This window comes from Canis aureus, chromosome 14, assembly GCF_053574225.1.
Source record: "Canis aureus isolate CA01 chromosome 14, VMU_Caureus_v.1.0, whole genome shotgun sequence".
NCBI lineage: Eukaryota > Metazoa > Chordata > Mammalia > Carnivora > Canidae > Canis > Canis aureus.
This window is the reverse complement of record NC_135624.1, coordinates 57,794,435-57,866,523: the sequence shown is the minus strand read 5'-3', so window position 1 is coordinate 57,866,523 and position 72,089 is coordinate 57,794,435. Positions and strand designations below refer to the sequence as shown.

At 33.9% G+C, this 72,089-nt stretch overlaps 1 long non-coding RNA gene across 3 annotated transcripts; it reads left to right on the top strand.

The window, feature by feature from the left end:
* The first annotated feature begins 27,814 nt into the window (after positions 1-27,814).
* LOC144282968 (uncharacterized) lies at positions 27,815-59,033 on the top strand. 3 transcript variants are annotated; one of them, XR_013351375.1, is made up of 5 exons: positions 27,815-27,951; positions 46,148-46,341; positions 47,709-47,786; positions 49,336-49,392; positions 58,996-59,033. It is a non-coding gene; the product is annotated as an uncharacterized LOC144282968 (long non-coding RNA). The 3 variants fall into 3 exon arrangements; XR_013351374.1 differs by lacking the exon at positions 58,996-59,033 and adding an exon at positions 51,206-51,299; XR_013351376.1 differs by lacking the exon at positions 47,709-47,786.
* The last annotated feature ends 13,056 nt before the right edge of the window (positions 59,034-72,089 follow it).

Genomic DNA, 72,089 nt, shown 5'->3' with positions numbered 1-72,089 from the left:
TGCCTACACATCTACCTACCAAATACCATTAGGTATAGACATTGTACCTCCACAGTAACTGAGCAATCATTTTGTGTCAATCCTCGTAAATTTACAAGGAGTTTTATTAGAAAATAACTATGCAAAAGAGAGTTGTATGTTATTTTTTGTTGTTGTTTTGCAAATGTTGGGGTATTAGAAGGATAATTTTATTGCCCTACATATGTAGGCTTTGAGAAAAATCATTCTATCAGAAAATAAAAGACTTTCTTTAGTTTTATAAATGAGAATCTACTTTTTCTCAGTAAATTCAAGTGAAGTTTTTTGAAAATGATCAAAATAGTATGAGGGGGAGAGAGAGAGAGAGAGACAGAGAAGCCAGATGGGGTCAAACATACACATTTCTTACACCAAATCTTTCTTTTCTTTCATCCTGCATCCATTGGTATTTCTAAACACCTGGTCTGAACATATCATTGGTGTATATTCAAAGTATGAATTATTTGTAATATTTCTATTCCATAAGTTTTCAGAGTTTTGGTCAAACAAATCACACATGGATGAAACAATTAAGAAACAATGAAAATCAGTATATGAGTAAGTTCCAAACTGAAGTCTTCTTTTGAAGGTAATTGTATAATTTATCATTATTTTCACACTGGGACTTAGTAATGCCTATTATAATTGAGTCCATAGACTTAGTGAAGGTTTTTATATGAGGTCTTTAATGTGAAATATTGTATAACTGAAAATTGGGCTGCTTAATGTCATTTTAATTACAAATAGATACAAATTGCCACTGTATGAGAAAATGTAGAAAAAAATCTAATAAAAATGTCTTGTTTGCTCCATTGCCTGGCATTAAAAGGAAATACCTATATAAAGCACACAGCATGAACATTAGACATTCTATTCTATCATTTATGTCATTAAGAGTACTTTCTATTTTCTTAAGTAAATTACTTTTTTCCCCCTTATGACCACCACTTTAATACTAATACTATTCTGTTATTTCCCACAGAAAATTGAATCCATTTGTCATGTATATGTCATTTTAATTTAGAATTTATCATAGTATTTAAGGGTCTATGTTTTCAACAATAAATGTGTTGAGGGTACTACTGTGTTATAAAGCCACCCTAACTGTACCTACTTGTGAAGAACTTCTCTGCAAAGTGATTATCCCAAGAAAATCAGCTTATTATGAAAGTAAAAAACAGTGACAAAGCTGTTATTTTTAATGTTTAAGTAAAATTTCATTATTTTGTGTGTGTATGTGTGTGTGTGTGTGATGCATTTCCCAGGCATCAGTTGGTCTTGGTTTCCTTCTGAAGTATTTATCACACTTAATAGCTTTCCACACTATTTAGGACTTCCGTGTTTGGCTTTCTGCCTACTTCTTTGCTTCAGCCAAAATTGTTTTGTTTCTTTCTGCCCTGAAGCCTCGTTAAATATACAGGTCCCACTCATTCTAGTCAATTTCTACTCATTGCATCTCTCAGCCTAAGTAAACTTGCTCAAGAAAGCTCGACCTGGCGGCCTTCCTATACCACCACTCCCCTGTGCCATAGTTACCACAAAAGCAGTAGCATGATGGCTCTGCTCATGTTTATGTCCTGTGTCCTAGAATGCTCCAGGTGCTCACATCTGAGCTGACTTACCTGAGAGTACAGTCCTGGTTGGATGCAGCTCCAGCTGCAAGCGGTTTCTAATCTCCCAAGAGTCACACCCATGCTTCTGATTGGATTACCTCCACCACACATCTCTCTCTAAAATTTCCCCAATCTTTACAGGTGTTGTCAGTATTCATCCTAATAATGAAGTCAAAGTTCTGGGACTTATGCTTGGTCCCTCATGTGTTTTCACTCTTCCTTCCTGTGCAGTTAGTTTTTCAGCAAATAGTATCATTTTTATTTTTTTTTTATTTTTTTTTACAAAATGTATCTCAAATCTGCCTCCTAATCCAAAGCATTATCATCTCTTATAATTTCAAGAGCCTTCTAAATGTCTCTGAACTTAAGTTTCTATAAATTATTCTCCTTCTAAGCTATGGTTATTTTCTTTTATTATTTTTAAAATAGTGTTTGATTAGGTAGTTACAACCAGTAGGATTAAAATTCAAATGTTTCAAAATTAAATTAGGCCAAAAATGTCCCAGCACTCTCCTGTCTCCTCATCAAGTCAGGAGACTACCAAGAGCAACAAATGTCTGCAGTTTTCTTTGTATCAGAGATATTTTGAACATATGTGAGCAAAAATATATATATATATTTCCATAATATACATAATGATTAGCACTGTTTGTTTTTTTTATTTAATACTACATAGTAGAGAAAATTTCATAAACTTTTTAATATACTCTATTTCAGCAGAATACTCCATTAAGTGGATATAAAATAATTTATTACATGAGGTCCTGATTAATGAAAATTTAGATTATTCCAATCTATGATATTATAAACCATCTTCAATCTTGTATGTATCAATACCCACAGAGTGATAATATTTAGAGAAGAGACCCTACAATTCTGATGCAGAATTAGAGGACATATATTTTTTAATTTTAATAAATGTTGCCAAATCCAGAAGGCTGTGGCAATTTACAGTTTCACTAGCAATGTATGTGTGGTTGCATCTTTGACTTCTAAGTACTGGAAGAAGAGTATAAATGCTCGTAAGTAAAGGATGGTTGTCAATAGACATGTTCATGCTGTCTTTTGTCTTTATTTAATGTTATAGTACTCTTTTCTATGCCAGCAGCTTCTCAATTAACCTGGGATGATATCTTTCCCAGAGAGCAGGAAATCGATGAGTTACCCCATAAATTGTGATATCTCTTGGCTCAAAAATATAACTTGCAAGTCTAGTCATTTCTCATTAGTTTTGACCAAGAAGTCCTGAGAATATGAAACAGAGTGTTGGAAGTAGCACTTAAGAGGTTTTGATGCGGAATGAGATAGAACAGATGCAAGATGAAGTAATAATGGAGGAGAAGATAGTAATAAGCAGAAGGAGTCGATAGAAAAATTAAACTGAGCAGAGACACAGAGAGGAATTGTGCTATGACATAAGCCATGTATGTTGGATCATGGAACAGTCTCAGATCAGAACAACTTTGGAACTCCAGACCAGGTTTGTTTGTTTTAAATACCTTGTTTTAGAATTACGATGAAGCATTTCATAATATATCTGGTCACTGTCTTATTTCACTGACAAAATCATAACAAAACAAAAACAAAACTGGGGCCCCTGGGTGGCTCAGTGGTTGAGCATCTGCCTTCAGCTCAGAGCATGATCACGGGGTCCTGGGATCGAGTCACACATCAGGCTCCACAGAGGGAACCCGTTTCTTCCTCTGCTTGTCTCTGCCTCTCTCTGTGTGCCTCTCATGAATAAATATATAAAATCATTTACAGAAAATCTAGACTGTAGTGGTTTGCCAAGATAGCACAGCTATCCTATTTACAGTCAGGTATACCCCAATATGATTTATTATTATTATTATCATCATCATCATCATCATCATCATCATCATCATTTATTAAGTTGCCATGTTGTGACTATATTTGGTTTTTTTTTATTTATTCCTGTCTTTTTTATTGTTTTCTTATAAATTGGTGTGATGCTTTAATTCTGGTGTCAATTTTTGGGCAGCTTTTTCCTAAGATATATAATTGTGAACTTTCAACTTTATTCCCTATGCAACTCTGCCCAGCAACCTTTACTCTTGCTGAATTTTTAGTTTGGAATTTCCTTAGTTTTATTAATAATGGGGTTTGAGTTTTTATTAGTTCTTCCCCTTTGTTTTCAAACATCTCTGAGAAGAAAAGCAGGCTATATGTTCCTTCATCACTATTTTCAAACCACAGGTGGAGTCTTCTTTTTCAAATATAAAGCATGTCACTCCTCAGCTTGGGGGCCTCCAAGAGCTTCCCCACACACATTGAACAAAGTACAAACTAAAAATTCTAACTCACTTAGAATTAGGAAACTCCTGGTGACATTTTCAGCCTCATCTTATAAATTGGAGCCCAGCAACCTCAAAGGTCTTTGTATTCAAATAACACCACTTTATTCTCACCTTAGGTCCTGTGATTTCTTTCTTTCTATTCCTAAATCACATATCTCACATACAGATCATTCAAATGCTGCTTTTCTGGGAGAAAATTTCTATAAATGCCTTTCTCTGTCTCAGAATGCCCACTCTCTATATCATTATGTCCAGTCATTTCTTTCCTAGCACTTTTCAATTTAATGTATTTGCTTGTTTCTAGACTTTCTGGTTAAAAAAGATTAGAATATGGGATCCCTGGGTGGCGCAGCGGTTTGGCGCCTGCCTTTGGCCCAGGGTGTGATCCTGGAGACCCGGAATCGAATCCCACATCAGGCTCCTGGCGCATGGAGCCTGCTTCTCCCTCTGCCTGTGTCTCTGCCTCTCTCTCTCTCTCTGTGACTATCATAAATAAATAAAAAAATATATTTAAAAAAGATTAGAATATAGTCTCTCTTTAGATGAAAATTAAAAACATCAAGCATATTAACTTGATAATAATGTTTATTGTTGGAATTCAAGGCAGATTTATCTCTTCATCATCTTTTGGTGAACCCAACTTCAAGCATAGATAAAAGCATGTAGTGGAACAAATGACAGGTTGTGTGTGTGTGTAAAATTTTTACCATAGAGCTTATTAACATGAATCAATATCAACTGTATCCTTGGAAATGAGGTAGGGAATCTAATAAATGCAAGATATCAGCAGCAGGATAATGGGTATGGGGAGAAAAAGGTAGAAAAAATAATATTTTTATGACTACGTTATTGGATATTGTTAAAGGTTGAACTGTGTCCTCTCAAAATGATATGCTGAATTTCTAACCTCCAGTACCTTAGAATCTGATCTTATTTGGAAATACATTCTTTGCAGATGCAGTCAAATTAAGATGAGGTCATTAGATGAGCCTGAATCCAATATGACTGGTGTCCTTTTATAAATTAGAAATTTGGACATAGAGTCCAACAGGCATAGAGGGAAGGATGTGTGAAGAGACTTTGAGATAATGTCCTGCAAAGATTGCAGTTACCCTGTCGCAAACCAAAGGAAGTCTGAGACTGCCAGAAACTAAGCAGGGTAAGAAAGAAATCCTCTATAGGTTTCTGAGGGAGAGAGGCTCTGACTTTATAGCCAAGCTGTAAGACATTAAGTTTCTAAGCCACCTAGTTTGTAGTGCTTTGTTATGATAGTCCTAGGAAATGAATATGAATGCCAAGAAAATTTAGCTAAAAACTAATTCACATAATTCCAAATACACATCACCAGATCATACCAAATATTAAATAACTACTTGGAACTCCCCCTCCTCAAAACAAAAATCACCAGTAATAAGAAATAAAATGGCTTTCTCAGAAACAAAGATGTTCTAAAAACAGAATTGCTTTTATTAATATGTGGTAAAATATTTTTCAAAATTCTTATTCCATAACACACCTGTGTATATTAATCCCCACCCCTCAACTCCATCTGATACTGAGCATTACCAAAAGACTTAAGAAATGCAGTGTTTTTATATTTCACACTGGTGATGGTATCATCAGGATTATTTATGTCTCCTAATTCAGGACTATGCATCTGGAGCCTTACACTTCATAAAGTAAAACTAAATATTCATATTTGTCATTTTATTCCCAGAACAATATGTTTGGTGATCTAAGTAAAGGGATTTGTTTGGTACAGATTACTAGAATTTAGTGAGGCCATTTCAGAGAACAGCATTTTGATGTTAAGAATGACAACAAGATACCAACAACAACAAAAAAGAATTTTAGTAGAATAAAATGAGCACTTAGAGCCTGTCAATTTGATAGTCATTAGAAATAAATGAAGTTAATTTACACTAATTGCCAATCTGGTTGTTAAAAACGTTATATCCTAGGTAAAGCTAATTTGAAAAAGAAGTTTCTAAATAACATTGTTCTTTAAATTTAAACTAAAAAAAATAGAGATTCTCTGATTAAGTATATGACAGAAGAACAGAAAAATAACTCTTTCAACCTCACTTTTCATCAAAACATCCCTAAAAGTAAATCAGAATTTTGAAAGTAATATTAGATACTACTACTATAGGCAGTAATGTTGAATCGTCAAATAAAATCCTCTTTGCAAGTTGCTGATAGCATTGCTGATGCATAGGAAAGTTCAAATTATACATTGTAATGTATAATGATGCCGTTTCACTGCATCTGAATCTCTGGGGTAAATCCCCAGCAGTGCAATTGCTGGGTCGTAGGGCAGGTCTATTTTTAACTCTTTGAGGAACCTCCACACAGTTTTCCAGAGTGGCTGCACCAGTTCACATTCCCACCAACAGTGTAAGAGGGTTCCCCTTTCTCCACATCCTCTCCAACATTTGTGGTTTCCTGCCTTGTTAATTTTCCCCATTCTCACTGGTGTGAGGTGGGATCTCATTGTGGTTTTGATTTGTATTTCCCTGATGGCAAGTGATGTGGAGCATTTTCTCATGTGCTTGTTGGCCATGTCTATGTCTTCTTTGGTGAAATTTCTGTTCATGTCTTTTGACCTCCAAAAATAAATAAAATAAAGTAAAATTAACTGTACACAGATCTTAATATAGGAGGTCACTCTATTCAGCATTGGGATAATTATTTTCCATTTCTTACATTTTTTTTCAAAATTTCAAAAAACAAAACAATCTGAAGAGATATTTTATAATAAATTTATGTTATTACTTTTGCAATTTCCTTAATATTTGGTGACTTTGCCTCAAAAATGTTTATATTTTCTTAAAATATGGTAGCTTCCTCCCAACTATACCCCTAATAGTGACTACTCAAGAATTGGAAATAGTAACCATGATCTATATTAATAAGTATATACCATATAGATGGATAAGAAAATGTTGCTGATATTATTTAATGATTATTAGTAATCAGATGTGAGTTGATAAAGTAATTAATGCTATGATAGAAAAGGTTTTTTGAAAAAAATATGAAAAAATTGCAATAAAAAAGCAGTGGAAAAGTTCAGACACAAACAATAAAAAGAGACAAATGATGCATTAAAATGTATCTGTAACTTAATTTTTGAAATATTTATTTTATCTTATTCATATATTAATGCACCAGTTTCTAAATAAATTATATACATTTAGAAAAAATGACAGAAACAGGCATGTATATACTATATACCTCATGATAAATAGACCTAATTCTTATTTCTTTGTCGAATAATGCAGCAAAGTTAAGTGTAATTTTGAATTCCTTAAAAGTGTAAATAATTGCAGAAGGGTTATATCAAAATTAAGTGGTATAAATACACTGACAAAGAGTATGTTCACTAGTTAATGAATAATGATAAGGTAATAAAGTGTAATGAACATCAACAAAATAATGAAATGCAGTGATTATATGCCAAGTAAAGCAAATGCCATGGCATTCCATCACATTAATAGAAAAAGTGGCTAGTACTACAGTAGCTGTTCAGACAATTAAATAAAAAGTTTGTTTAAAATAATGACAAAGTCTATTGAAAAGACCCTAAAAAATGCCAGCTATAAACTTTGGTATTCATCATTTTCTTAACAAACTGCTTCTGAATATTTAAAATATTTTAATATTTTAAGAAATACACACACACACACACACACACACACACGGGAGAATTTGCAATTCAAATTGAAATTAGCAATTTGCTAGAACTGATATTGTATACTCAACAATTTATGAATGTCAAGTTTTCTCTAGTTTTTAAAAAACTTACTGTCCCCCTTATTGTCTTTTCAATATATTGTCTTCAAAATTAATTATCATGGCAATTATACTTCAATATTGTGAAAAAGGCACCAAATACTACATAATTATTGCCAAATGAGAACAGCGAAACCTTTTTAATTATTATATATATATGTATATATATATGTATAAATCTTTAAAAAAAGATTTCCTTATTTATCCATGAGAGACACGGAAGAGAGAGAGAGACAGAGACATAGGCAGAGGGAGAAGCAGGCTCCTTACAGGGAGCTGGATGCGGAACTGGATCCCAGATCCCAGATCCTGGGACCACGACCCGAGCCAAAGGCAGGTGCCCAACCGCTGAGCCACCCAGGGCCCCTATACATAGCTTTTAAATGACTTTAGATATCAGTTTGTAGCATTCACATCACAAATTGCTAATACCCAGTGGTTTTAGAGGATAACATAAAAAATATTCTTAAATGTTTGAGTTGGCAATTGCTTTCTCAAACTGATGTTGAGAAGCAATGTTGTATTGTGGTTCAAAATTATTCATGGAAAACATTTTGGTAATATTTGTGTGATCTTGGCAAAACTGCATTAATATCCTGGTTTTTAGTTTCCTTAAATTTAAAATGCAGATGATAATAGAATTTTTGCTGGATATGTTAAATCAATAAGCCAATGCCGAAGATATGACATAAGCCTGATAAACTCTAAATGTGTGAATAAATAGGAGCTATAACTATGGAAAAAGTCACCAATTCATCAGAAATTGAACAAATTCATTTATTTTTGAACACATGATATATTCATGGCACTTGATCACATACAGTAAAATGTATACTTTAATCAGACTTACATTCCTAAGAAAGAGTTAGGTGAAAGATAAGTATCAATATATATAAAAAGATAGAATGATATCTAAAGAGGGTTTGAATATGCAAAATCTAGGGGCACCTGGGTGTCTCAGTCAGTTGAATGTCTGACAAGCTCAAGTCACGATCTCAGGGATCCAGCTCTTTCTCCTGTCCTTCTGATTCCTGGCTCTGTAGGGAATCTGCTTGTCCCTTTGTGCCACTCCCCACCCCCACCCCCGCCACTCCCTGTTGGTGTTCTCTTTCTTTCAAATAAATAAAATCTTTAAAAACACAAACAAAAAGAATACACATAATCTACCATTACACCACTATTTCATTTAACATATTACAGATTTAAGAGGGAAATACATATTTTAATTTCAATTTAGGTAGAAAATAAATTCAATAATACTTGACAAGCATTCAACAAACTAGAAGTAAAAAGTAAACTTCTTTAACTAAAAATAATTAGCAAAAATCTATAAATATAAAACATCACACAATTTAGTAGAATATTGGAAATGTTTCCTTAGGATTAGAAACAAGACAATTATGGTTGTTATAAAAAAAACTGACCCCAACACAGGGATGTGGAGTACTATATAGATAAATCTTAAAAATGGAAGAGAAACATTAAAATTAGATAAAAAAGAGACAATGTAGCTAGTCATGAATATAGCATTGTTGATATAGAAAATACAAAAAAAAAAAAAAAATCCCCAGAATAATTACTAGAATTAATGAGAGTCACAAAGCATTTGGATCAAAAAAAAAAAAAAAAAAAACAACAAAGCATTTGGATCACAAAATAAAAAAAAAAAATCTTTATAACAAAAAGTCTAAAAAATACTACTTAAATTACAGTTTTTAATAACCAACAGAAGTATGAAGTACATAGGAATAATTGTGACAAAAGACCTGCAACACCCTCATAGAGATGATTATAAAACATTCATGAAATATTTAAGTAGGATATAAAAAATTATTGAATTATTCCATCAATCATTCATTTATATTGGAGTTAATTCATGCATTCAATTATTAATATATCATATTTTTCGCAGTTTCTTCATCAATAAAATGAAAATTAGAATCAAATGACATTTAGGTGCTCTCTAAACCTTTGTTTAAAAGTTCTTTGTAATTTTGAAGGGGCTTATACTTTTATTTAAAAATAGTGTTACGTGCTTTCACAATATCAGGTTGTTGCTTTTACTCAAACAAAAAAACATAAAATCATCTATTATTATTTTAAATGAAACTTCAATAGGGTTAGTTGTTACTGCCATCTCCTCACAAAATAACTTTTGGTGTATTGGTGGAGAACACATGTAAGATTTATTCTTTTAGCAATTTTCAAGTATATAATGCAAAATATTTTTTAAAGATTTTATGTATTTATTTGACAGAGAGTACAAGGGAGCACAAGCAAGGGGAGCGGCAAAGGAAGAGGGAGAAGTGAGCTCCCTGCGGGGGAGCAGGGAGCCTGATGCTGGCTCCATCCCAGGACCTTGGAATCATAATCTGAGCCACCCAGGTGCCCCAAAGGAATATAATACAATATTGATAATGATAGTAACCACTGTTGTACATTAGATCCCCAGAACTTATTCATCTTAAAACTGAAAATCTGTATCCTTTGACCAACATCTCACTAAATGTAGGTTGTTGCTTTGTGGTATTGTGAAGCTTACATAAATTACTTGTGGATATAATTATTTTATGCTAATCACTTAACTTTGCATATGAAACTCTACCATCCAATTTCCCCAAATTTTAGGTTTCGGATCTCACAATTTACCTCTTTTAACTTGTGTATTCATTAAATTATAATTATCTTTAATACTTTTGTCCTACCTTTTTAAACTAGAATTAAGTGATTAGCACATTATCATATTACAGTGTTAGAGTAATCTGAATTTGACTATATATTTACCTTTACCAATACGTTGTATGCTTTCATGTAACTAATTAGTGTCCTTCATTTCAGCTTGAAAACCTCTTCAGCATTTTTTGGTAAGGCAAGTCTACTGTTGATGAAGTCCCTCAGCTTTTGTCTGGAAATGTCTTCATTTCACCTTCATTTTCTGAAGAACAGCCCTGCTGAATAAAGTATTCTTAAGAGAGTTTTTTTTTTTTTCTTCTTTCTGCACTTTTAATATATTATCCCACTCTCTCCAGGCTGTAAGGCTTCTGCTGAGAAATCTGCTGATAGCTTTGGGCAGTGGGGTGGGGAGGGTGTTTCTTATAAGTGATATGCTTCTTTTTCCTGGCTGTTTTTCAGATTCTCTCTTTGTATTTGATTTTTGAAAGTTTTATTATAATGTGTTTGGAGAAAATCTTTTTAAGTAGAATTTGTTTGAGCTTCATGAATTTGGATGGGCAAATCTCTCCTGAGATTTGGAGAGTTCTTGGCCATTATTTTTTAAATAAGGTTTCTGTCCCATCTCCTTCTCTTTTCCTTCTGGGACTCCAATAATTTGTAGATTGTTTCTCTTGGTGGTATTACATGGTTCATGTAGGCTTTCTTCCCTATTCTCATTCTCTTTTCTTTGCTATTGTCTGACTAGATAATTTCAAAGCTATCTTTATTTCATGGATTCTTTTTTCTGCTTGATCAGTCTGATGCTGATGCTGTTTACTGCATTTTTTTTCCACTAATTAAATTCTTCAGCTTCAGAATTTCTTTCTGGTTCCTTTTTTATGATTTCTATCTATTTCTATCTACATCCCATTTTGCTCATGTTTTCTCGATTTTGTGGCATTGTCTCTCTGTATTTTCTTGTAGCTCATTGAGTTTCCTCAAAACAGCAAGTTTGAATTCTTTGTCAGGAAAAGTGGAAATCTTCATGTCTTTAGGGATCAGTGAATAGAAGATATTGTGATCCTTCGGTGGCATCATGTTTCCATGATTTTTCTTGTTCCCTGAAGTCTTGTGTTGACGTCTTCCCCTTTGAGGTAGCAGTGTCCTCCAGTCTTTATGGACTGACTTTGGGGAAGAATTATCTTCCATCACCTTTGCTGGGGATTCTGAGGCTTTCTCAGAACTTATATGGCTATACCTGTTCCATTCTTCTTGCTTGCTCCCTCCTGCAACAGAATTCTTAAGATTGTATGCTTTCTTTTGATCCTGTGACATAATCAGTCTGAAGGTGGACTCTTTATCCTTTGCTTTTCTAAGGATAAGTGATCAAGTGGGCAGTCCCTCCTGGGTCTGCAGATTTGGGCTGGTTTCCTGTGTGCTTTCATTAGCCATCCTGCAAAGTTCCCTCTTATTGCCACTGGAGTGCACAGGAGCCAGCCACGGAGTGGCTGAGGGATGTGTCAGTGTGAGAAGCAGAATGCAGGGGTACCTACGGGCCTATGTAGGGGATCCACAGGTGAGACATTCTGACAGCCTGTGGGCTGGCCTACTGATGAAGTTTGATACAGTAGAATTTGCATTCTTTTGATAACTTCCAAGCCCTGGCTGCTAACTGCCTCCCAGTCATGGAGCTCACAACTCAGAACTCTGAATGGGATGAGAGAGAAATGGGCCTCTTTGGCTACATCTCACACAGTTTAGGAAGCTGGGCACTCACTCGTGTTTTCACTTTTCTCCATGGGAGAAACTGTGGTGGAGAGGAAAACATGAGTAATAGCAGTTTTCCTGTTATATTCTCCAATGTGTCCAATCTTGGATTTTTTTTTTCTCCAATAATGTGCTGGATCTTTTCTGATAAAATACTGGACTGACATAAAAGCTTTTTCATCTGTGGGTATTTCTTAAATCAGTGCTTTCTGGGGGGCTCCTACTCCATGGTTGAGGGGGGCTGGAGCCAGTTCATAATCCACTTCATGGTCCACAGCCAGGACCAAAGACTACATGCTTATTATCTGATGCACAAGTGAATGAGACTCCTCCTGGATCCCTTGCAGTTTGGGACAGGATCCCACAGCTTCCGAAAGGCACCTCTGTCCACAGGTTAAGGCTCAATTGTGTTCAGTAGTCATCTAGGGATGCCTTATTTGGGTGTCCTGCTACTTTCACTCCCAATTAAAACTTTTTTTGAAAGTTATATTGTTATTTCTTGTATTGTATTTTTTTGAAAATGCCTAATTAATATAGAAAGCATATATGAGCATATTAAACATCCAAGCCTTACCCCAGAAAAACAAGCATAGTGATATGTTTTTGTTTCATAATTTGCATAAAATAATAAAAATTTCAGATAAATTTTACAAGATTATTCAATTTTTCTCTCCCTTTAATATCTGCTATTTGACTTAGAATGTTTTATTTAAATGTTTTATTTCCTTTCTTACACAATGAAAGATATTAATCCACAAAATTTTATTTTGAAATATTTTCTAAAGTCTATATAACAAATGTATAATGTTATATGAGGATATAAAATGACAATATCTGCTTTTCCATTTTTAATCAAGTGCTTAGGAAGAAAATAAGCAGTATTTTAAGTAAACTAAAATGGAATTTGTTTTCTAGCATGTCTCATAAATGCCAAACAATGAAATGATTTAGTTTTAAAAGTTATTATGTCCCAATTGATCTTCCAGACAACGGACTTATTATCTAATTATGAAGATATGCACATTTATCAAAAGTTAGAACCATCTGTCTCAATTCTGTTTAATTTCATTATATATTCATCATTTAGACAGTTAGCTTATGACATAAGCCTCTACCAATGAGTAATTCTATACTGATTATCACTTGAGAACGTGCATAGGCAGACATCAGTCAAGTCTTATTAGTCTACTTTGAAATTAAAATCCTGCAAGTAATAGGTTGCTGACTAGCCAGTCATCACTGATATATACATGGAAATCTCTGGCATTCCCCTAAAGAAACCTAAAACTATCAGTGTCTTTTTTTTTTCAGCAAATCATATAAATTTAGAATTCATAATTTCTTCTTGAATTGAGATTCATTCATGTGCATAATGTATTCAAATATATTTAAGCCCATGTACATATATTCAAAATTCTCATTTTTAGATAGAGATCAAGAAATAATAATTTTAATTTAAAGCAACTTTGACTAAAATATTTGTAACATTCATAAGATTTATATCTATTGTGAATTTAACAATAATTCTGATTAGTGCCTTGGGTCAGAAATTGAATACAATTTCCTTTCCTTGCATTTGTAATTTTTATTAACAAAAATGAGTAGGAATATGGGAAATTATTTATTTAAAACACTTTTTAAAGTATTCAAAAGGCCCTTTTGTGTATCTAGAAAGGAAATGAGAAATATCTGATGTTTTATTTTGGGAATACTTTTTTAAAAAAGATTTTATTTATTTATTCATGAAAGACACACAGGCAGAGACAAAGGCAGATGGAAAAGCAGCCTCCCTGTCAGCAGCCTGATGCAGCACTCTATCCCAGCACCCCAAAATCACAACTGGAGCCAAAGTAGACACTCAACCACTGAGCCCCCAGGTGCCCCTATTATAGGAATACTTAAAATCATCAAAAAATATCTTATGTCATCTCATAAATAGGTATAGAGAGGAGAGATGTCACCAAGATGACAAAATAGGTTGTTCCTGATGTGTCTCCCCCATCATAAGGAAAACAACAACTATGTAAGAATAAGATACCATTAAGAGAATCCTAGAACATGAACTGAGGCTTACACACCCCCTCACATACACAACACAGATACCAAGACAGACTAAATTGCAAAGGTAAGCAAAGCTGCTACTACACATTGGCCACATTGCCCCTTCTCCAGGCCAGTGCAGCCTCATATGGAGAAATCTCCCCTGAACGTCAAAATCTTCTAGTGGGAAAAAGGAACCTAGGGGGACAATCAGCCTCGCTTAACAATTAAACTGTGATGGAAAAGTGGAGCTCTACAAACTAGACAGGGAATTCAAAATAATCCTCTTAAGAAATTTTAGTGCACTACAAGAAAACACATGCAGGCAACTAAGCAAAATTAGGAAAGCAGTGTATAAACAAAATGAGAAGTTTGATGAGGAAATAGTAAACCTCTAAAGAAACAAAACTAAATAGAAGTCCGAGAGTTGAAAAATACAACTGAACTGAAGAATTCAATAGTTTCAAAAGTGGACTTGACAGTGCAGAGGAACAAATCAGTGACCTGGAGGACAGACATATCAGAGTAGCAAGAAAATAAAATAAAATAAAATAATAATAATAATAATAATAATAATAAAATAAAAACTTAAAAGAGTGAAGAAAAGCTACGGGAATTATGGAATACAATAAAAAGCAACAATATTCACATTATGGGAGTTCCATACAAATAGAAAAAGAGAGAGGAAAAAATAAAGGAACAGAAAGTATATTTCAAGTATAATGGTTGAAAAAAAAAGTATAATGGCAGAAAACTTACTGAATCTGTGGAGAGAAATGGATATCCAGATACGTGAGGACCAAGAGACCCCAAATAGCTTGAATGTTAAGAGAGCTACATTGATACACATTATAATTAAATTGTTAAAAAAGTCAAACAACAAAAAGTAGAATTTGAAGCGCAGCAACAGAGAAGTTACATACAAGGAAACCCCCGTGAGACAATCAGCAGTTTCTCAACAGAAACTTTTCAGGCAAGAGGAGAATGGGATAATATATTCAAAATATTAAAAGAAAATAACTATCAACCTAACATTCCATATCCTGTGAAGTCGTCCTTCAGAAATAAAGGAGGGATAGACTTCCTCAAGCAAACAAAAACTCATTGACAATATACCTCATCACCCAAGAGCTTCGATAGAGATAGACAATGATATTAATGTTGTTTTCATGCCTGCTAACACAACATCCATCCTTCAGCCCATAGATCAAGGAGTCATTTCACATTTCAGGTCTTATTGTTTAAGAAATGCATTTTGTAAAACTGTAGCTGCCATAGATGGTGATTCCTCTGATGGATCTGGGCAAAGTAAATTGAAAACCTTCTGGAAAAGATTCATTCTAGATGTCTTTAAGACCATTTCTGATTCATAGGAATCCTGTAGCCAAAAGAAACAAAAGCACTAACTTGTAAAAATATCTGTACCCTGTGTTTATTGCACTATTTATAATAGCCAAGACATGGAAACAAAACAACCTAAGTATCCATCCATGGATTCATGAATAAAGAAGATGTGGTATGTGTGTATATACATACACATGTATAATGAGATATTATCCAGCTATAAAAAAATGAGGAGATTCTATCATTTGTGACAAACATGAAAGCCTTATGCCAAGTGAAATATGTAAGAAAAAGATAAATACTGTATGATTTCACCTATATGTGAAACTTTAAAACCCACACATACACAAACTTGTATCAAAAGAGATCAAACTTGTGGTTATCAGAAGCAGAGGGTGGGGGGAAAGGAAATTTGAGGAAGGTGGTCAAAAGGTAAAAAATCCCATTTATAAGATAAATAAGTACCAGGCTATAATATACAATATGATAACTATCGCTAACACTCCTACATGATATACAAGAAAGTCATTAAGTGAGTAAATCCTAAAATTTCTCATCACAAGGAAAATTTCTTTCTTTTTAAAAAATTTTTATGGCACCTATATTGTAAAACAGATGTTTGTTGAAACTATTGTGGTATAATTTCACAATATATGTAAATCAAGCCAAAATGCTGTATGCTTTGAACTTATATAATAATATGTGTCAATTGTTTCTCAGTAAAAGTGGGAAAAAAGGAAATATACCTAAACAAATAAACATAAATCTAGGTGAAAAAAAAAAGTATATATTTGTGTGTGTGTCTTAAGTATTTCACATCTCTGTTCCTGTCATCATGATCACAAATAACAGAAATAATAGGAATAATAATAGGAAAAATTATTCCCTACAATCAAATCAAATGTAATGGTTTTATATATATATATATATATATATATATATATATATATATATATATATATACATATATATATGTCTTCCCTTTATATATATATATATAATTATATTCATTTGCTATACAATATATATAAATGAAAAGCAAAACATCTGATAAAATTATTTTTAAATATAACCAATTTTAATTCAACACCAACTTATACAAAATGATTAAGGGAAACTGAGTCTTTATTTTTTTAAATTTTTATTTATTTATGATAGTCACACAGAGAGAGAGAGAGAGAGGCAGAGACACAGGCAGAGGGAGAAACAGGCTCCATGCACCGGGAGCCCGATGTGGGATTCGATCCCGGGTCTCCAGGATCGCGCCCTGGGCCAAAGGCAGGCGCTAAACTGCTGCGCCACCCAAGGATCCCGAAACTGAGTCTTTAATCAAAGGTAAGTTTTGTATATTTTATGGGAACCCAATTTTCTCAACTTTTATTTCTCTGAAAGATTTATTGTCAAAATACTTACAATCTCACCCAAGAGGTTTGCTAGGAAACCAAAGCCAATAAAAGTGGCGGAAATTGGACCAGACAGCCAGGGACCAGAAAAACTAAAGTTAACCCATGGAATAAGTAGCAAGCAGTGTGTTATTTGGTATCTAGCAAGGTATGATATGCTTAGAACTGATATGAGCCAATTTTAGTACGTAAAAAGAAACTATGTTGGATAAGACTGCATTATAAGCAAAAATGAAACATGAAGGAAATCAGATATAACAGTCAGGCCTCTTAATTCCTTCTTTTTAGAATAGGTTTTCTAGCAACTGAATTTTTTTAGGAATCAGGTCAAATTTCTCCAATAGAAAAATATAAGTGAACATAGTTTATTAGAACTCCAACCACATAGAAGTAGTTTCAAACTCATATAGTGATACTATATATAGTGATACTATGACCCTTAATAAGATACCCAAAACAAAATGTAAATTCTACTTTAAAGATTTTCAATAATTTTAAGTGGTATAAACATAATGAGAACTACCTTCAAACACCATTAAACCACTATTTAGGGATAAAAGCAATTAGAAACTGCCTTCACATGACATAGAAGCTCAAGATTTTGTGGTTCTCAAGATTGATAAGGAGAAAGATCTGGGCTATTGTTTTAAGTTAAAGTCTTTGGAATAGAATGGGGAAATGTGTTATCTGAGACTAAAGGCCCTAAATATTTAGTATGTATCAGAACACTTGGAAAATTATAACGAATGTGTATTTCTGCATTTTTCCCAAAGGGATTTAAGCAAATATTCTGAAATAGGTAGTAAGTGGTTCATGCTTTGAAATTTACTGTTCTAGGTAGAGTAAAGGTCATAATGACTGTTTTAAGGTATTTCCTCACAGAATTTTGACTTCTTAGATTACATGCAAAATTACAAAAATGACAGCATTATTTAGAGAGGCTTCTGAAAGCAGCAATCAGCATGCTTGGTCTTAAGGTTTTATTTATCTTGAATTAAACAGGCATGGGGAAAGTTTTCTACTTTATCTGTTTTTCTGAACCACCTAAGTCATCAAATCAAAAGAACTCGTTATTGGAGCTCGCAGATACTCTAGGCTATCCAAGGAATCAAAACAACTTCAGGAAGGAAAGGGAAACACAATTAAATCAAAGCTCAGAGAAAGAAACACAGACATACAAATCAGTAAGAAATCTTCTCTTGGAAATGCTTAATTATTTGAGAATTGTATATTGTTTACCTTTCCTTAGCTTTAGGATAACATAAGGCAAAAGAATGTATATACATTCCAGGATAAGATTACCCACAGTTATAGATTTAATGTGGTTAATTATAAAGTTGAAACTCCAGAAATTGTAGAATAAATGATCTTACCCTGGCTCCTCGGTAAATGAGATCTCTTCCATACCTTGCTGAATCTATAAATGTCTTTGACAGAGAGGCTATAACATCATTGATTATAGAAAATCTGAATCACATTTCAAAGTAAAAAAAAAAGTCTTAATCTTGAGAAGCAATAGTGATATGAGAGATTATGTATTGTTTTTAAAGGTACTGTAAAATGAATATAGATTATAGAATCATAGATGCCAAAACAGCAACTTCCTAGCTTCTCCTACTGATCAATCTGCTTAGAGCATCCCTCAATACTTCATATCAGTTAACAACTCAGTAAGATACAAAAAGCTGTTGTTACTACTTTAATATCTGAGCATAAAAAATTTTATATTTAATTATTTCACAATCTTGAATATGTATACATTCAATGTATACTTTTACCCTATTTTAAGGAGAAATTACACCCTTTTAACATTGATCCAAAATACTTAATGTTTCTTTAGATGGTGTCTTATCATCTCAACTGAAATTTAAAGTGAGTAGTAGCAAACATCCTAAAGATAAGCTTTTGCGTTTGCATTTATTTGCATTTATAAAATAAAAATGACAGGGCAGCCCAGGTGGCTCAGTGGTTTAGCGCCATTTTCAGCCCAGGACATGATTCTGGAGTCCTGAGATCGAGTCCCACATCGGGCTCCCTGCATTTAGCCTGCTTCTCCCTCTGCCTGTGTCTCTGCCTCTCTCTCTCTCTCTCCCTCTGTTTCTCATAAATAAATAAAATCTTAAAAAAAAATGACAAAGTTTACCTTCTTTTTATTTAAAGCCATAACAAATATTTTAAATTTTTTTGGAGAACTTGAAAAATATATTTCTGCTATTGCAAACAAGAAAAATACAACATATGCAAAGAGAAATATTTTCAATTGTTATATTGCAAGTGTTATCCTTAGAAACTAAATACATCAGCCCATTGTCTGGCTTATATTGCTTTGTTAAAGTCAGTCAGTTTTAGTGTTTCTCTTTTGAAACACGATGTCTTTTTTTTTCTTCTCAGACTGTTACAAGATGTTTCATTTTAGTCTTTGGTTTTCAATAGTTTTTCTATTATCAGCACATGGCATACACTGCTGGGGATTGTCAAGTGTTAAGTTTTAAAAAAAAATTTAAAGATTTGGTTTATTCATTCATAAGAGACACAGAGAGGTAGAGACACAGGTAGAGGTAGAAACAGTCTCCTTGCAGGGAGCCCAATGCAGGACTCCATCCCAGGACCCCAGGATCATGCCCTGAGCCCAAGGCAGATGTTCAATGACTGAGACACCCAGGCATCCCGAGAGTTACAAGTCTTTTTGAAGATGTAGATTAATTTATTTTTCAATAATGAAAAATACCCAGCCATTATTTTTTTTAATTTTCTTTAATTAAATTTAGTTTGTCAACATATTGTAGCACCCAGCGCTCATTTCAGTGCCCTCCTTATTGCCGGTCACCCAGTTATCCCATCCTCCCACCTACTTCCCCTTCTGCAGCCCTTTGTTTGTTTTCCAAAGTTAGGAGTCTCTCATGGGTTGTCTTCCTGTCTCATTTTTCCCCAGTTTTCCCCCCTCCCTTATGGTCCCTTTCACTATTTCTTATATTACACATATGAGAAAAACCATATGATGATTGTCTTTTTCTGCCTGACTTCTTTCATACAGCTCTCAGTATGTTATTTGTTGAAATAATACTTCTGTCCTATTAAATCCCATTTTCTGAGATTTAAAATGTACATATGCAAACCTTTTTACCATAGAAGGACTTTACTACCATCCTTCTCTCTATTTTTTATGATTTATTTTCTCCATGTGTTAATCTGATTTTTTTTCTGAACTTTTCCCCAGTTGATACTTTTCCCTTTAAGAGTTTGAAACTAAAGCTAAACATAGCCATTGAGTAATTTACTTTTGGTTATTATTTTCATCATTTTAAAAATTTTGTGTGCTCTTTATTATTGTTGCCTGTTTTCCATTAAAGCTCTGATCAGTTTCTCTAATAAAATTATTAATTTCTTATTTCAATTCCTTTATCAAAATAAGCATATTCACTTGAAAATATATGCCTGATGAATCTAGTTATTTGGTTCACTGTAGTTTTTCTCATTATTTTCTCTACTTTCTACTCAATATTGGTTATATTGTTCTGTCTTCTTTTATGTCTAGCTAATTTTGACAGATTCCTATGAACTCCAAATTAAAAATTACACAATGGGACTTCCAGTTTCAGCTTTAATATGTAAAGAACTTGGAACTTGTCATTCCCAACAATACCAAAAGAAATATGTGAGCAAAATGAAAATTAATAATTTTTCTTGTACCTATTCTCAGAGAACCGAGATTGCAGGGCAAACTACCATTTTGAAATCTGGATAAGTAGGCAAATCAAAAGACTTATAGGCAAGGCCTTACTTAGAGCAGAAACTACTAACTGAAGTCATAAACTATTGGGGATATTTAAATGGTAATTCTGGCTAACTTGTAGAAGCTGATTGTGGACTATATTGAGAGTAAGAAACTACTGGGCACTGCTATATAGAGGGCCTCACATTGTCATGGATTTAATTTTCAAAAACTCCACAAATTTCCCACTGTGAATAGCCAGAAATGATTTCTCAGTGCGTCTAGCTATGGATGGGGGGGGAGGGAGGGGAGTTCCCAGAGAATTTTCTTTAAAATAGCTTACTTTCCAGAGAAAATACCTTGCCAGAGTCTTGCCACTTGTAAGCTAAGAACATTTCACTGAGTCCAGCACCCTTTAGGTTTCTTTCTCATTTATGTGTGTGGGGAATGCATATTAAAGTAATAGCCCAGAGACAAGCCTGACTAAAATATTGAGATATAGTTATAAGATATAGAATATTTCCCTTCCCACACACCTTACACCTGTTGATGTGATCATCAACAAGGCACCACTCTAATAACAGTGAATTACTACTGAAAGAGCTGGAAGAAAAGATACTTGATTTTAAAAAGTTCTTATGGAATCCCAAAGATCACAGAGGAGATAAAAATCAAGGACAGTAGAGGACTTGAAGTTCCTGACTCACACAGCTATAATAATCAATAAACACTGCCAACTTCTAGAAAGATTACCATAAAATATCATGCTAGGACCTATTTACCTTACTTCTTATTACCTGATACATTAGCTATGGCTCTCAAAGTTACAAAGCAAAATTACAAAAGCAAAATGCTAAAAGGCAGAGAAAGAAGTTTGAAAAGACAAAGCTAGCATCAGAGGCATACTCCTAATAAGACACTGATTGTCAGATAGGAAATATAAAGCATCTATGATTAATATGTTAAGAGCTTTAAGTTAAAATAAATAGCATGTAAGAACAGATGAGAATTGCAAGCAGAGGGATAGAATCTCTAAAGTAGAAGGGTGAAATCTTTAAGACAAAAATCAAAAGAAAAATATTTTTTTTCAAAAATGTCTTTGATAGGCTAATGGAGATTACATATAGCTAAGGAAAGCATCAGTGAGTCTAAATTTATGTCAACAAGAGATGTAGCATACAAATAATTAGAAAAACAGAAGGAGATAAAAAAGAAAATGGAGCAAAAAAAATATTTGAATAGTCGCTGAAAACTTCCCAAAATTAATGACAGAAAACAATGGATCCAGAAAGATCAGAAAACACCAAGCAGGATAAATTTCAAAAAACCTATGTGTAGACATACCAATATTCAAACTAAATACCAGACACAGAAAATTTTGAAATAACCCTGACAATTGTAATGGGGCAGGAAAACCCTTAACCTGAAAAACAAGAGAATGAGATTTACAGTAGATTTTCCATCAGAATCTATGTAATCAAGGAAAAAGTAGAGTGAAATATTTAAAGTGTTGAAGTGGGGAGGGGAGTTTCAATCTAGTATTCTATTCCCAGCACTATTATCCTCCAAATGTAAAGGATAAATAAATATATTTTATTTTATCAAAAACTAAAACAAATCTAAGGGAAATCATTGTCAAGTCCTGCCCTGTTAGAAATGTTAAAAGGAGATCTCCAGCAAGAAGGAAATTAGATAGGTCAGAAACTTAGCTCTACATAAAAAAAAAAAAAAGAAAAGAAAAGCAATAATGAAGAAAAAAAAGTAAAATAAATGTTACATTTTTCTTATTCTTGATATAAAAGTTAATTATTTACAGTAATAAGTATTGAAAAGGTGTTGGCTGATCACAGAATATGAATAAATGAAATGAATAACAACAATGACATAGTAATATAAAAGGAGAGAATTTAAAATACTTAGTTATGGGACATGTGGGTAGTTCAGCAGTTGAGCATCAGCCTTTGGCTCAAGGAGTGATCCAGGAGACCCAAGATCAAGTCCTGCATCAGGCTCCCTGCATGGAACCTGCTTCTCCCTCTGCCTGTGTCTCTGCCTCTCTCTTCCTTTGTCTCTCATGAATAAATAAACAAGATCTTAAAAAATAAGTAAAAAATAAAATACTCAGTTATAAGGTACCTACACTAAAACCAAATTGTTTTATTATGGGCAGAAATATATTAGTTAAACAAGATAATACAAAAGTATATTTGATATGCTATGAAAGGATATAAAATAAAGTATATGTAATCCTCAAAATCAAAGAAGTCAAAAAATATAGAGAAAATATGAAATTAAGAACAATGCAATGAATGGAATATAGTTACAAACAGTAGATATTAATGTAACTAATTTGATAACCAATTCATTATGAATGATCCAAATACACATTTGTAAGATAGACATTGTCAGAGTGGATAAAATAAAGAAGATCCAAGTGTAAATTGTCTATTAAAAAACACTTAAAATATAGAGACTGAATGGTTCAGAAGTAAAGGGATGGATAAAGAGACACAATGCTAACTATAACAACAACAAACAAACAGAAAAACTGGAGTAGTTAAAATAAATTCAGATAAAATAGGATTCAGAACAAGGAAAATTATCTTGGATATAAAGGGATGCTGCATGATGATGAATGGATCAATTCTCTATGAAGGCATAAAAATCCTAAATGCACCTAACAGGAGAGTATGAAAATATCTGAGGCAGAACTAGGTAAACTGAAAGGGTGGTTCAGTCCTCTCATATAGTTACAGCAATTAACATTTCTCTTTCAGTGACTGATAAATCAAACAGAAAGAAAAGAAAGAGTTATTCTAAAAAAACATCATCAGGGCAGCCTGGGTGGCTCAGCGGTCTAGCACTGCCTTCAGCCCAGGGCGTGATCCTGGAGACCTGGGATCGAGTCCCACCTCAGGGTCCCTGCATGGAGCCTGCTTCTTCCTCTGCCTGTGTCTCTGCCTCTCTCTCTCTCTCTCTCTCTCTCTCTCTCTGTCTCTCGTGAATAAATAAATAAAATCTTAAAAAAAAAAACACACACTCACATCATCAATAAACCTGATCTAATTGACATTTATAGAAAACAGAATATCCCAACCAGCAACAGCAGAATACTTACATATCCTTTCCAAGCTCACATGAAAATTGACTAAGATAGGCCACTTTTGGGCTATAAGACCCTCCCTAACATATGTTAAACAATAAAAATTGTACAAAATATCCTCTCAGACCATAATAGAATTAGACTAGGTTACATAAAACATAGTTCATTTAAAAAATCTTAAAATGCTTAGAGATTAAACATACTTCTTAATAACATATAGTTCAAAAAATAAATATCAAGAGAAATTTTTAAAACAACCTGAATTAGTTGAAAATGAAATGCAACGTATCCCTGAGAGTTTTTGTTTTGTTTTGTTTTGTTTTTTTCCTAAAGAGGAATTTAAATAAACTTCTTTTTTACGGGCAGCCCAGGTGGCTCAGTGGTTTAGCACTGCCTTCAGTCCAGGGCATGACCCCAGAGACTCAGGATTGAGTTCTACGTGGGACTCCCTGCATGGAGCCTGCCTCTCCCTCTGTCTGAGTCTCTCTCTCTCTCTCTCTCTCTCTCTCTGTGTCTCTATGAATAAATAAATAAATAAATAAATAAATAAATAAATAAATAAATCTAAAAAAAGGGAAATACAATCTATCCAAATTTGTGGGATGCAGCCTAATCGGTGATTAGAAGGAAATTTATGGAGTTAAATGCATGTACTAGAAAATAAGAAATACATAAAAAGGATAACCTCAAGAAAATAGAGAAAGAAGACCATTTTAAGTATAAAGCAAACAGAAGAAAATAAATAAAAAATAGAACAGAAAGCTTAGAAATTGAAAACAGGAAAATAATTAATAAAGCCAGAAATCAAAAGTGGATTATTTGGAAAGGTCAAAAACCTTGGGATGCCTGGGTGGCTTAGTGGTTGAGCATCTGTCTTTGATTCAGGACTTGATCCTGGGGTCCCGGGATCAGGTCCCGCATCAGGCTCCCTACATGGAGCCTGCTTCTCCCTCTGCCTGTGTCTCTGCCTCTCTCTCTTCATCTCTCAAGAATAAATAAAATCTTAAAAAAAAAAAAGTTGATAAACCTTTAGCCAGGCTAACCATTTAAAAGGGGAGAAGACACAAATTACCAACATCAGCAATGAAAAAGGAGCCATTGCTCCAAAACCCACGAACATTAAAAGGATAATAAAGGATACTGTAAAAAACTTAATACCTATAAGTTTGATAACAGATAAAATAGTCTCATATCTTCAAAGACATGAACTACAAAATTGAACCTAAGGAGAGAAAAATTATCTGAAAATCTGCATCTATTAAAGAAATTGAATGTATAATTAACCACCTTTCAAAAAAGACTTCAATAGGTCCAGACGGTCTCACTAGTGAATCCTATGAAACGTTTAATGAATAAATTTTATTTTCAATGATCTCTTTCAGAAAAGAAGACAAGGAAACCGTTTTAAGCTCATTCTATGAGGCAAGCTTTCCCCTAATGCCAATATCATACAAAGATATTGCAAGAAAGGAAGTGTGCAGATAAATATTTCTCATAAGTGGGAAAATACCAACAAAACGTTAACAAATTGAACAAACAATGTATAAAAATAGTTATTCACTATAAACAAGTGAAATTTATTCCAGGCATACAAGACTGGTATAACATTCTAAAATTAATCACACTGCATCAGTAGCGTGAAGAAGAAAAATAATATGATCATATCAATTGATGCAGAAAATAATTTAGAAAAATCCAACACCCACTCATGAAAAAAAATTGTCAGAAACTAAAAATAGTTTGTAATATCCTCAACTTAATAAAGAACATCTATTTAAAAACTGATGAAAAACTAGATGCTTTCTCTCCAAGACCAGATAAAATGTTGACTCTACTCCAAATCAACATCAAGAAAGTAAATATAAGTTATGCAGATTGGAAAGGGAGAAATAAAATTGTCATTGTTTACAGATGATATTATTTTATATGTAGAAAACTCTAAAGATCCAACAATAAAACTCCTTAACTTATTAGATGAGTACAGTTGGGTCTCAGGATATAAGATATATATGTATAACTTGTTATATATATAGTTGTATATAATTGTTGCATATAAATTATATATCTACAAATTGTTTGCCTGTCCACCATCAATGAACAATTGGAATTTAATATTAAAAAATAAATAACATCATGTATATTAGCACCAAAATATGAAAATGTGGGTAAAATTCTAAAAAGGTATGTGTAATATCTATATGAGGAAAATTATAAATCCCTGAAGAAAAAAAACTACAGAAAATATAAATTAATGGGAGATATTTGATGGTCATGGACAAAAAAGAGTCAATATTGCTAAGATGCCAATTCCTCCCAACTTGCTCAATAGATCCAGTTCAAACCATTTTGCAGATACAATCAGATTATAAGTTTATAAGGAAGACAGAAGCCCTAGAGTACAGCATGAAAAAATACAATGTGGATGGAGGACCTATATTATCCAATTTTAAGCCTTACTATAAACACTACATTAATTAAGACAGAATTGCATGTAAAAAAACAGACACCAATATCAATGGAACACCATGGAGACCCCATAAAGAGACCCAAACAAATACAACCAATTGATCTTTGAAAAATAAGCAAAGGCAATTCAATTGAGAAAGAACAGACTTTTTAACAGCCAACTTGGAAAATTTGAATGTCAATCTGCATAACCAAAAGGAAACCAAAACAAACCTTAGATACAGTCCTTACTTCATACACAAAAAATAACTCAAAATGGACATTAGACCAAATGTATAACCCTAAATTATAAATTTTCTAGAAGAAAACATACAAGAAAATCTAGTTTACCTTTGGTTTTGCCTTGAGTTTTGAAATGAAACATCAAAAACATCATTGATGAAAGAAAGAAAAAAAAATGAAATGGGGCTTGATTAAAATTAAAAACTTCTGTTATGCAAAAATACTGCTAGACAATGAAAACCCAATTCACAGACCAGGAGGAAATATTTACAAAACACTTATCTAATAAAGAACTCAAATTCAAAAATGTGCAGAAGACACTCAAAACTCAACAATAGGAAAACACACAATTCAATTTTAAAAAATGGCAAAAGATATGACAAATGTCTCACAAAAGAGTGTATAGAGATGGGAATGAACATGAAATAATGGTCCATATCATCTGTCATTACAGGATTACAAATTAAAAATAGCAATGAATACCACTATACATATAATAGAATACATATACATATAATAGAATGGCTAGAATTTAAAAAATATCTGAAAAACTTTTGACAAAGATGTACAACATCAGAAGTAATCATTCATTGTTGGTCAGAATTCAAAGTGGTATAGCCACTTTGGAACACTACTAGTTTCTAGCAAATATAAACATAATAGTAACTTTATCATCAAGTAGTCATGATTTCAAGTATTAATTTCACTGACTTGAAAGCCTATGTCCACACATAAACCTGCATGTGAATGTTTATATTATATATATATTTAATTTTAATCAATACGTATATTCATATGGCCCCCAAATGCATGCAACCAAAAATGTCCTCCAATAGTTGAATAGATAAATAGATAAATAAACTGTGGTATATTCATACAATGTAATATTATTTGGTAATATAGCAAAATGAATCATCGAGCAACAAAAAGACATGAAAGAAACAAATGCACACTGCTTAGTGAAAGAACCGGTCTGAAAAGACAACATACTCTATGAATCAGCTATATGACATTCTAGAAAAGTCAAAACTATAGCAATGGTAAAAAGATTAGTTACTAGAGGTTTGGAGGAGGAGGACAGAGTTGACTGGGTGAAGCACAGGGAATTTGGGGAAGTACCAAAACAATTCTGTATGATATTGTACTTATGGATTGTGATACTATTTCTTTGTCAAAACCCATAGATCAAGGAAAAATATCCATATATGTTAACTGCTATGTACACACATCCATAAATGCTTCTATAAATAGCGGCACATACACATACTCATACATACTAAGCTAAACATAAATTCATACTGATGTCTCAAACTCTAATCTATTACCAGATAGATCATTCTAGAATCCCTCCTTGCTTATCTGTAGTTCCACATTCCAACACTGAGAAAACTGACTCTAACCATCTGTTACTCCTTAGCTGAATTGTTCAAGTATTACGTGTGTAGCAGTATTAGAATCATGGACCTATTACTACCCGTGGGAAACAACTTTATAACCTAAGGTATGGTGCTTATCCAATTTCTTTTGCCTTAGTCTTACATTACTAACTTAGTAATTTCAGTGGTACTTAGATCAGTAACTTTCCCTCTCAGACTTCAGAGAGATTATTTCATACACATATACACAATTACATCGTTTTATCATAAAATATATTTGTACACATACAGATTCATTCTCTCTCTCTCAAATAAATAAATCTTGATGAAAAGAAAGATACTGGTTGCATAGGGGAATTCTTATCTTCTATTGTCACCTTTGAAGAGAAATTCTAATCATTTAAAATAAATCAGCATAATGAAACTTTCTAGAAATATATTCTAGTAGAATTCCTTTGTAAATCATCAGCTTGATAATAAATGCACAATTTGAGCCTGAAGTAAAAATGCAAATTAATTAATTTTTATTAAATACAGTGATGGAAATATCTTAGGTTTACTTGACAATATAATTTTTTAACAAACACTGCTCTAATGGTATAAATAAAAACAAATAAAATTTTATTCTGTAATTAAATAAAAATTACTCCAGTGAAGTTGCAATTCTTTCCATAAAAATGAGAAATCTCATTTTCCCTTTTTTGTCTGAGAGTAACATTTAAATCATTATAAAATAGAATCATCTTCAGAATAAGCTTTCACAATTTTATGAATTGTAAGTTTAAAGAATATACTTCTATAGGAAATTCAGTAATTTCATGTAAATTAATGAAATTTAAATTTTCACTTAAAGTATCAATTCCAATGCATTTGATTTAAAGAATATTGTTCACATTTTTTCTACAAATAAAAGATTCTAAAGTGAATACGTTAAGACTAAAACTCATATTACTTAAACATTTTTACATCAGAAACTAATGAGATAATATAACGATGCTCAATTATTTTTCCTTCATGGTGAGCCTCATAATATATAATTAATTTTCTCTGTATACTCTAAAAAATTACTAATATCATATAGTTCCCTCAATAATTCTATCAATCTTAAGACAGAAACACAGAATCAGAAATTTAATATATATATATTAAAATATACATATCCTTAATGTATATGTTATATATAATATAGATCATATATATTACATTTATATCATATATATATTTGTCCAGTTACTAGAGTTTCTGATATATTAAGATCCTTATTCAGATTTTGCTTGTCCTAACCCTTCATGGATGCTAAAAATACTTTCTTCCTGGAATTTATTCACTAAGTTTATGACTTTATTTTAACTTTTCTAAAGAAAACCTATATTTACGTTTCTTAAATAAGGAAAGGATGAAAGGAAAGGAGGGAAATAAGGAGGAAGAAAGAGAGGGAAAAAGGAGGAGAAGAAAACCCTACCACTATGACTTGTCCTTTGAGATTTTCTCGTTTATCATGTCTTCCTTAAATATAACTGAAGCAGAACTGTATAGTATAGATTACTAAGGCTCATATAACTTTTGCATACTGATTCCTCTTAATAAAAATTTGGGAATCTAACAGTTAGTTTCGGCTTTTGCAAGAAAAACTCATGTTTTCGTAGGACATAGATTTTCCTCAGCAACTTTGAAGGCTCATAGTAAATTTGCTTCCAGTCTGTTCCATGTACCAGTGATTATTATCCATGTTCTTTTTTATGTATCATTTATGCATTTACCTAATTCCTTTTCCTACTACCACTGACTTTGTCAGGTGGCCCACAGTGGAACGCAGCCCATGGTATTTACATCCTTGTGTGGTCCTCCCACACTGGCCCTGATTCTCACCATGTGACATTCTTTGGCCAATGAGGCATTAGAGAGTGTATTACAGAGGCTTGGTAAATCTTTAGACATTGCGGGTTGAACTCTTGCCACAAGTATTTACTTCTCATTTTGGAAAGCTTACAAACAAATTTAAAGGAGTTTACTAGAATTCCATGGAGTCTATTTATAAGTTTTACTTTACAAAATTATTATATAAAACTTATACTAAGTTTGAATAATGCATAAAATGTAAAAGAGACATGGGGACAATAAAGGGATATCCTTTTGAAGTACAAATATGTATTAAATAAGTAATTAAGTTGGTCACAGTTTTATTGATTTTCCACAATTTCCTTCCCATTATGTTCTCATTAATATTGGAAAGCCAGTGATTTTTAACCCACAGTTGTGTGTATATATAAATATATATATGGGGGGGGTAAGCACTTTAAAACTGGCAAATATTTAAGTAACTTTAAATGATAAATGGAGACAAGAACTTTAATATGCAGGAAACTTCATATCTGTTAAAGCAATATTGTGACTTTTAATTCATATTCAAATATTTTATCTTTAATAACTCCAAAACAAAGAGAGAGTGATTTGAACAGATGTTATCTTAGTAGGATTCCATTCTTTAAAGAATACCATGTTGAGCTACCACCAGCTTAAAACTGAAGGAGAAAAATAAAGAGTGAGCTTTATGAAGTCCCAGAGGATGCTCAAGCTGATTTATCATGTGGCATGCCTGGGCACCTCAAATAAGATGGTTAAAATAAATGTTTCATGCTAGTGAAAAACACTGAAAAGCAAACAATATAGTATTCCTTTGCCTGAATACAAAGGAGCCTTTCTCTGAATTCAGTTATACTGCAAAATAGGGGAAACCCATACACATTATAAAATAAAACTAAAAAAAATTATTTATACGTACTGTGGGAATTAATCCTATATTTATTAAATATGTATTTTATTCTTTAAAGACACATTTTCTTCTTTTACCCTCATTTTTTTTTAATCTTGCTACAAACTCCCCAGCTGACATTCCTATAATGGTAATGAACTGAAAATGTAGTACTGAAAATGTAGTGCATTTTACATTCGCTGAGAGCTTAGGCCCAGAAGTCAGATCACCTCCTTGACATTTCAGCTTTCTCATTTGTTAGGTGCATGACCTTGGGCAAGTTACTTAATTTCTCTCTTCCTTAGTTTCTTCATCTCTAAGTGGGGATAACAGTGACATTTACATCATAGATTGGTGTCATAAAAATATACATTTGATATATATATATATATCAAATTATAGATTATATATATATATATAATCTATCATCTTTGTAGAACAGTGTCTGGTACCTAGTAATACATGTTAGTTTTATTTATTTAGCACATATATTTTGGAATTATTTTCTTTGTCAGGGCACTAGGTTGGGTGTTGAGTGTACCACAGTGTACAAACACAAAGCCACTTCACTCATGGAACTTTTGGGCTAGTGGAGAATCTTAACCCAAACAAGTATTGAAAGGATGATGCTGTGGAATGCTATAGTTCTATATAGCTGGGAGTGGAGGTGGGCATAGGGTGGAGAGGGTGAATAAGCTAGTCCGGAATAAGTCCAGAGAAAGCCTCTTTAATAAAAGGCTTCATAATTTGAAAAAAAAAAAAGTTAACCCTAGAGAAGGGTTAAATTTCTATTCATTGAATCTAAACCCAAAGCTCCACAAATGGCCTCCTGCTCACTTAGGGTCTGAAATTCTTTCCATGCATCTGCTTGGCTTTCATGTTTTAATCATCTGATTTGTCTGCTTATTCATGCTCCCTGCTGCCAAATAATCATAATTTGCACAGATCATATCATCACCTCCCCAACTCATCCCCTATTCACTGTGGCATGCAGATATTGTAACCTAATTGTCTTTCTTTTAAAAGGTATCTCTGAATTCAAATTCCTAAGAGAATATTTCCTTGAGACTTTTGAACTTTATATAGATTGTGTGTCCCCTTTTGTAAGATTTCATGCAACAACTTCATTTGGCTTCAGCTGGGAGTGCAATTAATGAGGTGAGAGGTCGTGTGTGATTAACATAACTATGGGTAAAACAGACATTTTCATTTAGAATAAATAAGGGATTGTAAATGCAAAATACAAATCAGCTTTTAATATAAGGTATATGCACTCTTCTAGGACTTAGGGTTTAAAAGATGCCCCCACTCCTGTACGTTGCAGATAAGATGATAAGTTAAGTGGGCCCCTTATGTGGAAAAAATACTATTAAAATTGTAAATGTACATTGTGACCCAGTGATTCTATTCTTGGCTGTTTATCATAGAGATATATGTATTCATGTACCAAATGAGGTTTCTCCAAGTATATTCACTACAAAAGGCATGTAGTAGCAAAAAGGGGGAAGCAAACTAAAAGTCTACCAATAGACTACTTAGTATAGTAAATGTAGCGCACCCACATAATGAAATAGTATGCATCTATTAAAAACAATGCATCAGCTCTATGTATGACAGTAGAGGAATAAAGATTTCATAAATAAATATGGCAAAAATAAGAAAAGGCAAAAGAATGTACAAAATTATATGTACATAAATTAACATGATATTTTTGTGAAGATGTATAAGAAATATAAAAGACAGATAACAGTAGTTACCTCTGACCGGGTAGGAAAAGAGAAGTTTGACAGTCCTTTCTTCCCAATATACCCTTCAGAAAGCTTTACTATTTGTAGCATGTGCATGTATTACTTACTCAAGATAAATAGGCATAAAATTTTAAAAGAGCCACAAACTTATCTCTAATGCATGTAAAACTTGAACCACTTTTTCCTATTCCTAATAAACCACCACTTTAATTAACAAGCAAATTTTATTGCTATTGGGAAAATACTCAATTTCCCTTCATAGTATGCTTTCTCATTTTTTTTCTGCCTTTCAGTAACCTGCCACAATTCTAATCTCCATTAATACGCTTCCAGGCCGACATAACACCTGAGTTGTAGAAATACTATTATACTGATAAACACAAACAATTTTCTACAGTTATATGTTTTTCTTTTCCTGGCTTATAAGTATTTCCTTGTCAAGATTTGTGAATATTTTTGTGTATGCCTGTGTGTTTGTGTATCTAGGATCATCATTAACACTTCCAAAGGTACAAGGAAGTCGGATATAAGATTTAGTATTTTATCAGATAATGTCATAGGTAATGTTTTAGGATTTAGAGTAAATATATTACTCTCTCCTATCTGTTCTCAAACTTCTTAACCATAACAGGTCTTATATTTACCTCTTAACTCATTATGTCGTGTAGAAAAAAAAATTATATACTTTCGAATTTTTCTTGGGAATATCTCACCAATAAGGTTTTTATGTATTAATCTGGAAGTTAATAATTTTCTTCATTAAACTTTCCATTATCATTAAAATTTACAAAAATAAAAAGGAATACTAGAAAATTTTTTAAATAATTTTTTTATTTTATTTTTTTTAATTTTTATTTATTTATGATAGTCACACAGAGAGAGAGAGAGGCAGAGACATAGGCAGAGGGAGAAGCAGGCTCCATGCACTGAGAGCCCGACGTGGGACTCGATCCCGGGTCTCCAGGATCGCTCCCTGGGCCAAAGGCAGGTGCCAAACCGCTGCGCCACCCAGGGATCCCAGGAATACTAGAAAATTTGATTTAATTGCTTTAATAAAATGAAATAATATATTCATTGTAGAGTTAAGATAAGCATTAATCTTAAACATTTACCACACATTGTTAATATCAAAATAGATTTATGAATACTAAGTGACATTTACTACTGAGTGTGAAATTAAAATCAGCTATTCAAAATCAAAACCCTCTTTCAATGAATAAGGTTGCCAGGTCACATTGTTATGTTTGAAGTATGTTATTAATTCAAGTCTTTCATATATAGTGAATGTAGAAACTATTCTCTGAAATTTCCAATTACATATTATGAATATACTTGTTGAAAAACAAGAACCCTTGGGATGCCTGGGTGGCTCAGGGGTTGAGCGCCTGCCTTTGGCCCAGGACGTGATCCTGGAGTCCTGGGATCGAGTCCCCCTGCATGGAGCCTGCTTCTCTCTCTGCCTGTGTCTCTGCTTCTCTCATGAATAAATAAATAAAACCTTAAAAAAAAAAAAAAGGAACAAGAACCCTAATGAGATATGAGTTGTATTTGAATAGACATCCTGTGTTAGTTGGACCTCTCTTCATCACTGATGTGGCTCATGACACCAACAATAGTACTGGTCCAAATGGAATCAGCTTCGTCCCAAGGTGAGAAGGAACCAGAAACTGTACTGCTGCTATTAACTTCAGCGTTGGAACCGTAACAATTGCTGCTTTCTCTACATTGTACTGTACAGAGGACTAAAGAAATTTAATTGAAATACTTTTATTAATATCCTAGTAAACTGGTATACATAGTCAAATTATGCACACTAGTTTTCCACCTTCAGTTTGGAGTTGTATAACTTGTATAACTTGAGACAATTCAACTTGCCCCTTTTGGTCTGTTCCCTCCTCTGCAAAATGAATGCAAGACCACAAACCCAAGGAGTTATTCACTGAAGTGAAGGTGAAAGGGCTTTGTATACTCCACAGTAGTGGAAAGAAAAAAGGTTTGTTACCAGACCAAATCAAAATGCCCTGTGCAGATAGGCAGAGCTCGTGTTAGCTCTCTTTTGTATTTATTCTTCTCTAAACAGAATCTATTTTTTTAAAAGAATCCTTCCTGGTAGCTGAACTCACTCTTAGATTTTCACTTCTCTCCTTCCCTACTTAGTACTGTTAGTCATTAACACTTTCTTGGCCCTTGTCCTTGGTCCATCTGGGCCTGTGCAGTGGTGCCTCACAGGAGGGTTCTACAAGGCAGGAGGAAGGGTAGCAAAGGGGATCCCAAGAACATGTTGATTCCAAAGGGAGAAAGGGAGTTTACCTCTCCACAGTGTGTTTAAAAAAAAAAAAAAAAAAAAAAAAAAAGTTGGAGATAACAGACAGTGATAGATAAAGAGACAGGGAGACAGAGAGAGGGAGACAGAGAGACAGAGAGTGAAATAAATTATGTCCTGAGGCTTCTTCAGGAAAAGTCTCAAGGAACAGGCAGTGATAGCTTCCTGAGATGAATTTAAATACCCCAGAGCTGCCTTGAGGAGCAAGACAATGGAACTGTACCTTCTGGTTGCTGCAGCCTTGGACTTTGGCAGAAGTTAGACTGGGGCCCTAATGATGTTGAACATTTTTTCTTCTGCTTATTGATCACTTGTACATCTCTTTGAAACAATATTTATTTGAATTTTTCCATATTTAATTGTATCATGCATTGACATTGTTCAATGTGAGAATTATTTATATATTTTGAATATATTCTAATGGTCCCTTATCAGATATGAATTTTGCAAATATTTTGTTCTCATATTGTGGTAGCATCTTCATTTATTGATAATGTCTCTTATGAACTGAATATTTGTGTGCTTCTAAAATTTGTATGTTGATTACAATCCCAATATGATGGTGTTTGGAAATGGGGCCTTTGGAAGGTAATTAAGTCATGAGAGTGGAGCCTTTGTGAGTAAGATCAACCCCTTTATAAGAAAAGTTCAAAGTGATATTTCATTCTCTTTCTACCATGTGAGTAACAAGAAGGTCCTCTGTAAACTAGGAAGAGGGCATTCACCAAGAATTCAACCATGCCAGCACTCGGATCTCAGACTTACAGCCTCCAGAACTATGAGAAACAATGTTTGTTGTTTAAGCCACCTAGTCTGTGAAAATTTGTGATAGCAGATCAAGTTGACTAAAAGAGTGTCATTTGATCCATATTTAATTTTGATGAAGACTAGTTCATCTTTTTAATTTTTCTTCTGTTGCTGTTGCTTTGCTGTCATATCTAAGAAAACATCGTCTTGTCCAAGTTCTGAAAGATTGATTGATTGATTGATGATTGATTTTATTTATTCATAAGAGACACAGAGAGAGACAGAGGAAGAGAGAGAGGCAGAGACACAGGCAGAAGGAGAAGCAGGCTCCATTCAGGGAGCCGGACATGGGACTCAATCCCGGGTCTCCAGGATCACAACCTGGGCCAGAGGCGGCACTAAATCACTGAGCCACCCAGGCTACCCAAACCTTTTTTTTTTCTTTCAATATATATCTGTGCTCTTTGCATGAATATTGTGAACTTAAAATAATTGTTTCTATATACTCCTGTTAGTTAGTAGCTAGACGTGAGCAGTGGAAGGAATGCCCCTGTAGTCAACAAAACCAGCCCACATCTTCCTCCGACTAGATGTTATAGCCTACAGGACTTTCTCTCAGGAGATGCAAGCCCAGTCCAGAGACAAGGTATTGTCAGTTTAACCTCTAGATAGTTATATGGCTATTAACATAAATTAGCATTGCTGTTACAGCCCCAACCCCACTCAGCAAGAAAGGCTGCCATGATGGTTCTGGTACAAATCTGTCTTCGTTCCAGAGAACTTTGGTGATCCTTTAGAACAAGTATCTGAGTTTTCCCATCTTCACTCTGAAGACCACAGATGTTGAATATATTGATTCCTCCTTCCACATTTCCAGCAACTGGTCAAGCTGGGATTCAAATACAGGCATTTTGGTTGCAGAGTACATACATCTAACCACTGCTCTAATCTGTCACATTTTTTACAGTACTTGGGATATTAAGGATATGTTTGGTGGGATAAGAGGCAGAGATTGATATATCAAGTGTATTTCTAAACATCTTCCCTTGTTTCAGGATTTCTTTTCCTCTAGGGCCCATGGTTCTTGGTCAAGGGTGGGCAGTGAAGCAAAGTTTATCGAGTGATAGGACAAAGCACCCAAGGAGGGAAAGCACCCCAGAGAGTTGCCTTTCGGGCTTCTAAATCTAAGGATTTTTACAGGAATGTTTGGTGGGCTGTTTTAATCTGATTAACCTCCATGCACCTGTCACTCAATCAGGTTTTGTCCACACTGTCATCTACCTATCTGGTAGTTGTTCACGTGGGAAAAAATGGAGGGCTCCTCTGGGGTAGTGTAGAATCTTTTTCATTTTAAGGGCATTTCCTCTTAGGATGAAGGCCCTTTGCTCCTGCCTTTCTTCCGACTATCCTCTATTGCCCAGATATCACATTTCTTATATAATTGTGAATTAAAATTATGTAACATAAATGGAAAGTAATAGTAATATTACTAGTACCCATCGCTAGACTACATAATTTACATTTACTAATACAAAATTCAGAATTTTGCAATCTAAAGAAACTTATGCATTAAAATCATTTCAAGGGATCCCTGGGTGGCGCAGCGGTTTGGCGCCTGCCTTTGGCCCAGGGCGCGGTCCTGGAGACCCGGGATCGAATCCCACATCGGGCATCCCGGTGCATGGAGCCTGCTTATCCCTCTGCCTGTGTCTCTGCCTCTCTCTCTCTCTCTCTCTATCATAAATAAATGAAAATTGAAAAAAAATAAAAAATAAAAAAAATAAAATCATTTCAAGAAAATATAGGAAACTATTTAGTAAATCATCACCTATCCTTAATATCATAAAAATATACTAATTATATAAGTAATAAAAAATAAAATCATAATAGGCTGAAATATTTTTTTTTTAATATTGTATTTATTTATTTGAGAGAGAGAGAGAGAGAGAGCGTGAGCAGGAGGAGGGGCTGAAGAAGAAGGACAAGCAGACTGCCTGCTGAGCAGGGAGCCTGATGCAGGGCTTCATCCCAGGATCCTGAGATCATGACCTGAACAAAAGGCAGACATTTAACTGACTGAGCCACACAGGTTCCCCAATAGGCTGAAATATTTGTATTAAATGGTATATGTGGAACTGAGCTCTATTGCAAACAATTCCAGATACTTACTAAAATCTTTGTACAAATATAACACAGAAAACAAAAAACTCCTAATATAACTGACAGTCTGAGACTGATAAAGACCATGAATCTGTGAATACTTTTCACAAGCTATAAAATTCAAAGATCAGCACTAAAGCAAACTCTGGCCACCAATGGTAGCGTTCACTGAACAGGCATGGCATGGTATGGCATGGTAACAGAATAAAAGACATTTGGTCAATAGTAAGACTGTCATAAAGTGTACACCAAGCAGGATAAAGCAGCCATTTTTCTCCAACATGGGTTCTATATTTTTATTTAAAAAATATAGTTCTTTTCAAGTTACTATAATTATTATTATGGTCAGTTTTAGATTTATCATTTTGTTTGTTACCCATTTTTCCTGTTATTTTGTTCCTAAAATTTTCTTTCCTTCTTTCTTCTATGTTGATTTAAAAAAAATAGTATTGTATTTTAATTACTCTGTTGAATTTTAAGCTATACCTATTTGCTTATTTTCAGTGCTTGATCTAAGTATTATAATATGCATCATTAACCTATCAAGTTTGCTTAGAATTAATATTTTACTACCCCCCATAAAATGTAAGAACCAGTTAATAGTATGATTCAATTTATTGCCCTGTCCTTTGTGTAGTTGTCACATGCCTTATATTCACACACACACAATTTTAAATACAATAATGATATTTTACATTTCCCGTGTCCATTATTACTCTTCATTTCTTCCAGAAGATCTGAGTTTTCACATGGTATTATTTTCTTTCAGCCTGAAAAACTCCCTTTTTGCTTATATTACAGAATACAAATGAATTCTTATAGCTAAGAGTTATATGAAAATTTTTATTTTGCCCTTATTTTTTGAAATATTTCTAGGGATATAGAACAGTGTTGATTTGTCATTCTTTCAATTTAGCACTTTGAATATTGCTTTCTTTTTTTTTTACTTCTAGTTCCCATTAATCTGATTAGAAGTCAGTATAATTAACATAGTTATTTCCCTATAGGTAAATGATTTTTTTCCTTTCTCCATTTTCTGGAAGTTTGCAAGATTTTGATCCTTTTTTTTTCTTTGCTGTTGTTGTCCATTTATTTTGTTTTGTTTTCAAAAGGTTGGCTATGATAAGCTTAAGGAAGCTTTTTATATGTTTAATTCCTGATGGAAATTGGCTGAATCTCTTAGTACTGCAAACTAACATGTTTTAAATAGATCTTGGAAATATTAAGCCAGTGTTTTTTTAATAATATTCTTTAATCCAAAAAAAATAATATTCTTTAATCCCATTCTCTTGCTCTTATCCTTTGGGGACTCCTATGCTATATGTTAGATAGCTTGATATTGTCCCATACATCACTGTAATTATCTTCATAGTTTTTCAAATATATTTTCTTAATAAAGTCTTTCTTTTTATACATACTTTTCTAAAGATTTTATTTATTTTTGAGAGAGAGAGAGAAAGAGCTTGAGGATGGGGGAATGGGCAGAGAGAGAGAGAATTGCAATGAGACTCTGTGCTGAGTGTGGAGCCTGATGCAGGGCTTAATCTCACAACCCTGAGGTGATGACCTGAGCTGAAACCAGGAGTTGGACAATTAAGGGACTGAGCCACCTGGGTGCCTCATTGAAGAAAGCTTTTATATTCAAATTCACCAACCCTGTCATAGGCTGCCTCTAATCTGGTGGTAAGCTCACCTAATATATTTACCCTTTTATTTTTTTTAAAGATTTTATTTATTCATGAGAGACATAGTGAGAGAGGCAAAGACACAGGCAGAGGGAAATGCAGGCTCTGTGCAGGGAGCCCAATGTGAGACTCAATCCCGAGTCTCCAGGATCATGCCCTGAGGCCAAGGCACCTGTGCCACCTGCGCCACCCAGGTGTCCCATATATTTACCTTTTAAGGATTTAGAATTCCGTCTATCTAACTATCCAATTCTCTATCCATCCATCTATATATCATCTTCATTTTTCTTCTCATGATATCTGTTTCTCTCATGATATCTGCTCATTAATTATGATTATATTTACCTCTAAGTAGCACAAAACACATATGACAATTACTCTTAACATTGAGGTGTAATTCCAACACCTCAATCATCTCCAGCTTATTTTGTATCGTTATCCTTCCTTTTCTTGTTTTTTTAAAAAGTTTAGTTTTATTTTATCTTTTTTTTTTTTTTTAAATCTTAGCCAGGACATTGTGAATAGTACCGTATTTGGTTATTTTCCCTGAAGTACATGGATTTTGTCCTGGGAAGACAGCTTGGCTGGACTAAAACTGTCAACTTCGTTTCCTCAGCAATGGATAGCAGCTGGATCTTCGCTCAGTTTCCTGGCTCCTTGGATTCTGTCCTATAAATGTAGTTTATGCCATCAGCCAAGCATGTGACTGGAGTTTATAGAAATATTTGATCTTCTCCATCTGCAGTTCTTTTCTTTTTTAAAAAAAAAAATTTATTTATTCATGAGAGACACAGACAGAGGCAGAGACACAGGCAGAGGGAGAAGCAGGCCCCTTACAAGAAGCCCGATGGGGAACTTGATCCCTAGACCAGGATCACGTCCTGAGCTGAAGGCAGACACTCAATCACTTAGGCACCCAGTTGTCCCCATGCAGTTCCTTTCTTTATGTCATTTTCATCTTCACCTTTCAGCTGCTCTAGCAACCCCAAAGTTCAATATCTTGCTACCATTGCAAGAAAACCAGGGCATTTTTATTGGGTTCCCAGCTTCTTTCTCAGACATCTGTGGTAGAGAGAGCACTCTCTGGTAAGAATTCTTAAATATTTAATCTCAGTTCTCTTTTTTCATGCTATACTTTTCCTCTAGTTTATGGGGTTGTTTTCATTGTTTTTGTTTTGTTTTTTCTTTTCTCACAAATGCCTACAAATAACTGCCTTCTAAAATGTCTCCTGTAGTTTATGACTTATGAGAACTTGGTCTAATACAATCAACCTATGTATTATCAGAAACAGAAATGATCAGATATTTCAAAGTGGCCAGATAATGTTCCTTCCCCCTTACATTTAAAAAAAATCAAATTATTTTATTTATTTTTAAAGATTGTATTTATTTATTCATGAGAGACACAGAGAGAGAGAGAGAGAGAGAGAGAGAGAGAGACAGGCAGAGGGAGAAGCAGGCTCCATGCGGGGAGCCTGACGTGGGACTCGATCCCGGATCTACAGGATCACACCCTGGGCCAAAGGTGGTGCTGAACTGCTGGGCCACAGGGGCTGCCCTAAAAATCAAATTAGATTGTAATTAATTAAGATGCAGTTTCACAAGATAAAGTACATGTACTTAACTTTTTTTTTTTTTTCTTCAAGACAGGGTACCCTCAAGTATATCAGTCACTTAGAAGTAATTTATTTTGGAATGGCAGTTTTTTGTTTTATTTTTCTCTTTGTTTAATTAGACCGCATATCAAATACCCAACAATATAGTGCTGCAGAATGCTTATTAGTGTATGTAAATTGAACTGTACGCTATGAACAGCAGCTTAACTATTAATGAAAAATCTGAGGAAACCATTCACCCAGTATAAAAGAGAATAACACTCCTTTTGCCTAAGTGACCTCAGCTATCCCCAGGGACTAAATTCATGAACTAGAGACTTAGAATCACACTCACATATTTCTTTTTCCTTTGCAATTTATACCAACTTAGCATGATGTTTTGTTTTGAAATTTTTAGCTCTATAAGTTAAAATCTAAGCATTTGAAAGCCTTCATATCTAAAATTTAACTCATCATTTTTTTCCCAAACTTTCCTACTCTTATATTTATATATTTTGTTCTACTACTGCAACACACTCATATAATACACTATTATCTTTCATCTTTTACCTGGCATCTCCAAATAGCTCTCTTCTTGGTTCCTCTGCTTCCAAATTTGATTAATTCTAACCTTTGATCTGCATAATGCTCAGAACTTATTTTTCAGCCATAAGTTTAATATATTATCTTACTTAAAAAGAAAAGCAAACCATGAGGCAGAGATATGCTTGATTTTGTAAAAAGAAAAAAAAAGGAAGCTTCTCCATAGTATTTTCAATTATTACTTTAATTTCTTATTGTTTATCCTTAGACTTTTATTTAATGTGAAAATACATGAATTTTACATGAACACTGATAAAAATTGAACAAATCAGCCTCACTGACAAGGAGTTAGAAAAACAAATAAGAACAACAAATGTGTTCAAAACCAAGTATTTTGCTGAAATCACATAAAGATACTTAGGTACAATTGAATAGTTAAGCTCTATTTGAATGAGTGTTCATTTTGAATATAATATCCCATGGACCATTTTATCATTTGCCATATGTTATGTAATTACATAAATGTTGGTATATGCTGTGAATATGCTGCAAATTAACAACATTTCTTGTTTCTGGAAAGAAAATGAGAAATTAATTTGGCAAATGTCAAGTTCAGTTCATGTCAAGAAGCTTTTTGTGTCATGATCCATCATGAGAAATTAAACAGATATATTCTACTAAATAGATCACTTTTGGGGCAGCAGCTGTGGTTCAGGTTTGTTCATTTAGCAGATTCATTCCACCTGACTTTGGAGAAATTACTGAGATGATGTTTTCACAGTCTGAGTATGTTTTTGTTTCCTTTGCCCAGTTCAGTTAGAGGTGGTAAAGGAAAAGGATATTATGTTGTTTAACGTATCATCAGTTGAAAATAACTATTACAGTAGCTTCATTCATATACCAGTAATCAGAAAATAAATATAAATTAAAACTGAATACATCTAAAGCTTATTTTAACATAAAGTATAATATTTTTAAGTGCTAAGAATTGCTCTAAATGAAATATAACTGTATAAGTTTCAAAAGCTTACAATGATATGGATATCAACAGTGTGCATTGTCTTCCAAAGTATTTTAAATTACATTTTCTAACACTGATTCAGGGAGGAAGGGAAACAGATTGTCATACTCCAAAGTCAAGAGGCATTTTAAGTGTTTTGTTTCTGATTCCTTGTTGAACAAAAATGTAACCCAAATTTATCATAATTTTGCATTTTCTCTCCATGACTGTGTGTTTTGTCACAGTTCTCTGTTATAAAATTACTTCTTTTGACAAATGTATTTTAATACCCTTTGACCAAAAGTATACTTATAGATAATAAGTTTACTTTATGTAGTGGAAAATATAGATATGGACTTAAGTAAATGCTTTTTTTTCTTACTTAAACATTTGCATAATTTTGTAAGCATAACATATTATTCATCAAGTCTTTCAAGAACTTCATTGTCTTGCCTGTGAGATCCTGTAGCCCGAGAAACAAAGTATAAAATGGTTCAATATCCATGTGTATAAGACATTGTGCTAGTCATTTTACATAGATTATCATCTTTAATATTCATAACAGACTAATCTCTATTATGCACATCAAAAATATAGATCATAAGATATTAAATAATCCAGTACGTATTCAGCTAGTGGTTGTCTGAACTCACTGCAAAGCTATTTATTCAATAACTTGTATTCTTAATCTCTGTGAGGAAATTGAATAGGAATCATCTCACCCTTTCTACTTGTGACCAGTGTGAGGGGTATATGTAATGATCTAATATCCAGAACAACATGAGGTGCTCTTTGTTCCAAAAAGATACAATTATTCATCCTTTTGTTATATACCATTAAATCATTGAACTGACATATGAACTTTAAACATATCTAAAATCACATGTATAATTATCCCTAATTGTTTATTTCAAGGCTATAATATAGAAGTTTTACCCAAAGTTAATTTTTATAAAAAAGTTAAGGTACTATTATTATTACTGTGAATCAGCATAAATTCAGAGAATATTTATACTAAGTCCTTTTTTCCAAATCATTTCAAAAACTCCAAAGACCAAGTAATCCTTGCAGGGGATTAGCCTACATTTTAAAGCTCCAGTGATCCAGATAATCTCTTTGGAGAATTCATCCCACTGCTTAGTGCTCCAAAGACAACATGGCATTTCTCTTAAAGAATAACATTATTATAGAAAAATTTTAAGAATAGAGAAACATCATATCCACTTATAAATATATTTTAAGATGGTACTCAAATAATTTCAGAAATAAACTGACTTTGCTTTAAATACATTTATTGGTTTTGATTTGTATGTTTAAATACATAAACCAATATATTCACAACTTAAATGCAAATATGACAGGCCCTTGTACACTACTCACTGTAAAATCCTAACAAGAGACTGTCCAATGAATTGATGAAAATGAAATCTCCAGATTGACAGTGATTTTTTTCCTAGAAAATAAGCCACAGAGAGGAGGCATACAAAATGGTACACCAAAAGAAAACATCTGAGTTTATTTTTCTCCCTTCTCCCACACAAGGCTAGAGAATCTATCTCTTTGAATATTTTAAATTCTTAATTACACAGCTGAGAATAAACAATCACTTTCAGAGTTCTGCATAGGTTCCAAAGGCTGGATGCTGAACAATAGATGGATGTTTAGAAATAGGACTACAGAGGGTTTGGTCCCAAATCAGAATTTTCCCTACATATTTACCCACTGGTATGTGAAGTAAAAATAGTTAAATGCTGATAATATGGCAGTATGGAAAATATATTGTAGTCTGCAATATATTGTAGTATATTGCAGTATGTCTGCAAATTGTTTGCTTTGTATTAAAAAATTAACATAATTAAAATTGTGGGTTGCCTGATGGTTTAGTTTCTATATGAGTGAGCTTAAATAAATAATAATGCTGATCTATCAAAAGTCATTAAGGAAAATGTGAAATTTAACTTATTAGGTTGGATTTCCTGGGAGGCAAGAAGAAAAATATGTGCAAATGTACTGGCAAGTCCCATCAACACTTTTGACAGTGTAAAAGAAATTGAAGAGTGTTGAGCCATGATGCAGACCCAACGGTCATGGACCGTTCTGGACCTGAAATAGCTTCAGAGTTCTCCCACCTTAAGGCAAATGTTCTGGGTCTTTGTACCCTACATGTACCTGTCATTGCGTGTAGGAGGCACCGTGGAGAGAGAGGAATGAGCTAGGTTAGATGGATTTTTTTCAGCCAAAAACAATTCTCAAGGAAGGTCTCAGTTTATAGCACAAAACCAATAACACTCCCTGCAGATGGAGGAATGAGCATTTCAATATGAAAGAGGATCTGGTGTGGGTATTACAGTATCGGCTGTGATCCTCCCTTGAAGTACCTAAGCCCATTTTATTGAGTTCTGGAAACTGTCTCCCCAGGATACTGGTTGGACTCTTTCTGGGAAAACTGCAAAAAGTAAGATACATAGGAGAAACTCTCACAGCTGATCTCAAAGTGGTAACAGTTATCACCTTTCAGCTTCACCCATTAGAGATTCCTCTAATCTGAAGTGGCACCTCTATGAGTATTAGTAACCTGGGGCCATGGTAACAAATTGCTACAAACTGGTGACTTACAACAACAGGAGTTTATTATCTTATAGTTGCAAAGGCTGCAAGTCTGAAATGAAGGTGTGGGCAGGGCCAGGCTACCTCCAAACGTTCTAGGCAAAAATCCCCCCCTTGCTTCTTCCAGATTCTGGTGGCTCCTGGCATTCTGGAGTAAAGACTAAGCAAACTCTCAGGAAGCAGTGTTAGCTGAGACCCTGTAGGCCGAAAAATAAATCCTTATGCAGAATAAGTCTTATTCACGGTCAAGATAAATCATTACCCATTCCATGTGGAAAGAATCCATATAAGTCACTTATCACAAAGTGGCTCCTAGAAGTTTTTGAGAGATGGAGTCATACTAAGGGCTCAGTATTTGTATTTGTCCCTGTTGATGGAAAGTAGGACACTACGGAGTCTCAGTAATTAGATTACCCTTGAGTAAGAGTCCACATTCTTGGGCTCATAAATATTCTCCATCCTTGCCACTGTGACTACTCTGTTTGTGAGTGCACTCCATTTATATAGGGGACTAATGACAGAGACTACCCAATGTCAACTTACTAAGACATTGTGCCTACTTGAATGTCTTCCATGTTGATGTTCTATGATGGATGTGTGATACAAAGGTCATGCTTTTGGTACCTTTTCATATTTCCACCTGTATGTCTCCTCTGTGGGTCTTCATGTCACCAAACTTTCAATCTTTTTCCTTTAGGCCATGGATTAATTTGGTAAGCTATTTACCAATGACCCTGAATCAGGTCATAGTCTTACATCTGGTCAATTCTCTCTCTACACCATATTCACTGCTTGGAACTATGCTTACCTGGAAGATATTTTTTTCTCCTCACTAGTCCTTCAGGCACACAAATGAATTATGCTATTTTATAATAGCAACCCATTTAAAAAATCTGTATACATATACAACAAACTAACTGATGTATGAATCAAAACTATTCTTTTTCTTCCTCTGTCAACTGGCCTAAAGAACGATCTCATGTGGTTTACATGTGACCTAAGCGAAGACCTCTGGCAGTACTGTGGTGGATGACATGGTCTACTGGAGTAATTTCTAATTAAAGATACAATATACTATGGCTTTCTCATGCTTCTACTTTTTTTCTGAGTATGACAAGAATGCAAAATCATGACCATTCTTTATTTGGGTCATTTCTCAAGGTTGTGTTTACATTAAAAACCTTGAAGATTGAGGTAATGTTTCTCCCAGAAGAAGAACCAAGCTTGCTTTGGAAAGAGCATTACAAAAGAGTGTTTTTGAAAGAGTGTTAACAAATTCAGTGTTTCTCAGATGTGATGCTGTACATTACGTGCAATAATCATCTACTTTCTGCATCATTCCTCCTGGACTTGAGGTAAGAGGAATCAATGCTAACGAGACTCATGCTGCTTATGGTACCTTGATTGAAAAACTCTTTTGCCTATGTGTCAGGAGTTTTGTGTCTTCCATCTATCATCAATAAAACAGTAATAGGTTAACTTATTAGATTGAAAGTAGTATAAAATGACTAGCCGCTGTCATTTGTTCATATAGCTCACATGTTCACTCTTTCTCTGCTTATGATAAATCCAGAACTTTTATCATCTGTTAGATTGCTGATGGACCCAAATAAGCATACTTTTTTGTCTACATCACAACTCTTTCAATAGGGCACTCTGACTACATGGTCACTTCATTTTCCACAGTTATGTGCTCTCTCTTGATATAGAGGCAGTTGCATACCAGATCATGTTAATCAAGCAGTATTTGTATGTTTGGCATAAATAATTTAGACTTGTACCAAACCTAAATGAGTAATGGATATGTGGAGGGTAGAGGTGGGAGGGTGTGTATCTGCTCACATGCAGTACTGAATCTTCATTTAGAAAAAAAAAAAGTTAATGAAAGGCACACTTAGAAGAATATATATATATATATATATATATATATATATATACACACAAACTAGCAAGTTTGTGGAATCAATGAATCTTAAAAGCAGAAATTTCAATGCATACTCTCCAGAGGTTCACTGATTAATATGTATATCTTACTTAGAGCATTTGAAAAGTAGAACCTATCTTAATTCATGTTATAATAAACAAAAATTTCCCTTAATACAAATGCTCATTTCATCAATATAATGAAGTTTGCTATCTTCATGGTGTTGATTTCTGAAAGTTATATTGCCTTTTCTTTTTTTGTAATCATGTATCTACCTTTACTTCAAATCTTATACTTGTGCTAAGAAGTCCTACATTTTTTATTTCCAATGAGTTTTCTACTCATAATTTTAAGTATAGATGACAAATAGCAAAGTTAGACTAGTAGTACTAGGAGAAAGAAATCACAACTCTAACAAGACAGTGGGAGAAGACATCAAGTAGTAAACAAATAGTACATGCTGCATGCTTCCAATTATACAAAATTCTAGAAAATGTAAACTACTATATAGCGACAGAAAGCAGAGTAATGGTTGCTTGAAAATGAGGAAGGGAACAGGGAGAGATTAGAGGAGGGAAGAACTTTTGGGAACATGATAGATATATTTTTTGTTTTGACTGTAGCAACGATTTTGGAGACATCAACATCTACATCTATATCTATAAATTATTATTCAATATGTACAGTTTATTTTTGACAGTTTGCCTCAGACAAAAAATATATAAAAATTTACAAACTTAAATGTTCTTTCAACCTAGAGACCATTTTTTTTCTTTTTCTCAATAACCATGAATCAAGTGATGACAAGAATGTCAAAGATAAATGATTTCTCAGTATCGAAGTTGAAGGAGAAGTATCAATCACTATGCAGATAAGGTCAGCTTCATTTCAGATGCCTAATGAATTAATGGTACTAAAACTTAAGACAGTATGTAGATACAGAACAGTGCAAGCTCTGATAAATACAGTTAAAAGGGACGTCTGGGTGGCTCAGCAGTTGAGTGTCTACCTTTGGCTCAGGTCATGATCCTGGGATCTGGGATCGAGTCCCATATCTGTCATGGAGCCAGCTTCTCCCTCTGCCTGTATCTCTGCCTCTCTCTTTATGTCTCATGAATAAATAAATAAATATTTTTTTAAAAATACAGTTAAAAACAGCAATGTAAAACTTGAAACTATTCACTAATGGATCAATAATACTTATCTAATTCATTTAAAGTAGGTTTTGAATAAGCTTTTAAATGTAGGTAGACTTGCAAAATGATAAAGAAAGTACATATACAAAAAAGACTGTTTTTTTTTGTTTTGTTTTGTTTTTACTCAAAATGTATCGCTTGCTACATTCCTGGCAATGTTTTAGGCATTGAGATAGCAGGGAAGAAAACAAAACAAAACAAAAGAGCCTCCATGACTTTAAAGAATCAATTTATTTCTTTATCTGTGTATTTATTTTAGAGATTTTATTTATTCATTTGAGAGAGAGAGAGCATAAGCAGTGGGAAGAGCAAAGGGAGAAGGAGAAGTAGAACACCCGGCAAGGAGGGAGCCCAGCTTGGGGCTAGATCCTGGTATCTAATGATTAAGATATACACATATTTTTAATTCCATGTACAAATGTTATTATGTGACATTTGCCCTTTTTGTGTGACTTATTTCACTTTGCATAATAACCTCTAGGCTCATCTATGTGTCATGAGTGGCAAAAAAATATATAGATGTAAACACCACATATTCTTTATCCTTTGGTCTATGTATAGACACTTAGGTTTCTTCCATGTCTCAGCAATCAGAAATAATGCTGCAATAAAATCAAGGTGCATATATCTTTTCAAATTAATCTTTTTGTTTTCTTCAGATAAATACTCAGAAGCAAAATTGCTGGATTGTGTGGTATTTCTTTTCTCTTTCGAAATTTATTTATTTGAGAGAGGGAGTATGTGCAAGCACATGCACACACAGAGTGAGAAAAAAGGCCAGAGTGAGAAGGAAAGAGAATCTTAATCATTAGATTATCTTTCCTCTGACTTATATTTCATATGATCTTTAGGAAAAAATTCTAAAACGAAAAGATAAAGCAAAATACAATAACATCCTAACATGCACATATTAACTTTTATAAGATATGATATGACTTCTATGTCTCTATGATATATTGTATTTTCTACGACTTTGTGACAACTGTGAATATCGTTTCAATCTCTTTATTTCCATAGATATATGTTCACCTAATAGTTTATATTCGTCACCATTTTCACTTATATTTTCCAGGAAATACTGTAGTTAGAGGGCACAGTGTTTTATTTCTATGTATTATTTTCACAAATACTTAGAAAAACAAGGTAGAAATATAACTAAGGAGGAAACTTGTTAGAGCTATCCTGTAACTTACTAGCATTTCATATCTCACTTTTCTCTTGTGTTATAGTTGAAATAGATTAATGGAATCCCTCCTGCAGTTATGTACTCCATCTATATTGAAAAGGTAATGAGAAACTGTCTCTGTGATCAATTTTCAGATTTTCTATAAATAAATTTATAAATTTCTATAAATTTTCTATAAATATAAAAAAAATTCAGATTTTCTATAAATAAATCGTTTCCTTACGATTTTATTCTACAAAAAATGAAATTAATTTTCAGTGCAATTCATTTTAGTGTGTTTTCTTAGGCAGTAAATGCTAACTGAATCAATCATTTAAGGGAATTAATTTTAAAACTGCACCCAAATTCTGCAATAGACCTTTAAATAGTGACTTTTCCTAGATTTCTTCCTTACTATTGATTATAATACTATGTAATTATAATCAGACAAAAATCCAGGATATACAGAAGCATTATAAGACTAGGAAATCAGGGATCCCTGGGTGGCGCAGCGGTTTGGCGCCTGCCTTTGGCTCAGGGTGAGATCCTGGAGACCCAGGATCGAATCCCACATCGGGCTCCTGGTGCATGGAGCCTGCTTCTCCCTCTGCCTGTGTCTCTGCCTCTCTCTCTCTCTCTCTCTCTGTGACTATCATAAATAAATAAAAATTAAAAAAAAAAATTAAGACTAGGAAATCAAAGAAAACCAAGACCTGTAAGCACTGACTTCCAGTTAACAGTGGGGCACTGAACTTCTGTTCAATATATTTTTCTTTTTTCCTCACCTAAATTTACTTAAAAAATGAATAGAGAAATCAAAAGCATAACCTAAATGACAAATATTTAGAAAGGAAAGTTTATGACTCTTGACTCACAGATAACCTATAGCAAAGTTAGAAAAATTAAAGAACTAAATATCAAGTACCTATAGAGGGAATGCCAATAAGATTATGACAATCTGTCACAGAACCAACGACAGGTGCAGATATGGAAAGCATCATGAAATGTGAATGGTTGAGGAGAGACATGATAAAGAAAAAAGACGATTTGGTCAAAATTCTCCAAAAGATATATGTCCCCAAATGCCTTTGTCCAGTTTATTAGTGTAAATAAACAGACTCCAACCCTGAACAGCTCTTTTATACTATGTAGAATTTGGAGCAGAAATGGTCCATTCCATGAAATAAAGACACAGAAGAAGACAAGAAAAATCATATATTTTCAAGAATGTGAGGAATTTGAAAGGTTTCTTAGTGAAAGGTGCCCTGGTCCTTATGTTATCAGAATGACAAGATCCAAAATTTGTCGATGGATTATTACAAATAATATGCTCATGATCATAGAGTTTTCAGTAATTGGTCTGAGTGCTTCTTGAGAAACAAAGACTGAAAAGGAATGCCAAATATTTAATGAAACTATATGTCCCCATATACATTTTATTTTATTATTTTATTTTTTTTAAGATTTTATTTATTTATTCATGAGATACACAAAGAGAGAGAGGCAGAGACACAGGTAGGGGGAGAAGCAGGCTCCTTGCAGGGAGTCCAATGCGGGACTGGACCCCAGGTCTCCAGGATCACACCCTGGGCTGAAGGCGGCACTATGCCCCTGAGCCACCTGGGTTGCCCTACTTCCATATTGCTACAATCACAGGTCCTAGATATATTTTCCACTTCTAGATTCCCCTCAATATACTCAACTTAATTTTGGGAGATAGACAAGATATGTTTTTCTTGCTTTCTATTTTTTGTTTTCTCTGCCTCATTTTGTTGTACAATGGCGGGAGTTAATACCTTATAAAACATGACCAGTATGCACCCAGAACCAAGTGGTACACCGTGCTGGTTCATTCTGTGAAATTCCTCATTCTCATTCTGTCTCTTCTTTTATCTCATTTATGTTTTGGTGGTCAATGGTGGGCCCTCTACAAGGATTTCGGGTTTATGTAAATTTGGGACTGAATATCTTCTAACATACAGAGCTTAATATACTCAGAAACAAGAGGAACACCCTCTAGAACACCTCAGGTAAACTACATTCTCCCTCCCCTACAACTGTGTCACAACCACCATTTCCCAGTCCCCCCTCCTTTTTTCTCTTCTTTTCCTTTTTTTTTTTTCTTTTTTCTTTTTTTTCTCTCTCTTCTTCTTTAGGATTCCTGGCCTTTTATTTTTTTTACTACTTTGTTTTAAAATTTGTTTTTCATTTTAGTGGTCCTTTTGTTTTATTTCATTCTGATCTTTGTTTTCAATTTCTGGTCTCTGACCTTGGCAGAATCATCTAAGGTGAAATTTACTTAGATCATGGTTGATATTCTTGACTCAGCCTGCTCATGCAGCCAATCTGCACTGAGCAAAATGACTGGAAAGAAGAACTCACGACAAAAGAAAGAATCAGAAACAGTATTCTCTGCCACAGAGTTACAGAATTTGGAGTACAATTTGATGTCAGAAAGCCAATTCAGAAGCACAATTATAAAGCTACTGGTGGCTCTGGAAAATAGCATAAAGGATTAAAGAGACTTCATGACTGCAGAATATAGATCTAATCAGGCCAAAATTAAAAATCAATTAAATGCGTTGCAATCCAAACTAGAGGTCCCAACAACAAGGGTTAATGAGGTAGAAGAAAGAGTGAGTGACATAGAAGACAAGTGGATGGCAAGGAAGGAAGCTGAGGAAAAAAGAGAAAAACAATTAAAAGACCATGAGAAAGGTTAAGAGAAATAAATGACAGCCTCAGAAGGAAAAATCTACGTATAATTGGGGTTTTAGAGGGCGCCAAGAGGGACAGAGGACCAGAAAGCATATTTGAACAAATCATAGCTGGGAACTTCCCTAATTTGGGGAGGGAAACAGACATTCAGATCCAGGAGATAGAGAGATTCCCCCCGTAAAATCAACAAAAACCGTTCAATACATCGACATTTAATAGTGAAACTTGCAAATTCCAAAGATAAAGAGAAAATCCTTTAAACAGCAAGAGACAAGAGATCCCTAACTTATATGGGGAGAACTAGTAGATTAACGCAGACCTCTCCACAGAGACCTGGCAAGCCAGAAAGGGCTGGCAGGATATATTCAGGGTCCTAAATGAGAAGAACATGCAGCCAAGAATACTCTATCCAGCAAGGCTCTCATTCAGAATAGAAGGAGAGATAAAGAGCTTCCAAGATAGGCAGAAACTGAAAGAATATGTGACCACAAACCAGCTCTGCAAGAAATATTAAGGGGGACTCTGTAAAAGAAAGAGGATGCCCAAAGAAATAAGCCACAAAAAGAGGGACTGAATAGGTTTTATGATGACACTAAATGCATATCTTTCAATAGTAACTCTGAATGTGAATGGGCTAAATGATCTCATCAAAAGACGCAGGGTTTCAGACTGGATAAAAATGCAAGACCCATCTATTTGCTGTCTACAAGAGACTCATTTAGACCTAAGGACACATACAGGCTGAAAATGAAAGGTTGTAGAACAATTTTCCATTCAAATGGTCCTCAAAAGAAAGCTGGGCTAGCAATCTTCATATCACATAAATTAAAGTTTATCCTAATACTGTAGTAAGAGATGAAGAGGGACACTCTATCATACTTAAAGGATCTATCCAACAAGAGGACCTAACATTCATGAATATTTATGCCCCTAATGTGGGAGCTGCCAAGTATATCAATTACTAACCAAGGTAAACACATACTTAGATAATATTACACTAATACTGGGAAACTTCAACACGGTGCTATCTGCAAATGACAGATTTTCTAAGCACAACATCTCCAAGAAACAAGAGCTTTAAATGATACACCTGACCAGATGGATTTCACAAATATTTGCAGAACTTTACCTCCAAACACAACTGAATACACATTCTTCTCAAGTGCACATGGAATTTTCTCCAGGATACTCCACATATTGGGTCACAAACCAGGTCTTTTTTTTCTTTTTTTTTTTAATTTTTATTTATTGATGATAGTCACAGAGAGAGAGAGAGAAGCAGAGACACAGGCAGAGGGAGAAGCAGGCTCCATGCACCGGGAGCCTGATGTGGGACTCGATCCCGGGTCTCCAGGATCACACCCTGGGCCAAAGGCAGGCGCCAAACCGCTGCGCCACCCAGGGAGCTCACAAACCAGGTCTTAACCGATACCAAAAGATTGGGATCGTCCCCTGCATATTTTCAGACCATAATGCTTTGAAACTTGAGCTCAATCACAAGAAAAAAATTGGAAGAAATTCAAATACATGGAGGTTAAAGAGCATCCTGCTAAGAGATGAAAGGGTCAACCAGGAAATTAGAGAAGAACTAAAAAGATTCATGGAAACTAATGAGAACGAAGATAGAACCATTCAAAATCTTTGGGATACAGCAAAAGCAGTCCTGAGAGGGAAATACATTGCAATACAAGCATCCCTCAAAAAAATTGGAAAAAATTCAGATATATAGCTAACCTCACACTAAAGGAACTGGATAAAGAACAGTGAATAAAACCTACACCAAGCAGAAGAAGAGAGTTAATAAAGATTGGAGCAGAACTCAATGAAATAGAGACCAGAAGAACTGTGGAACAGATCAACAAAACCAGCAGTTGGTTCTTTGAAAGAAATAATAAGATAGATAAACCATAAGGCAGCCTTACTAAAAACAAAAGAGAAAAGATTCAAATTAATAAAATCCCCATAAAAAGAGGAGAGATCACAACCAACACCAAGGAAATACAAACGATTTAAAAAACATATTATGAGCAGCTATATGCCAATAAGTTAGGCAATCTAGAAGAAATGGACACATTTCTGGAAAACCACAAACTACCAAAAATGGAACAGGAAGAAATAGAAAACCTGAACAAGCCAATAACCAGGGAGGAAATTGAAGCAGTCATCAAAAAGTCCAGGGCCAGATGGCTCCCCACAGGAATTCTATCAAACGTTTAAAGAAGAAACAATATCTATTCAACTAAAGTTGTTCCGAAAGATAGAAAGGGATGGAATACTTCCAAACTCGTTCTATGAGGCCAGCATCATCTTAATTCCAAAACCAAAGACCCCACCATAAAGGAGTATTATAGACCAATATCCCTGATGAACACAGATGCAAAAATTCTCAACAAGATACTAGCCAATAGAATACAACAGTACATTGAGAAGATTATTCACCATGACCAAGTAGGATTTATCCCAGGGATGCAAGGCTGGTTCAACAGTCATAAAGCAATCAATATGACAGATCATATCAACAAGAGAAAAACAAGAACCATATGATCCTCCCGATAGATACAGAGCAAGCTTTTGACAAAATACAGCATCCATTCCTGATCAAAACTCTTCAGAGTGTAGGGATAGAGGGAACATTCCTCAGCATCTTAAAAGCCATCTATGAAAAGCCCACAGCAAATATCATTCTCAATGGGGAAACATTGGGAGCCTTTCCCCTAAGATCAGGAACATGACAAGGATGTCCACTCTCACCACTGCCATTCAACATAGTACTAGAAGTCTTAGCCTCAGCAATCAGACAACAAAATGAAATAAAAAGCATTCCAATTGGCAAAGAAGTCAAACTCTCCCTCTTTACAGATGGCATGATACTGTACGTAGAAAACCCCAGAGACTCCACCCCAAGATTGCTAGAACACATACAGCAATTCGGCAGTGTGGTAGGATACAAAATCAATGCCGAGAAATCAGTGGCATTACTGTACACTAACAATGAGACTGAAGAAAGAAAATTAAGAAGCCAATCCCATTTACAATTTCACCCAAAAGTATAAGATACCTAGGAATAAACCTAACCAAAGAGGTGAAGTATCTATACACTGAAAACTACAGAACACTTCTGTAAGAAATTGAGGGATACACAAAGAGATGAAAAATATTCCATGCTTATAGATTGGAAGAATTAATATTGTGAAAATGTCAATGCTACCCAGGGCAATTTACACATTTAATGCAATCCCTATCAAAATACCATGGACTTAAAAAAAAATACCATGGACTTTCTTCAGAGAGTTGGAACGAAACATCTTCAGATTTGCGCAGAATCAGAAAAAGACCCCGAATAGTCAAGGGAATATAGAAAAGGAAAACCAGGGTTGGGGGCATCACAATGCTGGATTTTAAGTTGTACTACAAAGCTATGATTATCAAGACAGTGTGGTACTGGCACAAAAACATACACATAGATCAATGTAACAGAATAGAGAACCCAGAAATGGGACCTCAACTCTATGGTCAACTAATATTCGACAAAGCAGGAAAGACTATCCATGGGAAAAATGACAGTCTCTTCCATAAATGGTGCTGGGAAAATTGGACAGCCATGTGCAGAAGAATGAAACTAGACCATTCTCTTACATCAGACAAGATAGACTCAAAATGGATGAAATATCTAAATGTGAGACTAGAATCCATCAAAGTCCTAGAGAAGAACACAGGCAACTTCCTTTTTGAACTTGGCCACAGTAACTTCTTGCAAGATACATCTATGAAGGCAACGGAAACAAAAGCAAAAATGAGATATTGGGACTTAATCAAGATAAAAAGCTTCTGCACAGCAAAAGAAACAGTCAACAAAATTAAAAGACAACCTACAAAATGGGAGAAGATACTTGCAAATGACCTATCAGATAAAGGGCTAGTATCCAAGATGTATAAAGAACATATTAAACTCAACAGCAAAGAAACAAACAATCCAATCATGAAATGGGCAAAAGACATGAAGAGAAATCTCACAGAGGAAGACATAGACATGGCCAACAAGCACATGAGAAAATGCTCTGCATCACTTGCCATCAGGGAAATACAAATCAAAACCACAATGAAATACCACCTCACACCAGTGAGAACGGTGAACATTATCAAGACAGAAAACCACAAATGTTGGAGAGGATGTGGAGAAAGGGGAACCCTCTTGCACTGTTGGTGGGAATGTGAACTGGTGCAGCCACTCTGGAACACTGTGTGGAGGTTCCTCAAAGAGTTGAAAATAGACCTGCCCTACAACCCAGCAATTGCACTGTTGGGGATTTACCCCAAAGATACAGATGCAATGAAACACTGGGACACCTGCACCCCGATGTTTCTAGCAGCAATGTCCACAATAGCCAAACTGTGGAAGGAGCCTCGGTGTCCATCAAAAGATGAATGGATAAAGAAGCTGTGGTTTATGTATACAATGGAATATTCCTCAGCCATTAGAAACCAGAAATACCCACCATTTGCTTCGACATGGATGGAACTGGAGGGTATTATGCTGAGTCAAGTAAGTCAATCAGAGAAGGACAATCATTATATGGTTTCACTCATATGGGGAATATTAAAAATAGTGAAAGGGATTATAGGGGAAAGGAGGGGAACTGAGTGGGAAATATCAGAAAGGGTGACAAAACATGAGAGACTCCTAACTCTGGGAAACGAACAAGGGGTAATGGAAAGGAGGTGGGTGGGGGGATGGGAGGATGGGCACTTAGGGGGTTACTTGATGGGATGAGCACTGGTTGTTATGCTATATGTTGGCAAATCGAACTCCAATAAAAAATATACAAAAAAAAAAATCCTAAAAAGAAAAAAAAAAAGAAAATTGTTTCCAAATTTATATTTTGTAATTAGAAAACTGGTCTCTCAAATATTATGTTTATGACATTTTAGACATGAAAGAAAAAAAGAAATATATATTTCCTTGCTTTAAATTTCTCATCTCTTAGAGAAATTTTCAAAATATTTTTCAATACCAGATTTTTTTTGCTATTTAAATAGTAAGGTGTCCATTTTCATTTCAAAATAATTGTTTTGTGTAAGTTATTGGGGGATTTGGATAAAATAGATCTACCAGATGCGATAAGAGTTGCAGCTGAGCATTGATTAAATGGGGTTTCAATATACCAATATAATCAAGATACCAGTCAATATGCCATAAATATACATATATCCAATTTTGTATGTATTTGTATACATTCAAATTTTTCACAATAAAAAATTATATCTTGCTTCTTTCTTCCCTTCTAATCTATCTCTGTTTCTAATTTGTGTATAACATAAAAGACATAGTGTAAATGTTAAAATATTAACTTTTAAAGAAGCATGAAAAGAAAATATAATTTAACTGACAATGACAAAGTTTAGAGGTAGTGGTATGTAAGTTAGATTTGAAGGCTAAGTTGAAAGTGTAGAGAAAAACACAACCAAGACATGACAGTAGAAATCGAATTTAGAGAAGTAGTTAAACCACGATGATTTGGGGTAAGTCAGTGGGGAAAAGATTCAATAAATAACACTCTTCCCTCAATCAAATTATAAAATGATTGAGAAATAACACAAAGAAAATGTGAGGAACCAACATATCTCCTTCAACACATATCAAGTGAGATTCATATAGCGCTTTCTGTGAAGTTCACTTCTGGATCTTTCATCTCTAGAACAGTGCTATACATAGTAGATGACTGATGAATAATTAATGTGTGAAAAATGGCAATATTAATGAATTGAAGGATGAAAAACAGCTGATTTTGATCTACAACCTCAGAGATTCCCAATATTAAAACTCAGAATTATATAGACTTAGTTATCAAAATAGAGGCCACAATGAACTGGAATTAAATTTTATAATGCATAGGAACAAAAGAGAAAACATAATTCCATGTATGTAGCCTGATCTTCACAGAAAAAAAGAAGCCAGTGGGCTATATATGATGAGTTTCTTCTAATGAATGTATCAAGATAATTCATTACTTCACCCTGGAGAATGTGTGTGAGAACAGCCAAAGATATAAATTATTCATTATCTCTCCACATGGAAGAAAACCAGGTTAACACCACATATCTCTGCTTTGATTGTTAAAAGTAAAATACTGTGGCTACATATGTGAGATCTTGGGTGGTTGGGGATGAGGGGCAGTACTGAATTGAATCTATTTCCAGAGGATATTAAGTTTGATGCTAGAATTTTATGCTTTGTTTAGGTAGGAAATGGAATGGTTCTCAAAAATTTCTGAAAAATGCAGACTCATGATCATTTTTATGACATTAATTCTGTTTGCAATAACCTTTCCATTTCTAAACCTAAAGCTTACATTTTTTATTACTTACTTTTTTTTTTTCTAAAGTAATGAAGTTCAGTGACTTTTTTCTTGCTATTGGGTTTTTCTGTTTACATTTTTTTAAGTAGTGAAATTCAGTGACATGTTGTTACTATTGTTTTGCTTTTTTTCCATACCTTCACTATATCACAGTTTGGAACCATGCCCTGTTGATTCCACATATGAAATATATTCCCATATTTCTTTGTTTTTCCACACTGAAGGCTACAATCGCTATCAGCCCTCCATCCATGTTTTCTTGTACTAATAAAATGGTCTATTTGCCTACCTTTATGTTTTTAGACTCTCCTTATTAATTCTCTGCTTTGTTTTCAGTTATATTTTTAAAACTCAATTCTAGGGATGTCTGGGTGACTCATGGATTGAGCGCCTGCCTTCGGCCCAGGGTGTGATCCTAAAGCCTCAGAATCAAGTCCCACATCAGGCTCCCTGCTTCTCTGCCTATGTCTCTGCCTCTTTCTTTCTCAGTGTCTCTCATGAATAAATAAATAAAAATAAATTAAAAAATAAAAACTCAATTCTAATTATGTAACTACTTTTCTGACTTGAAAAATTCATCAACTGCTGAATTCAGTCCAAATTTCCTACTTGCCATTAATTGTGTGCATGATCTTAAACTTTATTTTTAGATTCACCTTCTGCTACTGTTCCCGCTACACATTAAAGTGTAAGAGCATTTGTCCTATAACTGTGCAAATTGTTTATTTTTGTACTCTGTTTTCTGACAAAATATAACTTTGTTTACATAGCTATTTCTACATTTTGCTAGGTAAAGATACATACAAAAAATGGTGGGACGGTTTAGAAACAAAGTATGATGAAAGTGGTTATTTTGAAATTGGAAAACTTTTTTTGACATGTATTGATATACTTTATGTGTTATGAGCTAGAGAATCCATTCTGTGGCTGAGAGATTATGCCATTTCATATTATCACCTGAAACCAGATTCCTTTAACCATTCTGAATCAAAAATCCTTTGAAACCATAAATTTTGAAATAATCTTTGCAAAGAATAACGGAATTCCCCCTTTCATTCAGTCAGAGCTGCTAAATGCTTTTACAATAAGGATTCTTTCCACTACTTGTTAGGGACAATTTTTACCCTGTGTAAGACAGTTTTCAAAAACCAATCATCAAACAAATAACCCAGATGATACTAACTGGTATAAAATAATTGAATGAAAAGATAATAAAAGCAGAAGAATTATGTATGAATGAGTACATAAAAGTGAGGTTAATCTCACTCAAAAAAAATTTTGTACAGATAAAAGATCAACCAAGAATCATATTGCAGGAGATTCTGCACCATTTCATCCAGGACCTTAATTCATCAGTTTAGGAAAATATTGAGAAGAAATAAAATACATTTAATAACTACACAGAGAACAAACTATTCACATGTTATATATTTCATACATATTAGGTATATAGATTTATAAAATAGGTTATTAAAATTTATTTCACGAGGCGCCTGGGTGGCTCAGTTTGTTAACCATCTGCCTTTGGCTCAGGTCATGATCTTGGAGTCCCCAGAAGGAGTCCTGCATCTAGCTCCCTGCTCTGGGGAGAGTCTCCTTCTCCCTCTGCCCCTCCCCCACTTGTGTTTTCATTCTCTTTCAAATAAATAAATAAATTCTTAAAAAAATAAAATTTATTTTATTTTATTTTATTTTTTATTTATTTTATTTTTATTATTTATTTATTTTATTTTTATTTATCTGTATATCATAAAATATATCAGAAAATTAAAAATTACATAAATGGAATGCATTTGTATGCATTGTTTTTCTACTGTGGCAGGGTTAGACATAGAATTTTCATAAGGAAATACAAAATATTATGCAAGTAACTGATAACAATACTTGTTGAATGTGAGCAACTTCTAAAATTTTATTCCTTAAAATCTGTTTACTAACAGATATTAGTTAAGATGAAAAAAAAGCACTTATTATTCTATTTAGTTGAAATAATTATATTTTGATAACAAGTTTTGTAAATTGGTGGGAAGATAATGCTTAGGATTGAATATTTTGATTCAATGGTAAGTGAAAATTCAGTTGAGTAAATAAATATTATTATAAAACTTCATAAATTTGTCCTAGGTCTTCTAAATAATGAGTTGGATTCCTAAAAATTTTATTATTTTTTAGATTGTGCCAAATGATTGCAACATTTGATTCTAAAATTAATCAGTGTGTTTTAAAATTGTGGAACTATGTATGTGTGTGTATATGTAGGTAGATAGATTTGTATATGTGTGTATATATATATATATAATCACATTATGAAAAGAAAGACTCATAGTGTGAATTTTTTTTTTCATTTTGATATTTATTTGTCCATGTTGGGTTGCATTTTTTCCAAATTCTTTCTCCTTCCCTTGCTCCTAGCATTATGATGGTTGGGCCAGAATGCTGCTGCTGATGTGATATTTTGTATGCAAGATTTCACTTCAGAGTAAAATGAATTTTAAATGCATAACAAAGCCTTCATCCTATAATGATTGAAATATAACAGTCTGAGAATCAAGAAAAACTAGGCTAATTAAATCAATTTGCAAGACTCAATTAAAAATAATACCTTTGAGAAGGAGAAAAGAAATGCATACATTGAGTTAGATTTTACCTTTGTGGAAACAGACAAATGAAGTTCTCAGTAATAAATACACCAGTTCCTTGAAAGTTTTCTGTCTAGTATATTAATTACTCTTTAAAATGCATGAAAATTAAGTAGATACATCAGAGCCAGAAGCAAGGAGGGATTCATTTAAATAATGGAGTATTAAATGGTTTACTATTGTATTTTATGAGGAATACCATAATAAGAATGTTTTACTCTAGACACTCTAACTTTGTGAAATTTAAGAGATGTTCTTTTTTTCATACATTTCAAATTATTTTGATAATATTTTAACTGCTATTTTTAAGTTCAATTCACATATAATATATATTAATTATACTATCAATCATAAAATGTATTGATTACAGTGTAAATTTATATGTAATGTATATATATATAAATTAATTTTCTTTTCAATCTGAGACAACTATGGTCATTATCAGTGCCATATATATATCAGTGTTAAAGGAAAAAGTTTGAAATTTTTATAAACTTCATAATCATCATCGTTACATAGGTCTCTGGTTATGGGACAAATTTTCCTTTCTCAAGCATTTTAAAGAATACATTTTACAGGTTTTTAAAAAGTCAAAATTATAAAGTTATTAAGACTAGTCTTGGGGGGATCCCTGGGTGGCGCAGCGGTTTGGCACCTGCCTTTGGCCCAGGGCGCGATCCTGGAGACCCTGGATCGAATCCCACATCAGGCTTCAGGTGCATGGAGCCTGCTTCTCCCTCTGCCTATGTCTCTGCCTCTCAATCTCTCTGTGACTATCATAAATAAATAAAAAAATTAAAATAAATAAATATGTCCTCGGGGACACTTTAAAAAAAAAAAAAAAGACTAGTCTTGGAATATATAAGAACTTGGAGTTTTGGGTTTTGACCTGTGATGGACAGACCCCAGAGTGGCCTCCTTTCTTTCTTTCTTTCTTTCTTTCTTTCTTTCTTTCTTTCTTTCTTTCTTTCTTTCTTTCTTTCTTTCTTCTTTCTTTTTTCTCTTTCTTTCTTTCTTTCTTTCTTTCTTTCTTTCTTTCTTTCTTTTTCTTTCTTTTTTCTTTCTTTCTTTCTTTTTCTTTCTTCTTTCTCTTTCTTTCATGTTTTTTTTTTTCATTGATCCTGCCTGCCACTGGTGTTCATAGTCATGTATAATAATATCCTTCCCTTGAGTGTGAGTGTGAGTTGTGACTTGCTTCTAACCAACATAGAATATGACAGAGATGATGAGAAGTACATAATTTTATTACATTGCCTAAGATTCCATATTCTTAGAAGAAAACTCAAGAGAACCTTTCTCCCTAGCTAGCTTTGAGTAAGTAAACAGTCAGTTTTGGTGACTTATTTGGCAGGGATCTTAGGAGAGCCTCCAGGAACTGAGATAGACCATCGTTAACACTTAGCAAAAAGCTAGCACTTCAGCTCTACAGACATAAGTAACTGAGCTCTGCCAATAACTTAAGATGACTGAAAGTGGATCATTTTCTATTTGAGTCTCCAGATGAGAAGATATACCAGCTAACACCCTGGTTGTAGCCTTGAGAAATCTCACCCAGAGAACGTAGATAACCAGAACTCAGACTTCTGACACCGAGAAACTGCAAGACATCTGGAAACTACTAGATGAAAATGTACATAGTTTTAAAGGACTAAGTTTGTTGGAATTTGCAAAAAGCAATAGATAACTAATACAGATTTTGGTACCTGGTCATGTGTTACTGCTGTAAAAAATACCTAAAAATGTGTGAATGACTTTAAAAGTAGGCAATGGATAGAGGCTGGAAAATTTTTAAGAAATATGATACGGAATTTCTAAATTTATTTGAATAGCATGTTATCATAAATCTGGACTTTAAGGTTACCAACAGAGACAATGCAAATCATGTGAGGTATATGGTATTGGAAACTGGAGAATAAGAATCTTGGTTATGCAGTGACAGAAAGTTTAGCAAAGCTATTAGATAAATGAAAAGCAGAATTCTAAGTGATAATCTTGGACATACAATGAAGGAATTCCCAACTACTGAATTCCTATTGTTTTTTTCTTTCTGGTTAGTATTAAGATGCTAAAGAAGAGAGATGAATTGAAGGAGAAATGTTAAATAAAAAGTAAACAGGACTTGATAACTTTGAAAATTCTCAACATTCACAGGTAGAAAAGGATGCTAACATTGAGATATGGTACCCAAATACTGTTTTAAAAGTGTGATCTAGGGATCCCTGGGTGGCGCAGCGATTTGGTGCCTGCCTTTGGCCCAGGGCGCGATCCTGGAGACCCGGGGTTGAATCCTGCGTTGGGCTCCCGGGGCATGGAGCCTGCTTCTCCCTCTGCCTGTGTCTCTGCCTCTCTCTCTCTCTCTCTCTCTGTGTGACTATCATAAATAAAAAAAAAACAAAAAACAAACAAACAAACAAAAAACTGTGATCTACAGGAAACAAAACAAAACAAAACAAGAATTGACCATACAAATTTTTGCTAAAACTTTGAAAAAAATCAAAATAACAGGCTATTCAGCCATGCAAAGGGTCCTTTGAAAAGAGTAAAGACTAATGTTGTGCCTCACACACTTCCCAAACAAACCTAGAATCTCTAAGAAGCTTAGAGGTGTTGTCCTTCAGGCATCCCAGTAGTATCCCCTGGCAGTAAGGGGCTTATTTTGAAAAGATATGTAGCTGTGGCTGCTAGAGTGAGCCCTAGTGAAATCTGCTCAAGGCCTACAAGAATTATTTGAGAAATCTTTGTCTTGTCGATTTGGACTGAAAGAAACAGAAAGATCAATAAAAAGGAGGCTGTCAGAGTCCCAAAAGCCTGCTAACAGGAAGCAAGCTGTTGCAGCTTGTGTTACCCCACATGAAAAAGGAAGGATGACTTGGGAGACAGAATCAAGTACCCAGATAGGGAACTAAGACTTACGGACAATTCTTTCCAGGCATTGAAACCTAATTAAGGAAATAGTCAACATTTGCTCAGCTGTATTTTCAAACCACTGGAGCACTGACTCCTTGGCACCTCCCGTTTATGAACAGGAATATTTATAGCTGTTTTTCTATGCTCGCCTCACTACTGTATGCTGCCTGAATGGAGAAGAGGGAGACAACTAGTCTCTTCAGTTTTACAGAATCAAGAGAAACTACACGTAAGGGACCTCATCCAAATACAGATTTAATTTAGATCCCGTACTTTGATTTGAGCAGATGCTATAACCATACTATTATGAGTCTTTGGGGATTTGGAATGTGAGATACTAAGTGTATTTTTCATTTGGAATGGACAAAAATCATTGGGAGCTCAAGGGTAGGCTGTAGCAGACAAACTCCAGGGGTCACTCATAATTTCTGCCTTCTGGTGCTTTTTATAACCCAACCACGGCTACTACCACTCCTTGGGCATGGATGTGACCTGTGACTTGTTTCTTATGAATAAAATATAGTACAATTGGTTAAATAGCACTCCTGTAGTTATGTTACATTTTTTAAGATCTTATATTTCCAGCTTACTGGCTCTAGAGATTCTTTACCTAGCTGCCCTAGAAAAAAATAAGCAGCTGTGCTGTATGACCCGCCTGGCACGCATCTAAGGTCAGCTTTCTGCCAATAGCCAACAAGAAACTAGAGCCCCCAATCCTACAGATGCAAGGAAATAAATTCCACCAACAGCTTAAGTGAATTCTTCCTTAGTCAGATTTCCAGATAACAAATTCCAGTGGATACCTTGATTGCAGCCATGTAAGACTCGTAGCAGAATGTCTAGCTAAATCTTGACACTCCTGACCCACAGACACTGTGAGATGATAAATGTGATGATAAATTGCACTCAGTTTGTGCAATTTGTTATACAGAAAGAGATAACCAGAACAGAACTAAAAATGAGTTTAATGAAAATCAGTCCTTACCATTTACCAAGCTGTGATTTTGTCCTAAGTATTTATTTCTTTCTATTAATCTATTTCTTATAAAGAAAATTTGTATATCTCACATATCTCTTCTTTTTTTTTTTTTAGGGGTTAAGGCATTTTAAGTGCTTAACATAACTCATGTAACTTCTCAGTTTTAAAAAATGTAGTTGTAAGAGTAATAATAATAGTAGAGGTATGACAGTTAAGCATGGAAAGTGGGTTCAAGGTTGAGTTTTCTGTTACAGGATTATCTCCATCTAAAAAAAAAAGCAAAAAAAAAAAAAAAAAAAAAAGAAGAAGAAGAAGAAGAAGAAGAAGCCTGTTTGTTGTACTTGCATCTGAAATATAAATACTCTTAAATTAAGACAATCTCATACACGAAAATGCCAATTTCTCTGTTTTGACACATAAAATACAATGGTAAGTGCTCAGCTAGCAAAAGCAAAGCAGAAGCTGAATTAAGCTCCTCTGCAGCAAATTCTAAGATATAGTTGACCATGAAATAATATTTGAAATAGATCTTGATTGTTCAGCTCTGGATACTGTTAATACTCAAAGATTCATAAATAAGAGTAAGGTTTTCATCATGCTCCTGGAAGAAAATTATGGGTAAATTTTTGACAGAACAAATGTTGAGAAGAGGTTCTTGAATTAGAGACAAGAATCTGAATTTCCATTAATGTGTGTAATACAGTTGTTGTGTGGATGCTAATGACTCCAGCAATGTTTGAAAATTTGGTTTTGAAACAAAAGTCATTGCAGACTATTGAGTGGGAGCCTTATAGCTAAGAGAAGTAATTTAAAATATTTGTGTGGTAGATGTTGCAGAAGGGCTTACTCATGTGCCTCAGTGTGCATAAGAGACTGGAATGCTAAATACTGTATTTCTCAAACTTCCAAGTAATTTCAGATCTTACATGGAATGTAGCTTCCACCAAGAAGCTGCATGTGGACCAGATTTTGAAGATAGATATGGATATTTTGGGGCAAGGGCTATGCCTCTGCCGCTGTGTTTTAAGAAGTACAGAAGCAAGCCAGTTAACAGATTTCAGAGTTTTTTTTAGCTAGCTTTGTGGATGTCACAGTTGGATCAAACTGTTTGGTTGTGGGGAGTGATAAAAAGTAGTGTGGTCTTGGTTTTGACATCTCTCCCTGATTACTCAGCTTTGAAATCTTGGAATACATCATTGTTCCCTTGACAGACTGTTTTGCTGTTCTGTGACAAATAGAGTCTACTCAGACACCTCTTCCAATAAATGTAAGCCTTCTAGATCTCTGAATTAAATTCGTTTCTACTTAAACTAGAATGGATTATTGTTACTGGAAACTAATAGAAAGCATAGTCTTATTAGTCAGAAATAATAAAAAATAAACAATATTTCTATTTTTTTTTCTTTTCTAAAGTGTGAATGCATATAAATGCATCTGAAAGCATAGATGTCGTATACTAAACTTACGTGAGTAACCTAAGGAACTAACTTGCATCATTACAATAGTCTACATCATCATTACTGTCATATATAAAATACAGACACTCAATAATTAATGCAATCCTTTCATCATTGTTAGATATTGGTAATGGTTACTTTATGGTGAAAAATAATCACCCAAGAAAACAGATGACAAAAATCATCAATTTTGAATTTTTAAACAGATTTTATTTATGTATATGAGAAACAGCGCATGGGCAAGAGGAGAGGCCAGAGGAAGAGGGAAAAATAGACTCCACACTGAGCAGGGAGCCCAACATGGGGTTTGATTCCAGGATCCTGAAATCATGACCTGAGCCACATGCAGATGTTTAACCAACTGAAGTACCCAGGCACCCCTTGAGTATTTTTTAATGTGAATAAATATTTTCAAATGACATTCAAGAAAAATGTATACTCTTAGTACATCTTTGACTATATTGAAAAGATGTTTCTGTTATGGATAGTGTAAAGCATAGTGTGAAGCTACAGAAATATATTTCATTTTGTTTAGGTTGGTATTCTTAAATAATTAATAAGAATAATCAATGTAATCATAATTCATGACCACTATAGTCACCTTTGGTGTTTTTCACATACTTGATTGCAGACAAATGTTGGTTTTGTTTTACTTTGGTTTGTTTTAAGTTTTTACTTTAATTCCAGTTAGTTAACACACAGTGTTCTCTTAATGTTTCAGGTATACAATATAGCAATTGAACACTTCCATCCATCTCCCTGTGCTCATCACAAGTGCACTCCTTAATCCCTATTTAACTAATTGACCCACCCCCTCTCCTCTGGTAACCATCAGTTTATTGGTATAATTGAGCCTATTTCTTACTTTCTCTCTCTCTCTCTTTTATTATTTCTCTTTGCTTGCTTAATTCTTAAATTCTACATATCTGTGAAAACATATGGTATTTGTCTTCTTCTGAAAGACATTTCCCTTAGGATTATACTCTCTAGTTCCACACATGCCGCAAACAGAATATTTAATTCTTTTTTTACGGATGAGTAATATTCCATTGTATGTTTATATTACCTCTTCTCCATCCAATCATCAAGCAAAGGACATTTGGACTGCTTCCATATCTTGGCGATTGTAGATAATGTTGCTATAAACATAAGGGGACATGTATCCCTTTGAATTGGCATTCTTGTATTCTTTGGCTAAATACCCAATGGTAGGATTGCTGGATCCAGAGTAGTTTACTTTTAAAGTTGAGAGGAATCATCATACTCTTCCACAGTGGCTGCACCAGTTTGCATTCCAGCCACCACTGAACAAATGTTCTTTTTTCTCCACATCTTCACCAACACCTGTTGCTTCGTGTGCTTTTGATTTTAGCCATTCTAGCTGTTGATTTTAGCCACAGGTGTGAGATGATATCTCAGTGTAGTTTTGACTTGCATTTCCCTGATGATAAGTGATGATTAACATCTTTACCTGTGTATGTTGGCCATCTGACTGTCTTCTATGGAGAAGTGTCAATTTATGTTTTCTGTTCATTTTTTATAGGATTAGTTTTTTTTGGGGGGGGATGTTAAGTTGTAGAAGTTCTTTATAAATTTTGGATACTAACTCTTTATCAGACATGTCTTTTGGAAATATCTTCTACCATTCTGTAGGTTGCCTTTTAGTTTTGTTGATTGTTTTTTTTTTTCTTCTTCTCTTCTGATTGTTTCTTTTGATGTAGTTCCAATAATTTATTTTTTCTTTTGTTTCCCTCTCATCAGGAGTTATACAATGATATGTTTTTTATGGCCGATGTAAAAGAGGTGACTACCTGTGTTCTCCTCTAGGATTTTTGATTTCAGGTTTCACATATAAGTGTTTCATCCATTTTGAATTTGTTTTTGTGTAAAGTGTTAAAAAAAAAAGGATCCAGTTTCATTCTTTTGCATGCTGCTGTCCAGTTTTCCCTACATCATTTGTTGAAGAGATTTTTTCCCATTGGATATTCTTTCCCACTTTGTTGAAGATTAATTGACCACATAACTGTGGGTTTATTTCTGTATTTTCTGTTCTGTTCCATTGATCTAGAAGTCTGATTTTGTGTCAGTATCACACTGTTTTGATTATTGCAACTTTGAAATATAACTTAAAGTCCAAAACTGTGATGTCTCCAGTTTTGCTTTTCTTTTCAAAATTACTTTGGCTATTTTGGGGCCTTTTGGATTCCATACAAATTTTAGGATTATTTATTCTAGTTATGTTAAAAATACTGATGGCATTTTGATAGGGATTGCATTAAATGTGTAAATTGCTTTAGTGGAGACATTTTAACAATATTTTTCTTCCAATCCATGAGCATAGAATGTCTTTCCAATTTTTCTTTTTGTCCTCTTCAATTTTTTTTCATCAATATTTTATAGTTGACAGAGTACAGGTCTTTCACCTCTCTGGTTAGGTTTGTTCCTAGGTATTTATTGCTTTTGGTGCAACTGTAAATGGAATTGCTTACTTAATTTCTCTTTCTGCTGCTTCATTATTGGTGTATAGAAATGCAACAGATTTCTGAATCTGAACTTTACTGAATTTTTGTGTCAGTTCTAGCAGATTTTTGGTGGAGTCTTTTGGATTGTTTATATGTAGTATTGTGTCATCCACAAAGTAGTGAAAGTTTTTCTTTTTCCTTATCAAATTGGATCCCTTTCATTTCTTTTTGTTGTCTGATTGTTGTGGCTAAGACTTCCAGTAATATGTTGAATTAAAGTGGTGAGAATAGACATCGCTGTCTTATTCCCTATCTTAGGGGAAAAGCTCTCTGTTTTTCCTCATTAAGGATTATTTTAGGCATGTTTTTTTTCATAGATGGCCTCTATTATGCTGAGGTATGTTCCCTCTAAACCTACTTTGTTGAGGATTTTTATCATGAATGGATGTTGTACTTTGTCAAATGCTTTTTCTATATCTATTGAAATGATCATATGGTTCTTTTATTGATGTGATGTACCATATTGATTGATTTGAAAATATTGAACAATCCTTGCAAGCCAGAAATAAATCCCACTGGATATAGAGAATGATATTTTTAATGTATTATTGAATTCAGTTTGCTGGTATTTTACTAGAAGCTTTGTATCTGTGTTAACAAGGATATTTAGCCTGTAGTTCTCTCTTTTTGTGGTGTCTTTACTTGTTTTTGTTATCAGGGTAATGCTGGGCCTCATAGAATGAATTTGGAAGGTTACATTCCTTTCCTATTTTTTTAAACAGTTTGAACGGAATAGGCATTAGCTTTTCTTTAAATGCTTGATAGAATTTGCTTGTGAAAGCATCTGGTACTGGCCTTCTGTTTGTTGGGATTTATTTGATTACTGATTCAATTTCTTTGCTGATTATTGGTTTGTTCAAATCTTTTATTTCTTCCTGTTTCAATTTTGGTAGTTTATATGTTTCTAGGAATTTATCCATTTCTCCTAGATTGCCCAGTTTATTGGCATACAGTTTTTCATAATATTCTCTTAATAATTGTATTGCTAATTATTATTGCTTCTTTATCATTTGGATTTTATTTTTCTTTTTAGAAATTTCTTTCTTCCTTGATAAGTCTGGCAAGAAGTTTATCAATTTTATCGATTTTTTCAAAGAACCAGCTCCCAGTTTCATTGATCTGTTCTATTTTTTTCTTTCTTTTTTCTTTTTCTTTCTTTTTATTTTTTTAAAGTTTCTATATCATTTATTTCTCCTCTAATCTTTATTATTTCCTTCCTTTTGCTGGCTTCAGATTTGTTATCGTTCTTTTTCTAGCCCCATTAGGTGCAAGTTTAGGTTGTTTATTTGAGATTTTTTTTTTTTTTTCGTCTTCAGATAAGCCTGTATTGCTGGAAACTTCCCCATTAGAACTGCTTTTGTTATATCCCAGAGGTTTTGGACCATTATGTTTTCATTTTTCACTTGTTTCCATGTACTTTTTATTTTTTTCATTTCCTATTCATTGTTTACTAGGATGTTATTTAACCTCCATGTATTTGTGGTTTTTCCAGATTTTTTCTTATGGTTGGCTTCAAGTTTCATAGTACTGCAGTCAGAGAATATACATGGTATGATTTTGACTACCTGAATTTTTTGAGACATCAGCTATCCTGGAGAATGTTACATGTGCACTTGAAAAAAATGTGTAATCTGTTGTTTTAAGATGGAATATTCTGAATATATTTATTAAGTCCATCTTGTCCATTGTGTTCAAAGCTATTATTTCCATGTTGAATTTCTGTCCACTGATGTGACTACAGTGTTAAAATTCCCTACTGTTATTATAGATGGTTCCTTTATGTTTGTTGTTGCTTTATATATTTCAATACTCTTATGTTGGGTGCATAAATATTTACAATTGTTATATCTTCTTGTTGGATTATCTCTTTTATTATTATATAATGTCCTTCTTTGTCTCATTACATTCTTTGCTGTAAAGTCTATTTTGTCCAATAAAGGATTTGCTACTCTTGGGATGCCTGGGTGGCTCACTGGTTGAGCATCTGACTTTGGACCAGGGTGTGATCCCAGAGTCCTGGAATCGAATCTTGCATTGGGCTCCTTGCAGGGAGCCTGCTTCTCAGTCTGCCTATGTCTCTGCTTCTCTGTGTGTCTCTCATGAATAAATAAAACCTTTAAAAGCATTGCTACTCTGGCTTTCTTTTGACATCTAATTGCAAAATAGATATTCCTCCATCCTTTCACTTTCAATCTGTAGATGTCTTCACATCTAAAATGGGACTCTTGGGATCGCTGGGTGGCGCAGCGGTTTGGCGCCTGCCTTTGGCCCAGGGCACGATCCTGGAGCCTGCTTCTCCCTCTGCCTGTGTCTCTGCCTCTCTCTCTCTCTCTGTATGACTATCATAAATTAAAAAAAAAAAAAAGGAAAAAAATAAAATGGGACTCTTGTGGGCAACAAATAGGTGGGTCTCATTTTTTATCCATTCTATCACCTTATATATTTTAATTTGAACTCTTAGTCAACTTCCATTCAAAGAAATTCTTGGTAGATATATATTTATTGTCATTTTATTACTTGTCTTGAGGATTGTTTCTGAAGATTTTTTTCAAAATCTTTTCATTCTTTCATGTTTTGATTTTCTTTAGTGATATATTTAGATTTTTTTCTTTTTATTCTTTGCCTATTAGTGGTTTTTGATATATGTCTACCATTAGATTTGTATATAACCTCTTCTGTATATCATAGTCTATATTAAGTTGATGGTCATTTAAGTTTGAATCCATTCTTTTCTTTTCTGCTTCCCATTATTTAGACATGTTGTGAGTTCCTGGACTGATTTTTAAAATATAAATATATATATTTTTTTCTTTTGCTGTTCCTATCTCTATATTATCACTTTTGGTTTCTCCTTTCCACTGAAAGTGTCCCTTTCAATATTTCTTGCAGGGCTGGTTTAGTTCACGAACTCCATTAATTTGTCTGGGAGACTTTATTTCTCCTTCTGTTCTTAATGATAGACTTGCTAGATAGACTGTTCTTGGCTGCAGGTTTTTTTCTCATTCAGCACTTTTAATGTATCATGTCATTCCCTTCTGGCTTCAGATTTTCTGCTGAAAAATCCCCTGCTATCCTTATAGGTTTTCCCTTGTAAGTTAATGACTTCTTTCTTCTTGTTGCTTTTTAAATTTCTTTATTACTATATTTTACAAGATTAATTGCAATACATCTTGGTGTGGGTCCTCTTTGTTGATTTGTTGGGAGTTCTCTGTGCATCCTGGATTTAGATATCTGTTTCTT